General features: G+C 35.2%; 1 protein-coding gene and 2 long non-coding RNA genes across 6 annotated transcripts; all 3 read left to right on the forward strand.

Moving 5' to 3' along the window:
* Window positions 1-37,201: 37,201 nt before the first annotated feature.
* On the forward strand, window positions 37,202-42,424 carry LOC136228870 (vacuolar lysine transporter YPQ1). Its single transcript, XM_066017357.1, has 12 exons — window positions 37,202-37,477; window positions 37,566-37,608; window positions 39,331-39,357; window positions 39,591-39,689; window positions 39,972-40,078; window positions 40,173-40,344; window positions 40,502-40,603; window positions 40,809-40,907; window positions 40,993-41,013; window positions 41,538-41,596; window positions 41,806-41,896; window positions 42,172-42,424. The coding sequence occupies exons 1-12, from the start codon at window positions 37,254-37,256 to the stop codon at window positions 42,217-42,219; spliced, it is 1,092 nt and encodes a 363-aa protein (XP_065873429.1). The 5' UTR covers window positions 37,202-37,253; the 3' UTR covers window positions 42,220-42,424.
* Window positions 42,425-47,536: 5,112 nt separating this feature from the next.
* Window positions 47,537-52,495, forward strand: LOC136230342 (uncharacterized). 3 transcript variants are annotated; one of them, XR_010689347.1, is made up of 4 exons: window positions 47,537-47,821; window positions 48,335-48,575; window positions 49,786-50,038; window positions 52,092-52,495. It is a non-coding gene; the product is annotated as an uncharacterized lncRNA (long non-coding RNA). The 3 variants fall into 3 exon arrangements; XR_010689348.1 differs by having other exon boundaries at window positions 47,537-47,872; window positions 48,335-50,038; XR_010689346.1 differs by having other exon boundaries at window positions 48,335-50,038.
* An 8,911-nt stretch (window positions 52,496-61,406) lies between these two features.
* On the forward strand, window positions 61,407-66,596 carry LOC136230526 (uncharacterized). Of its 2 annotated transcripts, XR_010689431.1 has the most exons (4): window positions 61,407-61,581; window positions 61,740-61,800; window positions 63,656-65,734; window positions 65,893-66,596. It is a non-coding gene; the product is annotated as an uncharacterized lncRNA (long non-coding RNA). The 2 variants fall into 2 exon arrangements; XR_010689430.1 differs by lacking the exons at window positions 63,656-65,734; window positions 65,893-66,596 and adding an exon at window positions 61,892-63,084.
* The last annotated feature ends 5,493 nt before the right edge of the window (window positions 66,597-72,089 follow it).

Genomic DNA, 72,089 nt, shown 5'->3' on the forward strand with positions numbered 1-72,089 from the left:
GGCCGCTGGGCAGGCGCCCAACGACGTTGGGCGGACGCCCAACGATTGTTGGGCGTTCGCCCAACAAAAGTTGGGCGTTCGCCCAACCAGGGTGGGCGATCGCCCAACCCCCTTTGGGCGACGCCCAATTTTACTCGGGCGTCGCCCAAAGTTCCGGGGATCTGTTTGCCTATATAAGGCACGGATCCCCATGCATTTAGGGAGAGGACTTTTGCGAGGAGCTTCTCACTCTAAACATTTTTAGAGAGATAAAATCTTTTTTTTGGGAAAAAACTTTTTTTTTCCTAAAAATTCCAAATTTCCTAAAAGTTAAAATTTTACCAAAAACACCGGAAAAGCACGATTCGTGGAATCAACCGACTTCAACCTTCAATACCGAACTTGAGGTATTATCCGAGGACTAGACTCGTTTTATTTATTTCATTTATTTTATTTTCTTTATTTATTTTTATGTTATAATTTTATTTATTTAGTTATTCATTTATTTATCACGTTTTATTTAATTCTTCGTATTTATCCCGTGTTAAATAAAAATTCGGTTTTGTTTTAAAATAAAAAACCTCGTTTTAATATCCCAATACGAACCGTGATCCGATTAAAAGGTAGTTCGGGTATTAAAAACGTTGTAATTATAAGTTTGGAAAAGATATTTCCGAATAACGTTTTAAAATAAAAACGTTGTTTTAGGAAACTCCGTCATAGACTATGATCCATTTTTGGTAGTTCGGAGATCCCAAACGATCGAATTAGATTTAATTTAAAGCTTTTGAACGAATCTGGAAAGTTTTGGAGTGCTGCTGTAATTCTACCTTTTCTGTCACTAACAGCAGATTGGCGACGGATTTTCCGTCGGTAATCTGCTGGAAACCGAAAATCACCATTTTTACCCTCCTTTCCCCACTTTTTGACATTTCTACTTGTATATATATGTATATTATTGTGTAATATGTTTATAAAAATTATTTTTTAATCCTATAACTATTTATTATGTACTATATATTTATTTATTTCATGTTGAAATCTAATTCGTTTGGATTTAATGTTATAAAGTAGTATATATGTACATATATAGTTTTCTTTGGCATTTGAATTATATTAGCTATCATAGGGTAAAACTATTTTGGAAATTAGATGTTATTTTTAGTTTTTATAGTCTCCCTTATTTTTACATAGTTGTAACTAGGATAAAAAGGTATTATATGTATTACTACTTTCCCTATCTTACATTTAATCTATATATATATTATTACCATTTTTACTATTCTTACATATATGTATAAATATGTATATTCATTCTCCATTTGGATTTCCTATAGGTATATATTCTTTAAACATGTTTGGTTGGGTGAAGTTGAATTTAATTTGTTAGTTGTTGTAATTATATTCAAGTAAGGATTAATTGAGTGAAAAAAGGGAAAATAAAATCACAAAAAGAGACTTTAATTTGTTTATTTAAACTTAAGTTTTCTAGATATTCTTAAAGTGTAAATAACGTTTTTCTTGACCTTTTTAAACTATTTCCAAAATATCACGTGTTGAAACCTTAATCTGTTCCAACGACGGATTAGGTGAACCTTGTAATTAAAATCGTTTTTATTGTAAATAATAAAGTTTTGAATCGTTTCCTTAAATGATTTGTACAAAATAAATTGACTTCTATGCCTAACCACGATTTTGGGTTAAAATTCTTTATTCCACGTCTTCCAACGCTCGAGTCGTTCCAACGGCGATTCGAGTAGATGCCATGTAAATTAACGGGGTTTTGAAACGTACCTAAATCGTTCCAACGGCGATTAAGGTACGAACCATGTAAATAAACTCGTTTTCGGGGAGTGAGTTTAGTGTAGAGTTGACATACGAATCGAGGCATAAGACACACTGTAAATAAATCAATTATTCCTTCTCCCCCTCTCTCTTTTATACTCAGCATCAATGTAAATGGGTGATTCTTTACCAAAGTGGCTTTCAATAATATATGCTCAAAACGGTTTTCAAAACGAGAAAGAAAAGGTTTCAAACGAATTTTAAACTTAAAGAAATATGCGATTAGTCCGTTATCGCCTAACACGCTGAGTAGGAGGGCAGGTGGTTCATAACCGGGCGATGTCAGGGTGCCTAGTAGCTTTTCTCCGGAAAGGAGCTAGCCTTCTCGGCTCGTACCTAAGTTTCCCAAACCCTCACCGGTCTCCCGCAAGGGATCGGTGTTCATTTTCCCATTCGTGGGAGGCGACTCTTCCATACTCCGAGCTCCGGTCCTGCCGAGCAACTTGATTCCACGATTGGTTGCTTTCGGCGCCAATCACCGCTTACATCGCCATGAGGTGTCCACCCCCCGGTCTGCCCGAGAGATTAGGCCGCGGCACCTCGTCTAACAAGTGGCGACTCTGCTGGGGAAGCGAGAAATTTGATTCCGAAAGGCGTGTATTAAGCCCTTAACGGGGACGGATCGTATTATTTCTTTTCGTATGCATTCATGTGCATTATTGCAAACCTTTTGGGTAATTTCCGTGAAACCTCTAGCGAGAGTCCATTCGTCGCTTGAAAGAGGCTAGTGTAAGTTCCCCCTTACAGTAAGGCGCCAAAGGGTCCCCATCCATTCGTTAGGGGCGAATTTGTGCGGTCCTGTGAGGTCCCACGATCAGCCGTGTCAGCATATAGTAGCATTAGAAGTTGCCATAGGATTACCCGTTACCATTTTTGATGTGATAAATGAATCAGTTCGTGTTTTCAAATTGCCATGATACGTGTCTAATCCTAAAATATGCAAAGAAAAAGAAACGATGCATTAATATATACTCTTAAACCGATATACAAACTACCCCAAAACATCGAAACGATTCGAACTAAAGACGACTTAGTCATCTCGTATGAATGAACTTGTGCGACCCGCCTGGTCCCTTTCCGTGTCTCGAAGAAGGCACATGTTCAGGAAATACGTTGTGACGTAAGCACGTATTAGTATGAATTGGTTTGGTATTAAGGATAGTTATATCTCGATTCAAAAGATTATATTAACAGTAGCCGTTATTCACATTCTTTAAATAGGTTGGGATGAAACGAAATTATGACGAAATGAAAACGAAGAACATTTCTGTTTTGAACGACCCCGTTGTAACGTAAAGAGTTTCGCAAACGTGGCCCGTCCCTTCCGAATGAAAGACGAGCTCTTACGTTATGCCTTGGGTTGTTCTAAAGAGAAATGGACGTATCCGCAAAAACTAACTAAGAAAATAAAAGAAAAGCAAAAATAAACAAACGATCAAAGTCATTCTGTATCTACGATATATATCCATCCTGAGGGAAGTTAAAGAAAATAAACCAATGCCGTTAAATACGTGCCTCGAGCCGATATGTACGCCGTTTAAAATCATAAAGCCGAATTAAGCTAAACCGCATGATTGCACCATATGGACGAGACTGTGGGTTTGACTAATGGCTCGATCATTTCGACCGTTACCAAAACTACAAGAAATATGGCCCGATCTGCGCGTTTGCTTAACTCGCGCCTAAATGAAAAAGAACGGTAATATCCCTACTTCGAATAAGCATGCGATTAAACGAAACGTTGATTTTCTATAACCACGCTAGGGTGATATATCCCGTAAATTGGAAGAAATAAAGAGTTGTTATTAGCCGAAAGATTATCGTACGCTCGAATAAGACTCGCCGTCTTTTCACGTAGCAAAAACGAGCAAACGGATTCTTAACGCTAAAAACAAACACGTTACGCGATGAGTCTGTTCCTTAAAAGTGCTTTCATCACTAAATAAACACGTGGTTACGTCTCTCGATAGATCCAAAAGATCCCGTCGTAATCCAAAAATCGAGACACGACCCCACGCGAATAAAAGGGAACGAGTCATTGTCAATAACGAATGATTGAACCAGAAGAATAACTCGTACCACGTCTAAATCCGAGATACGCTCAAAAGGGAATCAAAACCTGAACTAATGCATCTCACAAAATGACAAAAGACGAGTTATTCGAAAGAAAAATCCATTTGGTCGATATCTTAGTCACTGGATGTGAATACGTCAAAACAAACTGTATTGTCTGATGGATGATTTACTTTTTCCGCAATAATAGACGGCATCATGCGTCCCCTGGACCGCAATGTGAGCCCCAAACCAAAATCCTAGGAAAGAGACTTGGACCATCGAGTGTGTGGAGGAATAAGGGTGGAAGAGAGATTCTGTGATACGTGTAATTAGACTAACGTTTGTTCTTTTTATCGTATATATCCGTAAATAATAAACGCACACACCACGAATCATGCATATAAAATCATGCATACATACTAATGGATACCGTTCACTCAGACGTCATCATTAAGCGGTTGTGGTACCGAGAGAGCAGTCGGCTAGTCAGGCAGTTTGATCAGCTACAGATTGACAGTTCTGAATCGGCAATTGTGGCTTCTGATTCGTCTTCTTCCGGGTATACTCATTCTTCCGTCAGCATGTCTGCGACCGACGAAAAGGTGGCCGGATTGGAAAACTCTGTGAACAACATCAATGAGCAGTTAGCCGTGATAGTGGCCCAGATAGCTAAGTTGGCCATGAAAGATGACAAAAGTGGCAGTAAGCACGCTGAGAATGAGGTGAACGATGGTCCTCGCTTTGGGAATGAGGATGACTATCAGGATTATATCCGAAAGCAGCTGGAGAAAGAGAAAGCTAAGGAGGAGGAGTGGAAGCAACACATCACTCAGGAGGTGCAGGATCTACGTGGCGGAAGTTCCGGGAGTCAGGACTTTTATAACTTGAAGAATTGTTTATCGGCAATGGCTTTGCCTTTGAAATTCCGGCTCCCTGACATGAAAAAGTTCGATGGAACTGGAGATCCCACTGCCCACATGAATCAGTATGTTGCTGTAATGAAGCACACGATCCTGACTGAGGACCAAGTCCTGGGGCTGTTTAACACTTATCTGGAGGGGGCTGCCCTCACATGGTTTCATGCATTGCCAATGGTGACGAAGAGGGATTGGAAAGAGTTAGCGAAGTCATTCATCGCTCAGTATAGCTTCAACACCATGCTTGAGGTCACTTTGAAGGAGCTAGAGAGCACTAAGTAGCAGACTGGGGAATCTTTTTCCGATTTTGTAAGGAGATGGAGGGCCAAGGCCGCGGTCATGAAATAGAAGCCGCTTGAGCAGGACCAGATCCGAATGGTAGTGGGCAACACATTGCCATATATTAAGAATGAGCTGCAGTATATGCCATTTACCGATTTCAATGAGATGTATAGCTGCGCCTTGACAGTTGAGGGGGATGGAGAACCGAAAAAGGCGTATACCAAGTGGACGAAGTCGGGATATAGTGCCGGAGGGCCAAGTGCGAGTGCAGAATCTGCAGCAGTGAAAGTGCTTGATCTTAATGCTATCAAAAAGAGGCAGTTCGCCAAATTTGATCAGACCTATGCAAAAGTCTTCGAACGATTGCAGAAAAAGGGGTTGCTGAAAGCTCTTACTCCTTATAACAAAGCTCCACCTTCTCCACGGATACAAGCTAGGGGATACTGCGAATTCCACAGCAGTTATGGGCATACTATTGAGAACTGTGAGAGGTTGAAGCACGAGATCCAAGATTTGATTGAGGAGAAGAAGATAGCTGATCCTTCGTCAGCAAACCCTTCCACTAGGCGTAATCCATTGCCTAATCATAGGGTGAGCATGATCGGAGTCAGTCTGGAAGAAAGTGTAGTGATGGAATCCTTCGAGGAAAACGAAGAGGAGTTGTTGGACTCCGATGAAAAGAGCAATGTAGGAAATGGTCTATATGTGTCCTTTCTTGGCGAGGAACAGGAAGGTGAACCGATGGATGAAGGTTTGGATGGTGGAGCACCGTATGATGAAGATAGTGCCGAAGAGACCAGAGAAGGGTCGTCTCGAACTATTGTGCCAGAATTGGGTCTGTTTAGTGGCGGGGAGAATCCCGATATGCACTTGCGTGAATATATGCATGATATGTTTGTTGAATCCTTCGGGGTGGACGAGATTGCTCAGTGGTTCCATCATTCGCTGATAGGCGAGCCTTTGGGGTGGTTCCACTCATTACCCGACTCTTGCAAGCATGATTGGGATCGATTGTCAGATTTATTTCTAGAAAAGTACCAAAAAGCTGAAGACAGGACTACAGAGCGCTTCGCGATGCAGATCGGACCTATCAAGCGTCCGCTACCGAGGGTCAGTAAGTACAATGGCAACAAAGATCCCATGGAACACCTTCACTTCTACTTGTCGGCCATGGGGCCTTTGGGCTTTAAGGAAGAAGAGATCACCAGTTTGTTCTGTAATTCATTGATGGGTGAGCCGTTGATGTGGTATATGTCACTTCCGATGCATGTCAAGACCGATTGGGCGGCAATGACAAAGAGGTTTATCAAAGAGTATACGGTATGGATGCTGGCAGAGCAAACCTCGGACTCACCCTCTTATGAAACACCCGAGGCAGTGTTAGCAATGCCTAGGTATGGGGGATACCGTGATCCTATTGAGCATGCGAGGATATTCCGTAACCATATGTACGACGCCGGGTTCCCTCAATGTGAATTACATGAACATTTCCCGGGAACCCTCATGGGAGAAGCCTTGTTGTGGCACCAAGGCCTATCAGAGGAGGAAATGGGTCATTGGATACCGCTTAGGGATGCTTTTGTGGCGAGATATGAGATGTATGTTCCATGGACGGGGTCCCTGGAGGATCTGGATAGGATCAGGCAATTCCCCGAGGAACCATTCGTGGATTATGTTAGGAGGTGGAGGCACCGCTATGAGCAGTGTCCTGAAACAATGAGTGATAAGGTGCAGCTTATGTGCATACAAAGAGGAGCCATTCCGTTGGCGGCAAGAAGGATGAGTAGAGTGTCCCTCCGGGATTATGATGATCTGATAGGCTGGGCATTGTATGGATCAGCGGATCCTTTTTATTTAAATCCGAACGTTCCTCACGTTATGGATCTAATGATTGTGGACATTTGGGAAAGTTCCTCGGACGAGGAAGATATTAATCGGAGGATTCCTATCAATATTTGGGATGAATCTGATGATGAGCTGGAAATCACCGTCATGACAAGATCAGGTCGAGTGGCCGAAGGAAAGGCACCTATGGTGGAGGCTGAGATAGGGGAAGGGTCGGCTCCAAAGCCGGATGACCAAGTTCTCGAGCAGTTGAAGAAGACACAAGCTAAGTCCACGGTGTGGGAAGTTTTATGCCATTCCAAGTACCATCGTGAAAACCTGATGAAAGAGCTGCAGAATTTGGTTATTTCTACCGATACTGAGCCAGCAGCGTTGGTAGAGGCAATTATGGCTCGAAAGAAAACTGAAATCACGTTTACCGACGAAGATCTCCTAGAAGAGGGGAAGGCTCACAACAAGCCTTTGTATATCCGAGCTGAAATCAACGGGAAGAAGACTAGCTGTGTGATGGTTGATGATGGATCAGCCATTAATGTTTGCCCGCTGAAACTCTTGTCTAAGTTGGGAGTGGAAAGAGGAGACTTGACGGCCTCGGAAACTGTGATCAGGGCTTACGATGACAGCCATAGGCACATTGAAGGAGTTTTTAAGGCCAAGCTGAAAGTGGGGCCACTTGAGGAAGAAACAGAGTTCACGGTGTTGGACATCCCGGTAACCTTTGCTGTATTGTTGGGACGCCCATGAAGTTGGGAGGTGTGCCCTCCACGCTCCACCAAATGATCAAATTCCCCTTCGGGGAGGAGATAGTGATGATCAGAGTGGAAAAATTGAGCTCGGTGGCGGCATTGGGAATTGAGCCTCAGCTTTTCTCCGGATTCCAAGTTTCTGGGATTTACGAGTCTAGCATGACCTCTGATGTGGTGAAGATGATGAAAGGAGGCTTTATCCCTGGCATGGGCTTGGGAGCACACCATCAAGGGTTGCCAGAATTTCCGGACTTCAAGAGTCAGAAAACCCGGAGGGGTTTAGGATATGAACAGGGAGGTCCGTCCAACACGAGTAATGAGGGAAAAGTGGGCCTAAGGAAGTATTTCGTGAAGGAGGGGCACGGAAATGTTTATTCAGGGACCCCTGAGTCATGGACTAGCACCGAAGGAAAGATTCTGCCAGGATTCGAGATCTTCAATGATGTGACTGACTGGGGCAAAGGAAAGGCAAGTTGCTTTGTCGAGGAGATTATGATGTTAGACTTGAATGCCGAGGAGCAGGTCATCACTATTGAAGCAACTGCGGGAGCGGTGGATGAGCCCAGTACCTCCAAAGCTTATGAGAAACCCGAAAACCCTGTTGATGAAAATTGTATCACTGCTTTATTTGAATCCAACAATGTACTCGCCAACACTATCAATGAAATGAATTCTGATTTTGCGTACTTGCTTGATGTTGATCATGATCATTCCATGCATTCTCATTCATATAACATGCCTACATTTGAAATCAATACAATAGAAATGTCAACTTTCAATCTTGGCACGGATGAAAATCCTAAACTTATACAAATTGCTCAAGAATTAACTATTGAAGAGAGGAAAGAATTTGAGAGAATAATTAAAAAATACGAAATAGTGTTTGCTTGGACATACGAAGACATGCCAGGAATTGATCAATCAATCATAACTCAGCGTATTCCAACATACCCCGACGCGAAGCCCGTGAAGCAGAAACTCCGACGCATGAGACCGGAATGGGCAGATAAGATTAGAGAGGAAGTGAAGAAGCAGTTAGAAGCAGGGTTCATCGAAGTAATCGACTATCCCCCTTGGGTCGCAAATGTAGTGCCCATCGCAAAGAAGGACGGCAAAGTGAGAATGTGCGTTGATTATAGAGATCTTAATAAGGCATGCCCCAAAGATGAATTCGCGTTGCCTCATATTGACGTGCTGATCGACAGTGCAGCATCAAGCGTCTTACACACGAACGTGGACGGTTTCATGGGCTACATGCAAGTTCAGATGGCTGAGAAACACAAAGCGAAAACCTCGTTCACAACTGAGTGGGGAACATACTGCTATAGGGTGATGCCGTTTGGTTTGAAAAATGTCGGGGCAACTTACCAGCGAATGGCTACAGCACTGTTCCATGATATGATACACAAAGAGGTAGAGGTTTATGTGGACGACATGATGGTCAAGTCGGAGACAAGAGAGGGGCATTTCGCTGCACTCGAGAAGTTTTTGGCCCGAATTTCCGAATTCAAGCTGAGGTTGAACCCGAAGAAGTGCTTCTTTGGTGTTTCATCGGGGAAGATCTTAGGCTATGTAATCGGAAACAAGGGAATTGAGGTAGATCCCGACAAAGTGAAGGCCATACGAGAAATGCCGGCACCAAAGAATGAGAAAGAAGTGAGAGGGTTTCTGGGGCAGGTTCAGTACATCAGTCGGTTCATAGCAAGACTCACCGCAATCTGTGAGCCAATCTTTAAGCTGCTACGGAAAGATCAACCCACGGTTTGGAATGATAAGTGCCAGCAAGCATTAGAGAGTGTTCGGAACTATTTGTCTAATCCACCTGTTCTGAGACCGCCTAAACTGGGAAGACCGCTTCTCCTTTATGTGGCGATCGAGGAGTGATCTATTGGAGCAATGTTGGCTCAAGAAGGAGACACCGGTGTGGAGCACGCGGTGTATTATCTGAGTAAGAAGTTCCTGGAATACGAGCTTAAGTATAACATGATCGAAAAGACGTGTGTGGCAGTAGTATGGCTAACAAAGAAACTACGGCACTATTTTCAATCTTACAAAGTGATCATTATTTCCCGGATGGATCCCGTGAAGTATCTGTACCGAACTCCGTCTCTAACAGGGAAGCTAGCCCGATGGTTGTTGCTTTTGTCCGAATTTGATATTGAATACGTAACGAAGAAGGTTATCAAGGGGAGAGCTGTAGCAGAATTTCTGGCCAACCAACCTCTGAATGCAGAAGAGGAAGAGATAAGCTATGAATTCCCCAACGAGCACTTGAACGCAATAGAAGTTATGCCTTGGAAAATGTTCTTCGATGGAGCGGTTAATTCAAATGGAGCCGGGGTAGGAGTACTACTTATCTCACCAGAGGGAGAAAGGATCCGGATGGCAAAGAAGTTATCCTTCCCTCTCACCAATAATATGGCCGAATACGAAGCATGCATCTATGGGTTGGAGTCATTAGTAGCACTAGGAGCATCATATGTTGAAATTTGGGGCGACTCAAAGCTGATCATCGAACAGGCGCAAGGAAACTGGGAAGTGAGGGAAGAAAGGTTACGTCCATACCTAGACCAGCTAGAAGGGTTGGCACAAAGATTCAAGGAATGTCGTTTTTATCACATCCCTCGAGCACAAAACCAGGCAGCGGATGCTTTGGCCACTTTGGTGTCAGTTTGGGACAACCCTCGGAACCTTGCCTCGAAGCCGTTGGTATTGAGGAGATCTCACAAACCATGCTACGAAGAAGTAATGCTATTAGGGGCAGATGAAAAGCCGTGGTACTTTGATATCGTGAACTTTATGAAGAGTGGAACATACCCGGTAGAGTCGGAGCTTAGGGATCAAGCTGTAATTAGAAGGTTAGCTCAGCAGTTCGTCATCCACAACGACTTGCTTTACAAAAGGCACACCGATGGTTTACAACTGAGGTGCTTGGATGCGGGAGAAGCCCGCGAGGCAATGGAGTCAGTACACTCAGGAATTTACGGGGCCCATATGGGAGGGGCGGTATTGGCAAAGAAAATCATAAGGCAAGGCTTCTATTGGCTCACCATGGAAAGAGATTGTAACGAATATGCGAAGAAATGCCATGATTGTCAAATCCACGGAGATTATAATCATTTACCAGCTATGGAACTGCACGTATTGGCACCCATTTGGCCATTTGCGTCTTGGGGCATTGATATCATCGGAGAGGTGAGGCCTAATGCTTCGAACGGGCACAAATTTATTGCAGTCGCCATTGATTACTTCACCAAGTGGGTAGAGGCAAAGTCGTTTAGGAAATTGGGATCCAAGCAGATGAGAAAGTTCATTGAGAAACACTTGATCACCAGGTTCGGAGTGCCTCATCACATAATTACGGATAACGGGGTCCAGTTTCAGGGGGAAGTAAGAAGTCTCTTCCAAGAATATGGCATTGAACATCACAGGTCTTCTCCGTATCGTCCACAAGCTAATGGCGCAGTAGAAGCAGCTAACAAGAACCTTAAAAGGATTCTCGTAAAAACAGTAGAATCACATCGGAATTGGCACGAGCAGCTCCCACTCGCGTTATGGGCTTATCGCACGACAGTTAGAACCTCGACTGGGGCAACACCGTTCTCCTTAGTATACGGTGCAGAAGCCGTTCTCCCGATTGAGATCGAAAAGCGATCGTTGAGAATCGCAGTGGAAGCAGAGATTCCGGAGACGGAATGGGTGAAGAAGCAATGTGAACAATTAGCGTTAGTAGACGAGAAAAGGATGGAAGCCCTTTACCATGTGCAGTTATATCAGAGAAGGATGGCCCGAGCCTTCAACAAAAAGGTCAAGGCCCGCCCTATCAAAGAGGGAGACTTGGTGCTGAAACAGATCCGTATGACGCACACCGACCCGAGGGGCAAGTTTAAGCCTAACTGGGAAGGACCGTTCTTCGTGAAGAAAATCCTGAGCAAAGGGGCGGTGAAGCTTACCACCGTGGACGGCATGGAGTTCTCCGAACCTACCAATCTGGATAGGCTTAAGAAATACTTTTCGTAAAAAAAAAAAGAAAGAAAAATTCCCGATAGGTTGAAAACCCGCAAAGGGCGACCTATGCAACAATCAGGGACATCCCAATGGGTGAAAACCCAAAAGAGCACTCATTTGAAAATTTCGGGATAGTAAAAGGAGAGATGAAAAATCACCGGGATCTGAAAACCGAAAGGCGGATCCTGGCAACAGTAGTTATATCCTGAGCAATTACAAAAATAATGTATAAGAGGCTAAGTATTTCTGTTGTTTGTAAATAAATAAAGGCATGAATATATTTGAAGAGAATGATTGGAATCATCATAATCTACTAAATGCATGGTAATACGAATCATGAGTTATACATTTCCTACTTTACTTTTCACAATAAAAAGCCTACATACTATCCACCCCACTCCCTATACATCAGCTATACATCGGGGTAATCCTAATAAAAACTACAAAGCTATACATGATGAGCCTAATAAGGAGGGATATCCCAGTAGGCCTCAAAATCCCTCAGATGTGACGCCCGCTCCGCAGATAGTGCCTCCTCGGTGGCTCGAAGTCTCTCCTCGGCTACGCGCGCCCTCTCCTCAGTAGCAAGGCGTCCGGTAGTCTCCTCCCGCACCCTCTCCTCAATAGCAAGGCGTCCCACAGTCTCTCTCCGCATCACCTCTGACTAGTGGTCGTTCCTCTCCCGATAAACCTGGCCAACCCTGGCATCGGACTCCTGCACCGACTCGCTCCGTCTCCGCTCATGTGTGTGAATATCACTCTGAAAAGAAAAAAAAACAAATATGAAAAAAAAGAAATACTAGCGAGAATAAAAATCATACATACATATATGCATACATCCCACTACACTAAAATAAAGTAATAATACATACCAGATGGTCAGCACAGCGCAAGCTGAGTCGATCTCGGAGGTAACCAGACAGCCCCACATAATCGGTGCAAGTCTCTCTCGAGGTCTGGGAAGCGTCTGAGGGGTCAAACGGTACCCTCGATGTAAAGACCGGAGGAGCCATCTCGACACCGGCGTAGGCCACCCCGGACTCATCATAACAAACAGTCGCGAAATCCCTCCTAAAGTCCGGGACGGGTACGCCCAGAGGGGACCTCTCCGGTCGGGCGGCGCTGGAGGACTCGCCAACGTAATAAGGCGGCTCACTCGCAGATGTCTCAGCTCGGGCACCATCGAAGAAATCCGACATATGAGCACTCCTCCAGGAACCCTCCTGCAAAGAGAGACACAATAAATACCACTAACTATCTCGTAAATAAAGATAAATAGGCCGAACCATTCACCGGGACCTCCTCCCGACCAAAGACTGCAGCGACAGCCTCTCGCGAAAACACGTCTGCCACCGGGTCCACCTCCATCGCCACCGCTGGGGCATCCCTCGCACTCAACAAGGTCGATAGGTAAGGAGTACGACCCCCGACATGAACCCACACATCTCTACCAACAAATCGGTGGGTCAAATCCTGACGAATGACCAACAAGGGCATAGTTCGCACCGCAAACATAGAGACAGGGATCTCGCCTGGTGACCAGTGCGAGACCCTAACCCCGGTGATGCCCCGGTCACCCAAACACCAGGCCCGCACGCAAGGGCCGGTAAGCACACTCTGCTGCTCCTAGATCAGGGTAACATACGCGTAATCGGGACCGAAGTCAAGGTCGTCCCACCTAAATTTAATCTGAAGACACAAAGAAAAAGTCAGGTCCGATCAAACAAGAATCTAGCACGACTAGAAGATATTTACCTGTCCCAGAGTCCGCGAATCAATCCAATCTAGGAGTTGCGCCACCGTCGGCCTCTCCTCGGTACCTAAATCGAACTCTCTCCATCGAGCCATGAGTGGGGGCTTCGGCACCCGTGGCCTGCGCCGATGCTCGCTAGGAAGAATCCGCCTCTCGTAGGCCCAAACCTGCTCGTGAAAACAAAGGTTACGAACAGAAAGCGCGAAGAAGATAAAAAGGGCAAGTCAAGGATGCACCACATACCAGAAGAGCAAAGGTGTAGCCGCCGAAATCCTTGCACTTCCGGCAAGTCAAATCCAAAAACTTGTACAGGAAAGCTAGACCCGCTCCCGCCCAATCAGAGGACGCCACCGCATCCATATCGCTGAAAGCCTGAATGAGACCTGCATGAATCGTTCCGCTTTTGGTGCGGAAGATCGTCTCGCTCAAAGCATATATCAGAAAGTTGCGGACGGCCAAATCGGTGTCGTCGGTCCCGCAAAAGTCCCTATGACTCAAAAGCCCCGATGTAGTGATGAACTTCGCCGGGGTGGATTTGGCGCCTGGATAAACTCCCGGACCAATCAAAGCAGCCAATCTAGCACGGTCAACTCGCGGGCGCATCGCATCAAAGGAAAGGGGAACCGGAGTGCTACTCCCCCGCAGCCCAGTCAGTAAAGAGAAATCTCTGGGCGAGATGGTCATCTCCCCGAAGGAAAGGTGGAAGGTGTGGGTCGAGTCTACCCATCTCTCGCATAAGGCCCGTAGGCCAAAGCGATCGCACACCCCGTTGGCGCGGGGCAGCGCTAAAATAAAGGGCTCAAAGCCCAGCTCTCGCACACGGGCTCTCGCCGCGACGCCTAACATAGAGTACCACGTGTGAATATCCGCTGTAGTCCTGGAAATACCGATAAACTGGAAAGAACGGAACAGTTAAGTTTAAAGGTTGTTCCTAGGCTTGCATCTGATGAAAGCACGTTAATCTAGCTATTCTTTCGGTCAAATCTAACCTAGAGACATCTTGTCAATTTAGACCGTCATTGTGTGAAATCTCTACCTTGGGGTTGTCTGCATAGGATTTGATTAATTCTTTATTCATTGGCCTATTCGCGTACATTAGTCAAGTTTTTACTATTCACGTACATTCGTCAAGTTTTTACTATTCACGTGCATTAGTCAAGTTTTTACTATTCACGTGCATTAGTCAAGTTTTTACTATTCATGTGCATTAGTCAAGTTTTTACTGTTCACGTACATTAGTCAAGTTTTTTACTATTCACGTTTTTACTATTCACGTGTACTATTCACATTTTCACTATTCATGTTTGTTCTTACTGTTGGCATGCATCGTTTGTAGTTTTATTATTCACATGCATATAGTTCGCATGCTTACAAAATATAAATAAATGTTACTTGCAAGCGAAGAAATTCATGTTTTCTAACTAAAAGTATTCTAAGGCAATCTAGAAGTTAGCATGCAAATCATGTTTAAATAGGAATACTAAGGCCTAGAATTTTAGTCAAAAGATGAGGAAGTAAGAAAGTACTTACCTGGTTACAGCGGGTCCGGCTCAGATGCGTTGCGGGGTCCTGAAAAGGGTCCACTGTAGTAAGGTTCACGAAACCCGCTTCCATGCCCTTCGTGCCATCATATTGGTCCAAATCCATCCCGAGAACAATCCAAATCAAAAGTTAGAGAGAGAGAGAAGAGAGAGAATGTGTGGGGTTGAAATGAAACCCCACCACCTTATATAGGAAATGGGAATGACATTTCCGTAGATAGTGAAAAAGGTACGATGTGACATAAAGGTAAAAAGTAAATAATCATTTACCAGGTGTACAGACCTCCGATTTGCAGTCCGTTTCAGCCTGCGCTTCTGCCAGACAGTGACCGATAATATCAAGATGAAACTCCGGACGACAGCCAATTTTTACAGAGCAGTGGCACCAGTCAAAATACAGACGACAGTCAACAGAAAAATGATTGTTAGTTGGAATCATTCCGGACTAAAAAGACGTTCCTATCGAACCATTCAAACCTCCAAGATACTAGCTTCAGCGAAAAAATAGAGACAACGGTGTTTTAAAAGAACTCAGAATTGTTAGAAAGAACATTTGCTTTTGAGCCGTTTTACCCCGGTCGTGAACCAGGGTTGCTTTTGAGCCATTTTTACCCCGGTCGTGAACCGGGGTCGCTTTTGAGCCATTTTACCCGCGGTCGTGGACCAGGGTTGCTTTTGAGCCATTTTACCCCGGTCGTGAACCGGGGTCGCTTTTGAGCCATTTTACCCGCGGTCGTGGACCAGGGTTGCTTTTGAGCCATCTTTACCCGCGGTCATGGACCAGGGTTGCTTTTGAGCCATTTTACCCGCGGTCGCGGACCAGGGTTGCTTTTGAGCCACTTCCCCCCCGGTCGTAGACCAGGGTCACTTTTGAGCTATTTCCCCCGGGGTCGTAGACCAGGGTCGCTTTTGAGCCATCTTACTCGCGGTCGGACACCAAGGTTGCTTTTGAGCCATTTTTACCCGCAAACAACTTAGGCTAGGGTCCGTGAGAAGAACATCCGCCGGCGGCCGATTCAAGGGCAAAGACAGAAAGGATCGAGAACGACGCCGGAGCGCGCAGCGCAAAGGTCAGGTATTCTTCCTCCTACTCTTTACGTGTCTCTTACTTTTATATGTTTTACATTGCATGTGTTGCGTTAGTAAAAAACGTTTTCGAAACACACACGTCACTGTCAAAATAGGAAAGTAGGGGCAACTGTAAACACCGAGTCGGAGGACCTATGATGAAAACCTTTAACAAAGCGGTCGAAGCGGTTGGTTCCGGGAAAATTTTGAAAGAGAAAAACATATAATAATAAAATGGTGAGTCAACGAGAATCTCGGTCGTTGAGTGAACGGCTCGTGGACGCTCCATGACGTAGAGCAAGCGCCTAGCGGCAGCCGACGTGTGTCCGACGACAGTCGGACGCACGTCCGGCAGTGCAGGGCGTGCGCTCGGCGTCTGCGGGATGCCCGACGACCGTCGGGCACGCACCCCCGACAGCCGTTGGGCGGACGGCCAACGATGGTTGGGCGAACGCCCAACATCAGTTGGGCGTACGCCCAACGATTGTTGGGCGTTCGCCCAACCAGGGTGGGCGATCGCCCAACCCCCTTTGGGCGACGGCCAATTTTAGTCGGGCGTCGCCCAAAGTTCCGGGGATCCGTTTGCCTATATAAGGCACAGATCCTCATGCATTTAGGGAGAGGACTTTTGGGAGGAGCTTCTCACTCTAAACATTTTTAGAGAGAGAAAATCTTTTTTTTGGGAAAAAACATTTTTTTTTCCTAAAAATTCCAAATTTCCTAAAAGTTAAAATTTTACCAAAAACACAAAAACACCGGAAAAGCACGATTCGTGGAATCAACCGACTTCAACCGTCAATACCGAACTTGAGGTATTATCCGAGGACTAGACTCGTTTTATTTATTTCATTTATTTTATTTTCTTTATTTATTTTTATGTTATAATTTTATTTATTTAGTTATTCATTTATTTATCACGTTTTATTTAATTCTTCGTATTTATCCTGTGTTAAATAAAAATTCGGTTTTGTTTTAAAATAAAAAACCTCGTTTTAATATCCCAATACGAACCGTGATCCGATTACAAGGTAGTTCGGGTATTAAAAACGTTGTAATTATAAGTTTGGAAAAGATATTTCCGAATAACGTTTTAAAATAAAAACGTCGTTTTAGGAAACTCCGTCATAGACGATGATCCATTTTTGGTAGTTCGGAGATCCCAAACGATCGAATTAGATTTAATTTAAAGCTTTTGAACGAATCTGGAAAGTTTTGGAGTGCTGCTGTAATTCTACCTTTTCTGTCACTAACAGCAGATTGGCGACGGATTTTCCGTCGGTAATCTGCTGGAAACCGAAAATCACCATTTTTACCCTCCTTTCCCCACTTTTTGACATTTCTACTTGTATATATATGTATATTATTGTGTAATATGTTTATAAAAATTATTTTTTAATCCTATAACTATTTATTATGTACTATATATTTATTTATTTCATGTTGAAATCTAATTCGTTTGGATTTAATGTTATAAAGTAGTATATATGTATATATATAGTTTTCTTTGGCATTTGAATTATATTAGCTATCATAGGGTAAAACTATTTTGGAAATTAGATGTTATTTTTAGTTTTTATAGTCTCCCTTATTTTTACATAGTTGTAACTATGATAAAAAGGTATTATATGTATTACTACTTTCCCTATCCTACATTTAATCTATATATATATTATTACAATTTTTACTATTCTTACATATATGTATAAATATGTATATTCATTCTCCATTTGGATTTCCTATAGGTATATATTCTTTAAACATGTTTGGTTGGGTGAAGTTGAATTTAATTTGTTAGTTGCTGTAATTATATTCAAGTAAGGATTAATTGAGTGAAAAAAGGGAAAATAAAATCACAAAAAGAGACTTTAATTTGTTTATTTAAACTTAAGTTTTCTAGATATTCTTAAAGTGTAAATAACGTTTTTCTTGACCTTTTTAAACTATTTTCAAAATATCACGTGTTGAAACCTTAATCTGTTCCAACGACGGATTAGGTGAACCTTGTAATTAAAATCGTTTTTATTGTAAATAATAAAGTTTTGAATCGTTTCCTTAAATGATTTGTAAATAAATTGACTTGTATGCCTAACCACGTTTTTGGGTTAAAATTCTTTATTCCACGTCTTCCAACGCTCGAGTCGTTCCAACGGCGATTCGAGTAGATGCCATGTAAATTAACGGGGTTTTGAAACGTACCTAAATCGTTCCAACGGCGATTAAGGTACGAACCATGTAAATAAACTCGTTTTCGGGGAGTGAGTTTAGTGTAGAGTTAACATACGAATCGAGGCATAAGACACACTGTAAATAAATCAATTCTTCCTTCTCCCCCTCTCTCTTTTATACTCAGCATCAATGTAAATGGGTGATTTTTTACCAAAGTGGCTTTCAATAATATATGCTCAAAACGGTTTTCAAAACGAGAAAGAAAAGGTTTCAAATGAATTTTAAACTTAAAGAAATATGCGATTAGTCCGTTATCGCCTAACACGCTGAGTAGGAGGCCGGTGGTTCATAACCGGGCGATGTCAGGGTGCCTAGTAGCCTTTCTCTGGAAAGGAGCTAGCCTTCTCGGCTCGTACCTAAGTTTCCCGAACCCTCACCGGTCTCCCGCAAGGGATCGGTGTTCATTTTCCCATTCGTGGGTGGCGACTCTTCCATACTCCGAGCTCCGGTCCTGTCGAGCAGCTTGATTCCACGATTGGTTGCTTTCGGCGCCAATCACCGCTTACGTTGCCATGAGGTGTCCACCCCCCGGTCCGCCCGGGAGATTAGGCTGCGGCACCTCGTCTAACAACCGACCACCAAGCCCTCAAATACTTGGGAAGTCAAAAGCAACTCGGGAGCTCCATGCATGCTAGATGGTACGCTTTTGTGGACAAGTTCCCTTATAAACTTCTTCACAAAGCGGGTCAACAAAACAAAGTGGCGGACGCCTTAAGCCGAAGGATCGCCCTCCTCAAAACAGTAGCCCTTGAGTTAGTTCATTTTGAGCACATCAAAGGGGAGTACCATGATGACCCTGACTTTGGGAGTGAATGGGAGAAGTGTAGAAGTGGCACCGAAGGGAGTGAGTATCAGTTGATTGACGGTTTCCTCATGAGGGGGAGTCAGTTGTGTCTTCCGGATACGTCCATCCGAGAGAGAGTGATCCGAGAAGTACATGGAGGAGTGTTAGGAGGTCACTTTGGTAGGGATAAGACCTTTGAAGCGGTTAGCTCCTGGTACTTTTGGCCTAGGATGAGGAGAGATGTTGCGTACATCGTGGAGCGATGTGAGAATTGCCAAGCATCCAAGGGGCATACTACTAATGCCGGGTTACGTATGCACCTACCGATTCCGAACACCATTTGGGAGGATCTATCTATGGACTTTGTGTTGGGGCTACCACGGACCCAACGTGGCATGGATTCTATTTTCGTAGTGGTGGATAGGTTCTCGAAAATGGCCCATTTCCTCCCGTGTCGGAAAACTAATGATGCCATCGCCATTGCTAAGCTTTTCTTCCGTGAGGTGGTTAGACTACATGGGGTTCTAAAGAGCATAGTGTCGGATCGGGACACGAAGTTCGTTAGCCACTTTTGGCGAACATTGTGGACTATTTTGGGAACCACCCTAAAGTTTAGTACCACAGCTCACCCCCAAACGGATGGGCAGACTGAAGCGGTAAATCGGACCTTGGGAAATCTATTAAGAAGCAAATGTCGGGACAAGCCCAAGATGTGGGACTATGTGATCGCCCAAGCTGAATTTGCTTACAACTCCGCCGTGAGTTCCACCACCGGAAAGACACCTTTCGATGTCATGTACACCAAGGCACCCAACCATTCACTTGATTTGGGAGAGGTCCCAAAGGGAGAGAAGAAGCGTATAGCGGCACATAATTTGGCAAATGACTATCATCAGATGCACCAAAAAGTTCGGCATAGCATCGAAGAGAAGAATAGTAAGATCAAGGCCAAGGTTGATGAACACCGAAGAGATGTGCAATTTGAGGTTGGGGATGAGGTGATGGTGTATTTGGACAAAGAGCGGCTCACGCATGCCATTAGTAGCAAATTAAGACCGAGGAAGTATGGCCCGTACCGAGTTTCCAAGAAAATTAGTGCCAATGCCTACCAACTAACCCTTCCCAATTGGCTTGGGAAGATGTATTCTTCTTTCAATGTGCAGGATTTAAGCTTGTGGAAGTCGGATGGGTCATTGCCGATAAAGGTGCCCGAGACGGGGTCCGACTCTTTCAAAGAAGGGGAGAATGATGAGGGCATCTCGTCCTTGAACATGAATCCGGAGATAAGAAACGGGACACGGGGAGATCGATTGGGGGAAGGCAAGAGCAAAGGCAGCCAACCGAACACGCGGGGCGTGCCTGTTAGCGCACGGGGCGTGGACGACCCTGTTTCTGGAGGAAAGACGATAAGCTCTCTTACGCGGGATGTGTCTCCTTGTACACGGAGCGTAACCTAGCCTCCGAAACGAAGAAAGTCCAGGGAGTCAACTACGCGGGGCGTAGTCCCGAAGACGCCACGCGTGAGACCCTTCAAGGAGCGTCACCAAGGTCAGGAGCTCAAACACGCGGGGCGTGACTCTGGAGGCGCGGGGCGTGCTCAGCTGGAGAATACTTTTCCTCCAAGTTCTCACCATTGGGGACCATTTCTGCTCTTGCTTAAATTACTGTTTTGCCATCACCCACAAATTACTAGATTGTCATTATTTCTTCCCCTTCCTTATCCTACCCTCTTTCACATGTTTTGCTAAAAACCCTACCCAAGGATTTCTAGTCTTTTCCCTCTTTCTTTTGTTGGAGTATATAAGCTCCTTAATTTGTAATGATACTTAACTTTGATGAAATTGAAATTAAAAGCCTCCATTGGAGCACCAAACTTATCCTTGTTGGGTTTATTCAACCTTCTAGTTTAGCTAGAGAAGTTGTACTCTTTGTGAGTTTACGATTAAAACTCTCAATCGACTTCAATCTACATCAGTAATGAATCGATCCATCTAAAACCCTAATCTCATTACTTATCAGTTATCCCCTTCTGACTTTATGTCTCTCTTAGTTGTGCGCTCTTATTTCAAAAACTCGTCGTTTTCATCTCTTGATGAATCTTGGTGTGGGTAATTCATGACTGGTAATATTAGATCGTGATTCATTCTTCATAAAAGCTAAGAAAAGAAACCGGTACATGTCACTATTTACTCATCAAACTTTTTTTTATGCAAACTGTAATTTATATATTAATATATAATAATAATAAGATTAATTTAACTGAAATTTTGTGAATTGCAGTAATAGTTAAAGTTATTTTTCAATAAATTAATCTTGTAAATTAATTTTTAAAGGCTGAATTTGCTCTTTCAGCCAGTGTTAAAATGAAGAGAAAACCTGAGGAAATTGCAATTTCTAGATTCGTCCACTACTATCATTAAATTAAAAATATTTTTGCGTAATTTTATTAAGGGTAAAGTTCAAATAAAACCCCTATGGTTTCACTAATTTTCAGATAAAGGACTGTGGTTTACTTTTTGTCAAAACGATGACTGAGGTTTTCAACTTTAGTAAAATAAGGACTTTTTCGATTGATACTATTAAAATCGTCATTAACAACTTCAAAAATGACATATTTTAAGAACTAATAATATTTTAAGCAACTTTAATTCTTCAACTTTTTTTATTTCGAGATTATTTAGATGATGTTTGGTAAAGAGAGAGAAAATTAATGTTTAGAGAGAGAAAGTTCCAAAAAAGATGATTTTCTAAAATCGAAAATGTAGTTCTATAGAAAATATGACATTGAACAACTTTAATTCTTGAAAATTTTCATTTTCAGATCGTTAAAGATAGTTTTAATAGCATTATTAAAAGTACGAAACCTGAGTTCTCGTTTTGACAAAAAGTAAACCACAGTCATTTATCTGAAAATTAGTGAAATCACAGAGGTTTTATTTGAATTTTTCCCTTTTATTAATACAAATGAAACAGAAATAAATATATAAAAAAACATGAAATAATGCGAAGACAGAAAAGAAAAGAAATAAGAGGATAACGCTGAAAAGATAGAGACACGTGTAGGTGTAGAGGTGTGATGAGTGGCCATGTTATGAAGATGCAGCGCACCGTCGTCGTCTATGTCAGATAGTCAGTGTCCTAACCTAATCCAACATCTGACTTGTCCCTTATCTGTTCTTCTGTCTATTTCCAATTTTCATTTTTAAAGCATTTTTCAACAAATATTACAACTACGTATCTTTCCTCGTATTATTGTGTATTTTCATTATTTTTCGCGAGAGATAAGCTAGTGATGATAGGCATTATTGGTTTGGTTGTCTTAAAATATCACTTAATTTCAATTTATCTTAATATATTATTTAATTTAAAATTTTTATTTCAATTAAATTATTATAGCGATTTCAGTGATTACGAAATACTGGAATGGTTATATAGGTGATACGTCAATATGAACCAATTCAGATCTCTAACTGAAACAACACATGACATTCACGTATACGATATCTATAGGTTATCACGCGTCGATTATTTTTATATGAAAAAAAAACAAAATTTAGTTTTTTCCTAAAAATAATCGACACGTGTCTGCCACATTTAGTTTCGGTCAAAGGCCTGAGTTGAATCATGTTAACGTGTTATCTATGCAGGGGCGGAACCAGGGGGGTTGGGGGGCTCCAGCCCCGGCCGGCCGCCCGAGAATTGAGAATTTTTTTTTTAGTAATGGTGTCTCGTAGTATTTTGGATAGAATTATATTGACTCTATGTAGTATTATATCAATGCTTAAAGGTAGATGAGATGGTTGAAGATGCTTGCTTTTATTTGAGAGATCTTATGTTTGATTCCCTTCAACCTCATTTTCTTTTAAAAAGTTTTTATTTTTAAATGGACTCTTTATTTGTATTTTCGTAACACTTTTTAATTCATTTTTAATATGTCTTTCCCATTAAAAAAAATAAACATATTTAATATTCAATTAGTTCAATGCTAGTTTCTAAAAAAATGATAACATTTTTAAAGTTTTAATGCGTTGGAGGCTAACATTTTTTTGCCCAGCCCTAACGGGCTGGATTTTAAAAATTTATCGTCAACCGTACAATTAATTTCAATTTTTTTTAGCGTTTTGAAATTTTTTTATTGATATGTTTGAGCCCCGGGTCATTCGGGGTCGTGGTTCCGCCACTGTATTTATGTCATTATTTCAATCATTTTTAATCACTCAAATCGATAAAGTGACTTAAGAGCATCTCTAATGGGAGTTAATGAAAAGTTCAATAACCTCCATTTAGAGAATGATACTATTGAGGAGAGTATAATAACTCTCCTCAACCTTCATATCGTTTGGTACAGACTAAATGGTATGAAGGCCTCAAAAGACAGCTGTCTTGGTAATCTTTGAGTTTAATACAGTAAAATCTCTATATAGAAATACTTTATATAAGAATAACTTCTATTTTGTTATAAAAAATTCGGTCCCAATTTGGTAATAACATTTATTATTAAACTCTATTTAATAATAACCTCTTAATTGTTATAAAAATAGTTTGGTCCCAATTACTGTATTTTTATTTTTTTATTTTTTATTTTTTATATTAAAAATTTATATAATATATTATTAAATTAATTAATAGGTCTTATATTATTGAATGGTTATAATATAATTCATTGGAATGTATAATTTAATAAAATGAAATGGATTCCACGTTAATAATGTATTACTACGAATATTGAGTGGTTAGTAGTATAAATTTAAGGGAAAATTATAAAATTGGATAAAATGGGAGACACATTTACATATTTAGACCATTTTTTCAATCCATTACCTATTTAGACTATATTTTGTAACTTTCCAAAAATACCCTTCATGTATATATGACACTTAGAAATTTTTTAGTCTTTTTCATTTTCCATTCCGTCTGACTTCGCATATATGACTTTTACTTCGCAAATTCGCAATATGCTAATTAGCAAAATCGATTTTACTTCGCAAATTCGCAATATGCTAATTAGCAAAATGATTTTACTTCGCAAATTCACAATATGCTTCGCATATTGCACAATATGTGATATGATTTTACTTCACAAATTCGCAATATGCTTCGCATATTGCACAATATGCGAAGTGAGATGTAACATTCAGATCATAACAATGGTGAAAGCATTACTGCAACTGCTCCGCTTTCTACTTTCTTTCATTTTCAAACTAGAAGCTTTCTACAAGTTCGAGCCTTACGGATTAGACTCCAAGGAAGTATGTTGTTCCTGGTATTGTTCATTTTCTCTGTTTCGGATCCACTAATCCCGCCTGAAAAATTATCTGCTGTTTTTGCTGATACTGATGTGCAACCTGCTGCGTATAGGAGCGAAATGGGTATCGAGCCGATACTGGCAAAACCGAGATTGGATCGTTAACGGGTCTGGTAGGGGAAGAGAAATCGTGGATTTGGAAGATGAAGGGGAAGGGGAAAATGAAAGATTGGGGTATTTTAAGAAAGTTATAAAATATAGTCTAAATAGGTAATGGATTGGAAAAATTGTCTAAATATATAAATGGGTCTCCCATTTTACCCAATTTTATAATTTTCCCTAAATTTAATGATAAATGATGTATTTAACCTAGAAAAAAGAGAATGTGAGTCGCTCGGCATAGGTTGGACATTAGTTCATAATTGCTTGCTGCCAAGGTAATCAATGAAAGTGTGAGACTATCAATGAAAGTGTTAGACTACCATTCGGATAGGGTTGAGTGGTAAACCCATAATATTTGAAAGTCTTTTTTCAATAAAAGCCCAATTCTTTAATAAAGAAATTTGAGTTCCAAATCACATTATAAGGGTAGGATAGTCTTTTTCATATCATCCACACATATAAAAGTATGGATATGATTTTATCCTCATTATTACAATATTTATTTTCTCCTCTCTTATGTGGTGGTGAAATTCGTGGTTTAGAATATATCAATGACTAAAAAGAGGTTATAGATTTAAATCATATGGAGTATAGAAATTTTTTTGGTTATTTAATAATATAAACACATTTGTGCAATTTAAAACATTGATCTACACCTTAATTGAGCTCTAATAGAGTTAAGTTTAGTCCCAACAATCTATTCCATAGGTTTATATTGCATAAATTACTTCATACATTCCTACGAGGATTCTAGTCTGGTATTGATTACAAAAATGTAAGAGGAGCTCCAGTATTTTAGAGGTTCTGGATAACTCTCACATTCCATTTATTTTATAAATTTAATATATAAAATATAATCAATTCTTGACTCAATAAGAAGAACCAATTGTAGTCTACCAAAAAAAAAAAAAGAACCAATTGTAAATTAATTTTTTTGGCAATTTACGGAGAACGAAACAATTAAATGCTATATTATTGTTAGATTATGTATAAATTATCCCTATATTGGGTGAAAATTGATTTAACCTTTATGAGTTTTTGTTTTACGTGTAATTTTATGTTCTGCCTATCCTTCAATCCCTAGCATTCTGACCATCCAATAGGGTTTTTCTGTTACAACATCACAGGCAAGCAGAGAAATGAGTTGTTAGCATACTACTTGCAAATAAGTTTGATCTTGAGGATAGAATGTATAGATCAAAGAACATTATGAAAGATTTTGAGAAAAGGTATAAAATCATCATGTCTTACATATAAGCTTGGAGAGCAAGATATTGGGTGTTAGAAGATGTGGAGGGTTCACTGGAAAAGTCATTTATGTTGTTACCAGACTACTACGAGACCTTGAAAAAATGCAGTCCAGGTACAGTGACACATATTCAAATTGACGATGATGATCAATCTAAGTACTTTCTGGCGATGAGCCCTTCACTTAGAGCGTGTAAAGAACATATTCGACATGTTTTTTGTGTTGACAGATCGTTTTTAAAAGGTAAATATGACGACCAATTGTACATTGCAGTTGACAAAGATGGTAATAAATAGATTTATTCTATTGTTTTGGGAGTTGGACCAAACGAGAGCAATGAGGTATGAACTTGGTTTATGACCAAACTTAAAGAATGTATTGGGGGATGTATGCGGATTTTTCCATAATCTCGGATAGGCATAAGAGAATTGATTATGTCGTGAATTTAGTGTTTCCAAATGTGATAGATGGATGTTGTTGTCAACATCTGAGAATGAATGTGAAAACTAAATTCCAGAAAATTAGAAAGATAGATATGTACTGGCGAGCTGCTAAAGCTTATAGAGTTTGTGATTTTAACGAGACATTTTCTTGACTTCGGGAACTACATGGCTCCACAGCAGAATATCTAGAGCAAGCTAGTATCCAGAAATTGTCACGTGCATACTTTCATACTCATAAGTATAACATGATGACTACAAACATAGCAGAATTAATCATGTAACACGGGTATGGTGATAGGAAGACGTTTACATATCATAATGTTGGTAGAATACATTAGAGCTACTCTCCAACAATGGTTTTATGAGAGACAATAATCGGCTGGTATACATTTCAGATATGGTATTGTTTTGAAGCTTGGATGTTATATAAACATATTAACATAACAACTTTGACTTTCAGGATCATGACAAACACGTTTGTATTGTTTTATACGTCTCCTCCAAAGCAAACACACCACATGGAAACTCATCAAATAGCTTTAGAAAATCAGTGAGATCGATGATATTAGAATCAACTGAATGATGAGGTTCGGTGGTGAATAAGAATCTGTGTATAACATACAACATAGCCATGAAGAGCGCATTACCATCTTCTTCAAGGCTCCACTTTGTGCTTTCGAATGTATCGTATATTGGTTTGTGTGTTAATACCCGAGACTACCTTCAACGTGCAGATTTCTTATTTGTTTGACTTCTTTAACTTACTCAATCGCTTCACAATTGGTGTCGGATCATCAAATCTCAATCTGGTGATAAGTCCGAACTCAAAATCGCCGAATTTGAGTTCAGCTCCTTTGACGTTAAACAACATCTCTCCATGTTTTGGATTTGGTGGAGCAATCTTTCTTATAATGACCCCATGACATAGATGAATTGATAGCGTACACACCTCCATATCCACCAAATGCCCAAAACAAGTCTTCCTAAATATCTCCATTTGCTCTTTAGTTAACTTGGTCTTCATTTTATTCATCAAATCCTAATCACCTCTCACTGTAATTGGTGCCTTTATCTTCAAGCTATAAGGATTCTTGAAATTGATGTCTTTCACACTCTCATCAACTGATACTCTCTTCCTCTTTTTTGAATCCTTCTTACTTTGTGTTTGGTTAATGGATTTTTCACTAGGGAATGAGAATGAGAATGGTTGATTACCTTTGTTAATGTTTGGTTTTATAATTTTAATATTGGAATGGAATCACATTCACCCCCACTATGGAAATCAACCATTCCCTATTCTTTTCTCTTCAATCAAATTTGATTCCCATTCCTTATAAATTTAATAATAAAAAAAAAAGAAAAAAAAACCACGTTTTATAACTACCTAGAAAAAATAACTACCCTATACATATAACACATATGTAATATAATATATAATTACCCTATGCATATAATTACATGTACATATGTAATATAATGTAAAAAAAAACTACCATGTACATATAATACAGGTTATAATACTATATACTATAATATAGTATATGATATATAATATAATATAATATATTGGTTCTTCAAATAATTTCTACATAATATGATATATATTAATTTAATTTATAAATATTTTTATAATTAATTTTTTCAGTTAATTTATTATTAATAGTTTTCATATTTTATTTATTTATTAAATTAGAAAGTTTGATTGTTTTCAATTTTGATTTTGATTTTGATTTCAATTCCGAAATTTGAACCAAACATTCTTAAAAGTAATCGGATTCCGATTCCGGATTAAACCAAACAAAATAAATAAATCGTCATTCCGATTCTGATTCCGTAACATTCCAATTCCGATTCCAATTCCGATTCCGAAGTTTAAACCAAACGCCCCCTTAGATGAATTAACTTTCAACAAAATGTAGCTCGTTTTAGGCAAATAATGAAATAAAATAGTTCGCGGTTTACTTGGTTACTTCGCGGTTGATGACAACTGCGAAGTAAATAATGTGTATTTTCCTTCGCAGTTGACAAAACTGCGAAACAAGAAGACTGCGGAGTCATAGTTATTCATAGCTTCACAGTTAACTCAACCGCGAAGGGAAATAATACTTCACACATATGAGCTTTCTTCGTGGTTTTGCCTCAATCGCGACAATTTTGCTTCGCAATTGGCGAAAACCGTGAAGACAACTCATATCTACGAAGTAGTTTTCTGGGCAAAATGAACTCTTCACTATCATTTTGAATTATTTCTAAGTTCCATTTCACAAAATATAGTTATAAACTAACGAAAAAACACAACGATGCCCTAAACCCTAAACTAAAATCGCAAAAACAGGAAAACGAGAACAGAGAACCCTAAAACTAATTGAAATTGCATAAATATAATGATTTTGTACCTTCTTTTTGCTTTTAGCCATTGAAATGGAAGAGAATAAGGGTAGAGAAGAAAACACTTCGAGTGCGCAAAGAAAACAATTACTTCGAGTTCGTAGGGAAAGAGAGGAAGAAAGTTGTTATATATATATAAAGTGTATTATGATAATTCTTAAATGAAATAATTTAGATACGTGATATATTATGTAATAAGTTTAAATATGTAAATGGATTTCAAATTTTATCCGATTTCGTAATTTACCCGGATTCAAAATAGAAATAAACTATGTAATCTATTCTAAATCCTCATCCATAACAACCAACATGAGCTCATTTTCCATTAACGAACTATCGAAATAATAAATTTAAGTGAATTGTAATACTGAAAGAAATGATGGACTTTAATGGAAAATATACTTACTGAATAAGTTAAATTATGGAAAATAGACTTTGATTTGCTTAAATTTACGTTGTCGATCGTAATACTGATAGACATTTTGTTTCATTCTGCGAAGATATCTCTCGAAACTCAATAATTGAGTCAAACCCGATCCTTTTTTCTTTTTTAAAAGGCCTAATGTATACCCAGCCTTCTAAAGTTGTCCGTTTTGTTCATTTAAGCCCCTCACCTTACGGGACAACCCTTTAACCCCCTTAAACTCCAAAAAAACGCTACTTTTAACCCCATATTTTAGACTGCCGAGATATAATGTTGTCCGTGTGTGTCACGCGCGTGACACGTGTGTATCCCTCATTACCCAGCCCCCTAAAGTTGTCCGTTTTGTTCATTTAACCCCATCACCTTACTGGGCAACCCTTTAACCCCCTAAACTCCAAAAAAACGCTACTTTTAACCCCATATGGGAAAGTCCTTAATATTGAAAATTTGTTATAAATATCATTTAGTCATCACTTCTCTTCCACCGTATTCTATACTTCATGTCAAATCAGATTTTAACTCTTCATTTATATTGCCTTCCACTGTATCTATATACACTGTGGTCATAATTCATACAAAGTTAAAACATTTTTTACAATTCCAATGTGGATTGAGACCAAAAAAAGCACCAATTAAAAATTAGAAAGACACCAATTAAATCTTCTTTATCTCCAATGCCCGTACTTGAGTTGGAACTATGAGTTTTTTTTTGGAGTTTAGGGGGTTAAAGGGTTGTCCAGTGAGGTGAGGGGGTTAAATGAACAAAATGGACAACTTTAGGGGGCTGGGTATGCATTTTTTTTTTACCGTTGGAGGCAAGAACAAAATCCTCCCACGTGCCTCCTGTGTTTGAGACACAAACGTTGACTAGGTCAATGCCACGTCGGACGATATGGGGTTAAAAGTAGCGGTTTTTTGGAGTTTATGGGGTTAAAGGGTTGTCCCGTAAGGTGGGGGGTTAAATGAATAAAACGGACAACTTTAGGGGGTTGGGTATGCATTAGGCCTTTTTGAAATTAATAGATTTTTTTTTGTCTTAAAATAAAAATAAAATTCACTCAAAGAAATAAAGAACCTGGATGATTTCCAGGAAATGTTCAATACAATATAGAGTTAAATGTTGAGTTGAACTTGGATGGAATATTAGCCTTGTTCATTTTTCCATCTTTTAATGGGAAAAAGAAAAAAAAAAAGAAGTTGTACCTTCAATTTCATTACTGAAATCATGTGAGGATAAGTATGTCAGAACAGCTAAGTGGTAATTTGTTTGAGCATTGCGCTGTATATTCAATTTTCCTAATAATTTAAATTCAAATTTATTTTATATATTAAACTTTAAATAACTTCAAAATGAATGAGAGTAAAATCGATGAGACTTTGTTTAGTAGAGAAAAATAAATTATTATTTTAAGTAATTAAAAAATTATAATTAAGAATTAAATTTGTATATTTAAATTTACAATGTCTGAAACTATTTTTAACACAATAATGAAAAATAAATTCAACTCAAATCAATTTTATAATATTTGTTTTAGGAATGATTTTATGATCGTTTAATGAGTCAGACTATATGATAATAGACAAAAAAAAATTTTCTATGAAAGAAAATATAATAACATTTATATAACGAGGTATACCCATAATAACCCATAAAGAAAGAAATAATAAATTTTTTTTATCAAATCTATCCTAATAAATCAATAAAAAATTTATTTAATAAAAAACAAATAAAGAATAAACTTATACCAAAGAAAACTTTAAAATCTGATAAAGAAATATAATTTCTTAACTGCTGGTTTTAGAATTTTTTTTTTCCCTAAACCAATTCAACTATATGAGAGTTAATTTGATTGGAAAATGTATTGAATTCTTAATAAATGTTGAAAATAAATAAAATACTATCAAAATATAAGTAGTGAGAAGAGGTTACACTAATTAAATAGCAATCATTACTCTATGTAAAAACAATATATGGTCACTTCACAGCGTGAAAATGTATGCATAGGTCGTTTTTTTTTACCATATCATTTCATTAATTTAACAATACAAATACATCACGAGAATAAATAGGAATAAAACCTCCTATCCATATAGGCTACATCCACAAAGGGAAGAAAACAAACTACAAAGAGTAGTAATAAGACTACAAAAAGCAATAAAAACTCATAAAAGGTACAAATAAAACAAACAAAGAAATCATATATTTTAAGGATCAAACTTTTTTATCAATTATTTTAATTCATATTGAGCTATTGATTATTGATTTTATTATAATTTCGGTTCTTATTTAGGATCCGTTTGTTTCGACTGATCCTGTTTAGTGTTTGTTGTTTGCTGTTGCTGATAGACGGTAGACATTAGTTGTTGTTTTTCTGCAAAAAGCAGTTATTTCAGAATTTTACCAAATATTTTTTATCTCCTGTTTAGTATTGAAAGGTAAAAAGCAGCTCCGGAAAATGGAAACAAACGGAAACTTAATTTTTTCGTCAAGTTTGGATGACACGCATCATTAGAGCGATTCGGCCTATTGATATGGACAAATAAAAATAAGAATTTATTGGCTATGATAGATAAAGAGTAAAAAGTAAAAAGAAATTACAGAAATCAATTTACAGTATGTTCTTCCAAGCTCGATTTTCTCTCCCATTTCGCGATTTTCAGCAATAGAATCGCCAAGTCAGTCTTCTCCCCTACTACCAAAATCTATTTCTAGCAGGTTCTTCCAAACTCGATTTGCAGCTTGAAAGAACTTACTGGAAATCGATTTCTGTAATTTCTTTTTATTTTTTATTTTTTACTTTTTCTCCCCTAGTTCAGAAAGTTATTTTTTTATTTGTATACGAAAGTGAAAATGTTAATATCAACAGACCAAATCTTCAAAGATTCGTGTTGGCCAAACTCAACAGAAAAATTAAACAATAAGTGAATCTATAACAAAATCTAATATAGAAAAATAATTAATCAGTGATCGATCCTTCAAACAGTAAAAGTGATTGTTTGCCAAAAGAAAAAGTTAAAATGTCCGTGGAAGTAATGACAAAGGAGCAAGTACTAAAGAATCAGTGGCGATATTCAAAGGAATATGTTAATGGCTTAAAGCACTTTTTGGCCATTGACCTATCCAAAATTTATGCATTTGACCCCTGACATATTATTTGATCATATTTGGTCCATGACCTATCAAATTAGATAAAATTTAACCCATATTGAATGGAAAATTAACTTTGTTAGAAAATTAACAGCAATCACCAATACAAAAACGACACATGACACATAAATAAAATTAATTTTCACATTTTTTTACTGTGTAAAATAGATTAATTTTATTTATGTGTCATGTGTCGTTTTTGTATTGGTGATTGCTGTTAATTTTCCATTCAATATGAGTTGGATTTTATCTAATTTGATAGGTCAGGGGCCAAATATGACCAAATAATAGATCAGGGGCCAAATGCACAAATTTTGGATAGGTCAAGGACCAAAAAGTGCTTTAAGCCTATGCTAATTAAATCATATATGATCATCACAATTCATATTCGTTGTAACAAATATATTTATATATATTTATCAGGATCCAATTTTTAAAGATAAATAAGTAAAAGTTAATTAGCCAATGACAGCCTCGGATGTTGCAGTAATTACTACATAATCTCAAATCAAACATTAATTCATATAGTTTGTAAATGATTGAGATTAATTAATTCTTCAGTTTCATTTTTTTTTTTTGTATATTCTAAAAACTTTAAACTAAGTGAGATCATTTATAAATATTTGAAACTTCAAACCAATTAATTGGATTAGTATATTTAGATCTATGAATTAAATTCACATAACTCTTTCTATACGTTGAGCTTTTATTACAAATTCAGGGCTATTTGTTTTATCTTTTTTTGAGCAGTGTTTAACATTTCAGTTCAAACCGTAAGAAATATAGTTAATCTTTCTCAATATGTGAAGTAGACTTGATAGGCTGAGTCTGATTGATTTAGAATGAATCAATAAACTGTCAAAGAGGGGCTGGCATATGACGTCCCTTCTCTGATATTTAAATCAGTGATGTTACTGAAAGTGAAATAAGGATGACTTATAAAGCAGAGTGAAGTAAGAATGATTGTGTTCCTTGTGCTTCTTTGGAAATAATTATTTATAGAAATGAGTGAAGGGTACCTACTACTATGTAGATCTCCGCATGACAATACTTCATTGGTCAACATATCTATACGCTTTTGTGTTTGTCTCCCATTTTCATAAGTTACGACGCTTTCTAGGAATTATGAGCGTATGTTTAAAATCCGATCATGTGATTTTAATAGTTAAAAGACATCATAATGATGTCATGGTTGACATGTCAGTATAAGCTAACTCATATCTCTAACCGAAACAGCACGTGACAGCCACATGTTAGTTATTTGTATGAAAAAAAAATTAAATTGTGTGTTTTTTTCATAAAAATAACCGATACGTGACAACCAAGTGGCACATGTATCGTTTTGGCCAGCTATCTGAGTTGATTCATGCTGATGTGTCACCAATATATCATCATTCTGATACCTTTTAATTACCGTAATCGATGAAGTGATCTAATTGAGACAAACTTAAAATTGAATGATTTTATTGAAAAAAATTGAAATTGAATAACTATTTTGAGAGAACCATATAGATCCGATTAATCCCAGAAGCAAACTTGAATTAAAAAAGTCACTTAAAAAATAGCAAACGAACCGAACAATATAAATCATATATAACAAAATATATTATAAGCCAAGATCAATACCGTAATCATTTAGAAGCCTACACTACATAGATGAAATGAATCCATGATGATGACACCATTCTCATAATTACTTTATACATATTTGATTTTATCAGTTTTGAAATTCAATTTTCTGACCGACATCGACATAACATTTAATTGGATATCCAAATGTAAATTTTATTTTCTCATATGATAGATTCATAGGGACCGTTAAAAAAATTAAAAAGAAAAAAAGAATATGCTCACACGAGGCTCATTTACACAGAAACATATGCCATTGCCAGCTGAGCTCTTAAAAAATTGGAGCATCACAGATTCGCATACCAGAATATGCGGCGTACGACATCTCTCAGCATACTAAAGTGGCTGTTTGGTTACATTTATAGTAGCTAAATTTCTTTTTTAATTATAAAATAATAGTTAAGAATAATTTCTCAGATAAATAATTCATTGAACCCTCTTTCTAATCAATATCATAAGTTAATCAATATGTTAAATAATTCAGCAAACTGTCTTTTTTTAGTCATGATTCTTGTCATCTAGAACGTACCTGTAAGTTATGTTATCATTCATTAGTATCAGATTACAGATAGATGAATTCATGCATGCCCTATGGACCGGCTCTGGATGAATAGATGAAAAGGTTTAAAAGATTATACTGTATTTTGTACGAATATGACAAAAAAAATTCAAATATTTTATTGAATTAAAAAATATTAATATATAATTCAATTATTAAATCATAAAAATGTAAATTCTTTTTCTTTAAACTCGCTGATATGCAGTTGGTGTATAATGAAAAACAAAATATGTGTTTCATAATGATGTTTAAAATTGATTAAATTTACCAAAGATCAGAGATATCATTGCTTTTGGTTGCAAATGTTAAATGTTAAAAGGGTAAATTGCTTTTGACTATTTAGAAGTATTTTTTGCATATTATTACAAAAATATTTGGTAAGAATTAAAAATATGTATTTTTTTTTGGTAAAAATGTCATATTATCATTCCATTAGAATAAAAAGTACAGATACAACATAGAAATTAAGAGGAATAAAACCTCTCACTCATACAGACTACAGCCAGTACAATATCCACAAAGGAAAGAAAAGAGACCACAAAGTGTAATAAAAAAGACACATTCTTCCTCCTTTAAGAGTAAACCTCGTTAAAAAAACAAGATCAAAAACGTTGAACGGTAGTGACGATGGTGGAAAGCTGAAAAAATCTGGATATTTAGAAGAGAAGAATAAGGAGAAGGATGCACAAGTTAAAGTAATATAGCATTTGTCCAAGTTTGACTGTTACTCAAGTTTCAAACTATCTCGATAGCTCATTCAATTTGCTTAAATTATCATGATAGTCACATCAACTTGTTTAAAAGGTCGTCAATTAATCATTTGATTACAAAAAAAATTAAACTAAATGTATAAAGTGTGTTGCATGAGCCTCGAGCCTTAAAATATTAGAGCATCTCTAACAGCCTCTTAAGTTGGCTCTTAAGTTAAAATTTGAGGAGGGAGAATGAAAATTCATCCCCAACAGTCTCTTAGTGGCTCCTCAAATCAGTAAGAGCCTCTCCATCATCTCTATTAATAGAGAGCCTCTCTCCACCTCTTAGTGTCTCCTAACTTTATTTTTTATTAATAATTTATTATTGATGTGTCTCTCTCCTCACACTATTGGTAATGTAACAATAAAGAATAATCTTAATAATAAAATAATAAATAAGGAGTGAATATAAGGAGCATTGTTGGAGATGATATATCTTAGTCACTCTTAAATCACTAAGAGTCAATTATTTATATTATTTTTAGAGAGCTCGCTAAGAGTCTCTTGGAGATGCTCTTATTACTTAATTCACATAATAGATTAAAACACATTAAAAAAAGAAGTTTTTCCAATGCACATGTAACACACTTTTCTTGTGTACATTACTTTTTTACCACCGATTGATTAATTGACTTCATTTGAAGCAAGTTTAAAAGGCTATGAAAACATTTTAAAAGTCATGGAAACCAATCAATTATTTTTTTTTTTAATAAATTCAGTGGTGAATGATGTATACATTAAGCCAAAAATTAAGTGTTACCACTTCTTAACAATAACAACATTAACATTTAACAACGAAATCAAACAACAATAACTGCCATACATTTCTATTTTGCCTGATTCTAATCTTTATATATAATATAAAACAGTAACGCTCGAACTGAGATGTCACTTCATTATTTTTTGCTGATAAAAAATATAATATAATATAATATATAATATATTAATTTTAATTATATTATTATATTTATCTATAAAAAGATTATTTAAATTAAATGTGAAAATAAAATAATAATATTTAATTTATATACTATATCTAAGAGTTCTACGGAATTTAAATTAATCTCTAAAATCTCTCTAATTCTCTGCATATCTATATCTAAAAGTTCTATAGAGTCTAAATTCTGAAATCTCTCTAATTCTCTGCATATCTATATATCTATATATAATATAAAACTGTAACGATGGAGCTGAGGTGTCACTTCCTCCTTTTTTACTGATAAAAAATATAATATAATATATAATACATTAACTTTAATTATATTATTATATTTATTTATAAAAAGATAATTTTATTCGTACTATATCTAAGAGTTATACAGAATTTAAATTAATCCCTAAAATCTCTCTAATTCTCTGCATATCTATATCTAAAAGTTCTACATAATTTAAATTAATCCCTAAAATCTCTCTAATTCTCTGCATATCTATATATAATATAAAATAGTAACGATGGAGCTGAGGTGTCACTTCATTATTTTTTACTGATAAAAAATATAATATAATATATAATATATTAATTTTAATTATATTATTATATTTATCTATAAAAAGATTATTTAAATTAAATGTGAAAATAAAATAATAATATTTAATTTATATAGCACCTTTATATCATTAATTGTAATTATTAAATTATATTTTTGTTAATATTTATATATTAAGATGAATTCGTGCATCGCACGGGTCTAAAACTAGTTTTGTACAATAAAATGAGACAATTTTGTACAATCAAAATTTGTAACTATAACACAGTAAACATTTTAGACATTTTAACGAATTCTTTTTTGATTAATTTATATGTGGTGACAAATTTAGTTATTAGCATTTTAACAGTTTTTTTTTTTGTTACGGTGTTAGTAACATATTAAATATCTTACATCCAATTGATATTTGAAAGGATCGATATGACAGTCAAACCAATTTTTTCAAATTTTCGATAATGTATGGCTAAAAGTGATGGTAGTCAGAAACATTAAAATTAAATTAAGCCTATTTCATGTAGTTCACTGAAAATGTTATTATCCCATTTGTTTACATTCCAAGAAGTTTAAGACTTTTTTTTTGTTACCTTATCCTAAAACTAAAGCTCCATATCCATGTGTTGTCCTAGTATTATATATAGTTAGTCTAGGCGTCTAGTAAAGTGAGAAAGAGAGACTTTATTTTATAGTTTCCAGAGAGAGAAAATAAGAAGAGGTGGCAATGTCTTTTAGCTACTGTGTGAAAGAGCAAAAAGCTTGTGTTGGATGGGTTCACAGATACTTCAAAGATTGTCTTTGTAATGTTAAAGATGACTTCTCTTTTGGGTTTGGTTTTATTAGTTTAATCTGTTGGGGTGTTGCTGAAATTCCTCAAATTATCACCAATTTTCATACCAAATCTAGCCATGGTGTTTCTCTTCTTTTTCTTCTCACTTGGGTTGCTGGGTTCGTTCTTATCTCTTCTCTTTTCCTTACCTCCTTCCTATCTTTGATTCTTCACACATTAACCCACTGAACTTTTGTTTATTTGCAGTGATGTCTTTAATCTCCTCGGATGTTTTCTTGAGCCAGCCACGGTAAAAATGATACTAATTACTCCTTTCATTCTTTTTTATATGTCGTTTAAGGTTTTTCATCAAGACCAATGCAATGAGACTATTAAAATGACTAATGTACCCTTAATACTTTTCTCCTGCATCTCTACTTTCTATATAAAATTTCTCTCTCTTATTAATTTGTATGACTTAATTAAGATAATTTGTATTAATAACTATATTTCTTTTATAATAAATAGGGGCAAATTAGAGAAAGTATTATAAAAAGTACATTGGTAATACAAAACGACATATAAAAATGAACAAATTTAAAAGTCCAAAACGTCATATAATAAAAAACGGAGAGAGTACTATTTAGCTTTTTCTATCAGTTGATTTTGTTTTTGGGGTTAAAAATAATAGTATTAGAGTCTCTCAATCTATCTTTCTAGAGTTTTATCCACATTAGTAGGGGTAAGGGTGTGATAACAATAGGTTGTTGTTTCAAGTAGCTGTGAATACAGATTTGCTAGGTTGGGTTAATTTTACATATGTCTATATAATTTTGTTTTTACTCTGACTTTAAATGAACCGACGGTCGATAAAAGCTAGACCGTGTTTGGTTCACTTTATAAGTGACCCCAGCTTGAGCTCACCAAAACTTAATTCAAAAGATTGCAAACGGACTCAGTTATAAGTTCATGAACAAGTTTATGAATAACAAACTCGAAACTAAAGCCTCATGTGGCACTGAAATTTTCCCGAATCTCGGTCAGTCAACTCCTACTGAAGAGGTCTATTCCCTTTGAACATCAAGCATCCCGCTCAATTCGTTTGTTGACAATATGTACCATAAGGACTCCTTGTGGTTAAACCTCGCTTCACAAGGGATCCGCACTATGGGCTAACTTGGGAGCCCAAACCGTCCGTAGGGGTTCCACTCTACGGACATCCCAAGTATCAGATGTCCGACTCTCCTAGTCCCTAGTGGACTAGGGTAAATTGCTTAAAGCAGTCCCAACAGCTGGCCCAAAGGTTGATGGAGATCCGTTAGGTGACCCTGTCCCCCTATCCCCCTATAGCGTTTCTTACGCCGACTTGAAGCCCACGGCCAATGGACATTGATATGTTTCATTCACCACTCACTGGGCCCGATCCTCCTCGAATCCTTGCCACAACTCTCGTTGATGCTTGGCCGGACGCATGAACACCCTCGTAAATAAGTTTGGTTTGAATTTTTTTTAGTAATAGTATTTCTATAAATGGGGAAATATAAAACAACATAATTTTGTGTAAATTTTAGTTTTATAGATTAACCGTATAGTTTAGTGTTAAAGAAATTTCACATGGACATAGTGAGTGAGTTGTTTGTCGGCAAATTTCATTAATAGAATTAACGAGTTGCTAGCAAGCATGAACTGCCGATGGGGAATTTACGAGTAGGGTATCGAGCTTGTTAAATTGAGTCCCTATAAATTATATTTTCATGAAATTTATTGGAGCAGAGATTGTTTGTGTGGTGGATAATATAAAAAAGAAAGAAAATAAATAAAGAATACGCTAGGCTAAGAAATTAAGGAATGGATAAAAACAACAGCAATCTGTTAAAGCTCATGTTTGGTACCTAGATTATGGATTATGTCTGCTTGCTACCTTTTGCATTTTTATTCTTTTTAATTTATAAACTAAGTTATCTGTTAAATCTCAATAATGATAAATATTCCTGTGTTTTTTTTTTTTTTTTTTTTATATCTGTGGATGCAGCTGCCTACCCAGTTCTACACTGCTATTGTAAGTGCGTTTTATTTTTAGAAAAATAAAAATTAAAAAGAATATATTTGGTCATTATCACTGATTTCCATGGTCCACAATAGTCTGCTTTTCATGTAATAAACAACACTTTTGCCCATGCTCCCATATATAAACAAAACATAAAATTCTTATTTTATTTAATTTTATTTTACAATAATACATTGCTTAATCATTCATTAATCTGATTAATCATTAATTATTTAAAATTGCAGCTATACACAACCAGTACTATAGTATTGGTGTTGCAGGGTTTGTACTATGACCATGTTTACAGATGGTTGAAATGCACGAAAACCCAAGAGGACCCAGATGTAATTTTTTTTTTTTAATTCAATTTCATTTTTGTGTTTTTCAATTTTGAAATTAACAAAAAGGGACAGTCTTGATCACATGCAGCTTAATGAGAATGTAGAATTTGTTCATTCACCATTAGATCTAGACTTATTAGAATCCTAAAGTGGAGGTTCAAAGCATCCTGAGGCTTAGATTTAATAAGCCGATCTAACGGTGAATGAGCAAATTCACCTGCTCATTAAGATGCATCTGAAAATTTTTGAAAAAAAATGATTAATAATTAATGATTGATTAATTAGGTTGATGAGGATGCTAAAAAACCATTAAGAGCCAAGTCAGGTGATTTAGAGATTCCTATACCCAGTGGCTCATCAGCAAGACCTCGTAGTCAATTCTTTTATTACACGTACGTAATTATTGAATTAATTAATTAATTGGGTGTTTGTAAATTAATTATGATAATTAACAACATATTATTGATTAATTTGATGTAAATACAGATCAGCAAGATCAATGGCAGGAAGTGGGACACCACCATTTAGAAGTTACCTTAGAGCAGCCAGAAGTGGCCCTTCAGTTATGGGACTTGGTGATGACTCATCATCGTCAGATGACGAAGCTGCCACTGCCTCACCTAAAACTACTTCCCAGCCCCGGCCCATTCCAAGATCCGTAAGCCTTTCCTATCAGATATATAATATCATCTATAATTAGGTTTTAACTAGGTTCGAGTTCTGAAAACTTCGTTTATAAGATCTATAATTAGGTTTTAACTAGGTTCGAGTTCTGACAACTTCGTTAATGTTGAAATGTACTACCTATATTACAGGCAGGATATGGAACATTTCTAGCAGCATCAGTGAACTTGCCCCTACAAACCAAAGCTTTCACAAATGCTTACGTTGGATTTACCACGACAAGGCTTCTTCAAGTATGATCATCATTTTATAACACGATTATGATTTTATACAGTAATTTTATAACACGATTATGATTTTATTATAATCGAGATTAAAACAATCATACGGCTCAGATCTACACCTTCTAAATCTAACGGTGACCGACTAAATTCACTTGGTCAGTCACACACTAGGTGAAACACGACAATTTGTTTTATATTATTATACTATTGACAGGAAGGCAGTGAGGTGGAACACAGTGCTTTCGGACAGTGGTTGGGATGGCTTATGGCAGCTATATATATGGGTGGACGAATTCCCCAAATATGGTTAAATGTATGATTTTACTAATTTATTCCTTAATTAATTTCTAACTTTTGTTTAATTTTCTAATCCCAGTTTGTTTCTTTTCTTTTACCAGATTAAAAGAGGAAGTGTAGAGGTAATTGATACTCTTACTAATGGAATAAAAGTTTAAATTCACCATAAGAGTAGACATGAATGGTCAATTTAGTCCGAATCAAATTGAGTATCAATTCGTCCTTAAAGTTGTCAGAAAATATCAGATTAACTCATGATCAAATCAGCTCTGAAAATATAATATATTTTTAATACTCAAACTTTATTATGTTTAATCTTTAATTCCCGAAATCTATCTTTATACTTAAAAACTATTATATTCTATGTATCCGTAAAATACTTTGGCGTTGGTGCTTTATTTTATGTGTCAGTGCATACTATCAATACACTAATATATTATACTTTCAGGACTGATTTAATTATGGATTAATTTCACTCTACTGCCGACTTTAAGGACTGAATTAATGCCCAAAAATTGATTTGGGATAAATTGGCCCTTCATGCCAACTTTGAGGGCCAATTTGAATCTTTTTCCTTACTAGTTATTCTCCAAGCTTAATTATCCATTAATTCTTTTAATTAAACTTGACATTGTTGTGTATACAGGGCTTAAATCCTTTAATGTTCGTCTTTGCATTGGTGGCTAATCTCACTTACGTTCTCAGGTTCAGAACTATCTCTCTTTTCTTTATATTCCTTATCAGTGACGTCAAGTCTTATAAACTCGATTTTTTTTTACAAGATTGGACTGATTTCGTCCACGTAGATGATGTCACGTTGTTTTAACTGCTGATAGTATTAAATTTAAATTGACTTCTAGTGTTCAAATGGATACCACAAAATCAACATATATACTTATTATTGATTAATGCAGCATTCTTGTAAGAACAACCGAATGGGATAGCATCAAAGCGAACATGCCATGGCTGCTTGATGCCGCAGTCTGCGTGGCACTTGACTTATTTGTATCCTTTTTTCTTAACTTTCTTCCCAGAATACGAGAAATTATAGTATACAACCCGACGCACCATGTTATTTCTACGTCGACTGATGATTTAATGTCATATTACGTGTTGGGTTAATAATTTAATGTCAAGTTATACATTAACCGATAAAGTATAATATGACATTATACTATATGCTCGGTGCACAGATAACTTTGTGCGTAAAGCATATACAATTTAATTTTACAAGTCGATATATATATTAGAGATGCTTGCCTTAACAAGAAATGATGCAGATCATATTGCAGTATATCTATTACAAATACATGTATCAGAAAAAATGAAGAACACTAATTCATGTGATTGATTGAAGAAATTATGGTTCTAGCTATGACTTAGCATCAAGATTTATATATTAAATTAGACGAGATTTTGTTTATAGGTAAAGAGTAATTTAGAGCATGTTTTGGTTTCTTTTGTATTCCTAGCAAATTTGTAAATTTAAAATAAACTTTTTCATTATTTATAAATCGCACTATGTTGTCTGGACATTTTATTTTACTAAAGTTTATGTCGATATTTGTTCCATTTCTGTTTCCTTTACGAATGTTGTGCTTTATTGAAATTTTTTACAATAGGTGTACTAGTTTCATGCATTTGAGTGAAGGGACCCCCGAATTTCTTGCTAAAAAAAAAAAACTTTTTTACATAGGGGTGCAAACGAGTCTTGGTAGTTTGCAAACTATTCGAGCTCGGTTCGGTAAAAGCTCGATCAAAGTTCGGTTCGATAGGGTTCGACTCGAGTTCGGGATCGGCTCGAGTACTAACGAGCTGAGTTCGAGCTTTCTCAGGTTCGGTTTGAAAGCTCGCGAGCAGGTTCGATTATTATTAGTTTTATCACAATTCACAACTCAAATAAGATTTAACCCATACAAAAAAGACACAAAAAAAACTTAGACATTTGAGTCTTTAGCGAGATAATTAGGTTTTGATAAGAAATAAAATACATTACAAAGTTTAATATATATGTCATTGTTTGAAATTTTTCTCCGAGCTTGTGTTTTCCGATCACAAGTACCATATACTATTCTAGAATCTCGACAATACCATGATTATTTTTCTTTATAAATATTTTAAACTTATATAGAGTATAACATAAGGCTTTTCTATTTTTTTACGCTACTTATTCTATGCATGTATGATGAATTTGGTGAAAGTTCTTGCTCGATAAAAGTTCGGCTCGGTTAAAGCTCGGTCAGATTCGAATAAAGCTCGGCTTGGTCAAAGCTCGTCAAAGCTCGATTCGAGAGGGTGCGACTCGAGATATTAATGAGCCAATACCGAACCTAGCTAGGGTTCGGCTCGGTTGCACCCCTAGAGATCACAACCTTTTTTGAAGATTTATACATGAACATGGGCTAAAACTATATAAATAGCCCATCTTTTAAAATGGCTAAACTGTCAAGCCTAAATCGCTCAAATCCTCTAATTTTTCCATGGGCTGAAACTAACCGGAGATAATTCTCCAGATATTTCCATTTAATATCTTTCTATAATGAATAACACATACAACTTAAGGAAATTTACAAAGAAATTCAATTTTAAAAAAATATTTATGATTATATCAACAAATTAAATAAATCATTTTTATAAAATACTTTAGGATTTAGAGTTTCGGAGTTTTAAGGTTTAGGCAGGACAATGATTTAATAAATTAGAGATTTTATGATATATTTTTTGGGTCAAATACATGAATATCATAATTAACTACAAAATTACAACTGAGTCATATCATCAAACTTAATTCTTAATATGTCATTATTCTCTATATATTATGATTTTACACCATAGTTTAAAAATTATAGACTCTAATTCATAAATCATAAACCCTACAAAATATATTCTAGACTTTTAATTTATAAATTCTAATCCTTTTAATATAAAGTAATGATTTTAACAGGTTGACATAACCTCAAATTATAACTTGACGTAGTTGTAAATAATTTTTAAAAGATGAATTTCTGTGTAATTTTCCCTATATTTTTTCCAGCTATATATATTATTGGGCTTGACTTGAGTTTTATAAGTAGTTTGAAGTCAGGCCCATATAAAGGTTGGGCTTGATTAGATTTGAATTGGGTCAAGGCATGTCATTTAAGAAAAAAAGGAGTTTATGTAAAATGCCATCATTTGCGGTTACATTTCGCTAGCTAACTGCCATATTTTCCTCACGTGCTTGTATTTTAAAATTTCATTTCTCAGGTACTGTTTTTTTTTTTTTTACTCATACCATTTATTTATTGAGAAATGCTTGTAATTTCATTAGACAAAACATAAAAAAAGTACAACAAGCAAAATGTGAAAAATAAAATCTTACATGATTACAAACTAAAGCAAATACAATATCCACAAAGGGATGGAAATGACTACAAAGAGCAAAAAGAGCCCATAAAAGGCAAAAAAACACAAAACACAAAACACAATATATTTCTCGTTAATCCAAATCTGACTCATACCATTTATTGTTCCCGTGTTATTTGAGTTTGACTTGATTTTTTTTCAATGTTGACCATCGTTTGCATTCATATTTTTCGTTTGGTTATTATTTTGACTGTTTAAGGTATTGAGTTTTTTTTTTCAATTACATTGTATAATGCCGTCTCCCGCATTTTAGAGGCCCTAGACAATAAATACCAAATAGTAAAATAAGTAAGGGATAAAGGCTAAATTTAACTTTAACGTTTCAAGCGGAGTGAAGATTTAGCAAGTAGAGACTTACCACTAACCTTCTTACACAGCAAACTAACTATTCTTCTCCAATAAAGTCCCACAATACTTCTCATACAAATTATAAAACAGATAGCACAGAATATTGATAGTGAAGTCAAACAATAAAACCCCAAATTTAGCAGTTAACATATCAACAAATCTTAAGCCTCCAATATAAAAAAAAATTGATCGATATATGTTATGTAATTAACTCCATATGTTATATTTCAAAACAAACTCATTTTTTTTATTAAATCACATCATAAAACTCAAATACTGAGTCTAGCCCACATAAGCCTATAAAAAATACATATATTACTTTTAAGCATAAGAAATGGTCCATAAACATTCAGACCTTCTTATAAATTGTTGTCCTACTAAATTATAATTTTCATTTTGATTTTATAAATATACCCACCATAAAAAATTTAAGGTTGTTATGCGATTAACTCAATAGTATGAGTAAATTAGTGAAAATTACTTGTACCCTAAAATATATTGTAACGAGTAGATCAATATATATTAGTCATTTTAGATTGAATATATATTAACATTTTGGTTTAAGAAAAAAAATAATTATTAAAATTATATAATAATAATAATCATAAATAATAAAAATAAAAATAAAAACAAAACATATATCCTCATATTATTAAGAAAATCAGGAATAAAAGTAAATGATAATCCCCCTTTTATTTCATACGCTCGTCCTTCAGGGCAGGGGAAAACAAAATACGAGTCCAAAGGCAGGGTAATAAAGGGTTGCACTTAATTTTATTATAAATCAAAGTCTACATACTCTTTAACCATAGGAGTCTTAATAATTATCAAATTTGAAACAAATTCCAAACGGAGGCCCAGGCAGACGCCTATGCAGCCAACCTGTATTGTGTGTTTTTGTATTCTTTTCCTTTTTGTGTTGTATTCGAAAATGGTTAAAGGTGACAATAAATTATATTTTAGTACTCCTGTCAAAAATAATTCATCTACTTTTTCTAATTCTCATTATGAAGATAAACCTTTGATCTAATTGATTGTCTGATAAGAATCGAAAGAGGAAAAATATTGTGGATGGTGATAGACTTTTTAAAAAATAGAAGAAAGATTTAGGAAAAAAGTTGCATGGTGATGAAAATAAAGAAATTTATGTGAAAAATGTCATGGAGAAGAACATCAATTCTTCTTATAAGAAGGAAAAGTATGGTAGTGGAATGATTTTATGAGAAAAGACAATGAATAAGTTAAGAAATAATTCATCAAAGAAGTAAGTGAAAAAGTTTCGATGTAAATCTGATTGGTAGGAAATTTCGCGTGTTAAAAAATTAGAGGTATGTATATCCTTTTCACTTTTTTTTAATCAATTTCATATAAGTTTTATGTTTATCTTTGTTGTTTTTATTTGTGTTGTATTGAATTCTTTTTGTTGAATGTTAACTTGGATGAATTAAAGCAAATCACATTAAAATCGGAAGAAATTGAATGAAACCCTACAAAACGTAAACAAAATTTGTTGAAATTGAATCATATTAGATGAAATCGATTTAATTTTGTTTTAAGTTTTCATGAAATTATGTTAAATTGGTTCTAACTTCAATTTTTTGTATTTCATTTAGTTCAATCTTACTCTATTTTTATTTCTAATAACATTTTGAATTTGTTTTAACTGTAATATTCTTATTATTTATTATTTGTTGGTTCTATATGGATTTTTTGAATTTCAGTCATTCTTTTTTATGGAGAAGTGACGTTGTTTGAATTTATCTGAAATATTGTGAAATTGTTTGAAGTTGTTTTAAATTGTCTGAATTTGTGTCAAATAGTTTGAAGTTGTGTTAAATTATATGTCCTTGTGATGTTTTGTATTGATAATTGTTTTAAGTTAATTGTTTATTTCTCTTTTATTCTTGTCAACTTGGGGGTTCATATTTCAAGTCAACTCGAAATTAGGATATTATGTGTAAATAGATAGTGATATTCATGCTTTGAGATATATGAAATCAAGGTTTAGTAAAAAGAAGTGGAGATTGTTTAGGAAAAGTTGTTTTGTTAAGTATGCTGATATATGTGATTTGGTATATAAGAACCGGTTGAATCATTGTTTTATTATGAGGGAGGGTCATCAAATAGTTCTTCCTTTTATATTGATGTTGGTGGTGTGAAAGTAAAGTTTGAGATTGATGAGCTACTACAAGAAAAATGAGTATTTGTAAGCAAAATTTAATAAGGGTGTAAAAAACACTTATTAAAAGTATATTTTTCATATATATATAATAAGGATAAATTCTATTACTATTAATAAGGAAAACACTTTTTTGTTAATTTTTACTAAAATTTCCTTATATTAATGAATTCTAAATTAAAACATTTTTATTTTTATTTCTTTAGTAAAATTAAAACCCCTTAATAATTGTATTAGAGAAATGTAGATTCTAAATTAAAACATTTTTATTTTTATTTCTTTAGTAAAATTAAAACCCATTAATAATTATATTAGAGAAATGTAGATAGTTATCAATTGAAATAGTAACAAATAAATCACGTATTTAAAGGTTTTGATAGCAAAATAATTATTTTAGAAAAATATAAACAATTATAAATTGTAATAATAACCAATAAATTCATTATTAGATTTTTGGGTTAGGCTATGCTTACTTTGTTTTTTACAAAGTAAGCATTACTTTGTTTTTTCCACCATTGGATGATGATGAACTTTGATAAAGTGAGCTTATCCAAGGGTAAAAAAAATAAAGTAAAGCTTACTTTGTAAAAAACAAAGTAAGCATAGAAGGCATATAGATTTTTTTATAGCAAAAATAAAACCCTTATTTGGAATATTAACAAATAAACTGCTTACTAAAAAGTTTTGGGTTTACTGCCCAAATGCTAATTAGGTTCCCCCCACAAATTTCGTTTCCTACTCTTTCATTTCCCTCCACAAATTTCATTTCCTAAACTCAAAAATCCAAATCGTTTCCTTCTCAAATTTGGCTTCCCCTAAATGCTCCAAAATTTCAGACAAAAACCCTAGTTTGAATTTGTTTCTCTCTGAATTTCTCAACCACCCCTCAATTCGTCACATGCGCAAGCTGCTCTCAACCTAATTCACCTGTGTGACTACCACTCAACGCAGACCACCATATCATCTCCGATGGCCATCACTTGAAGCTAGAGAAACATGTACTTCTTGAAACCCTTTCACGTGATTGAGCTCTTCGTCCAAATTTGTTGGTTACTTCCTCACACTTTGATTCCTCAAGGGTTTCCTTTGCTCTTTGTTTGCTTAATGAATTTAAGGTTTTCAGATATAATCAAATTAATTTTAGTCATGGACTTGTTTAATTTGGTGTTTCATTTTTATTTAGGCTTTCAATCAGCTCTATTAAAAAAACTCTGTGTTTTTAGTATTTTCTGTTTTGGTTTAATATGAACTTTAAACCACGTTGGTGATTTTCTGAGATTAGCCTTTTGTGTATTTTGCTTCTGTAGATGATTTTCCAAGTTAGTATCTACTAATGTTGATCTGTTAATATGAAGTTCAATATGTTAATTTGTCATCTTCCTGGATCTTAACTACAGCTTCGTGGTTGGCTGAATCTCTCTCTTAATCACTATGTTCCATCTTCACTTTTGATCCTTTCAAGGTGATCTGGAGAACCCTAGTAATCCTTTTTTACTCCTTTTTTCTTACAGATAAATGGATCACGTGTATATGCTAAATTTCAATTGCATGTGAATCTTCTGGTTTGAAACCTTATGCATGGCCTTTACTGTGTCTGGAAAGTTGAACCCAGAGGAAGCTGTTCAAGCAACACTATCTTCTCTGCCTGATGAGGTTGTAGATACTATTGGTGTTACATCTTTACCATCATAAGATTCTATTTTTGAGAGGAGAAAATTGTGGTACATTGAGATGCAGGAAGAGCTTATCAAGGTTATTATTGTTTTTATTCTTGTTATTGGAATCATGATATCCTCCTTAATTGCTCTCTTAATTTAAGAGAATACACATAACCTTAATTTAGTTAAATAAGAAATTTGAAACCTTTTGCATCAAGTTGTGACCTACAAACTTCTCTCTTTCAGAAGGAACCTTGTCATTTTTGGTTTGCTAAGTCAGTTTGAAATTGATAAGTTTTAGGAGGAAGAAGAGAAAGAGGAAGAAGAGCTTACCAAGATGAAGGAATCTAAAAGTAGTGAAGAGGATGTGGCATTGAAAGAGATGGCCACACCAGGAGCACATTAGGCATAAGAACTAGTTAGAGCAATAATATTAGATAAACAAGAGCAGTTCTGTGAACTTAGTCATACACTTGCAATTTTAGCTTCATCATTTCACTACAACAAAAATCTATTTTTTGTGGCGAAATATTAGTGGGAGAAATTAATTCGCCATTAAATGTAAGACGTTTGTGGCGAAAATCGTGTTCGCCACAAAAAGGGATTGTTTTGTGGGGAAGTTTGGAAATCGCCACATATAGTAATATATTAGTGGCGGGTTTTTATAATCGCCATAAAAAAATGCACATATTATGGGGAATTTAGAAGTCCCCACTAAACAAAAATATATTTTGTGGGGAATTTATGGTGTTCCCCACAAAATTTCAAAATTTTATGAAAAAAAGATCCGCAACTTTGACCGCCTAAACAAAGGAAAAATATTTTATATACTCAAATGATACATATTTCATTTTTAATATAATATTGAGTTAAGGTATAAAAATACCTCTATCGTTTTGGGTCAGAAGCAATTTTATCCTTAACGTCTAAAATGGTGCAATTTTACCCCTAACGTTTATTTTACCCCTAACGTTGATAAATTGGGTCAATTTCCGACACTATTATAAAATATAGTCTTTTTTTCATTATTTTGCACCAATTGCATATCAATTCGTTCAATTTCCGACACTATGAATGATTTCTCAAATTGACCCAATTTATTAACGTTAGGGGTAAAATTGCTCTTGGCTTCCAACATTAGGGGTAAAATTGCACAATTTTAAATGTTAGGGATAAAATTGCTCGTGACCTAAAATGTCAGGGGTATTTTTACACTTTAACCCTATTATATTCTATAGAAAACGTGATTATTTCTCTCTCTATTGTAACCTAATCCATCTTTTTCTCTCTTGGGCGCTCTCTAGCGCCGTTTCTTTTTCTTCGATCGACAATGGCTCTCTTTTTCTTCACTGTCAATGGCAGCAAACATCTCTTTGTCTTACGATCTAAATGGAGACGATCGTTCACTGGTGATTTCGCATCTTCCGTCCTCTGATCTCACTGATTTTGCAGCTTCAAACGGCAGTGGCTTCTATTCCATGCGTTTTTCCTTGAAGAAACTTGCTCCGTCAAACCCAAAATTGTTTTATCTGAGCTTCAAAATCCACCTGTAATAAGGTAAACTTTTTATTGTTTTGCAAACCCAAATTTTTATTTACTCTCTAATTCTATTTTGAAGTTACTGTGCTCTTGCGATTCCCTTTTCAATTTATTTAATAGGTCATTTTGTTGCTTGCTAAAGATGAGCTCTTTAAAAAATTTGGAGCCAGATGTTGCCTTTATGTATTTTATATTTCCGAATCAAAAAATGGCTTGGTTACTTAGAGAAATTGATGACTTTTCCCCCTTTGTTTGTGATGAATTTGGCTTTAAGTGGGGATCCGTGTTTGGTTTGCTCTGGTTGCCTTTCGTGTTGCTGGATTATGTGTTCCTGGATTATGTAGCTGGGTTTTTTATAAGTCCAGTTTGACACTTTGGGGTTGTTTGGAATCCCTTGGTGAATTACCTTGAGTTTTGCTTGTATTGAATTTATAGTCTGCAACCTTGATGGATTTTGGTATATTTTGGGGATCCTTGAGTTCCCCCTTTTCGGGTCACTCTAGAATTCTTGTGCTTGTGTTTGGATGTAATTACAATGGGTTCTTTATTATGTCTCTGGTTCAAAATGATTGGTTAAACTATGTACATTAAATTTCTAAAAGAAAATGGTAAGTGCAGGGGGCAATGAAGAAGAATGATTCTTATTTCCAAATCCTGTAAACAAACTTTAATTAGGGGTTTGGGGAGTTTGACTCTGATGGTTTTAGCATTCAATTCTTTTGAAATAGCAATTAGTTTACTTTGAACCTAGGAAAGTAATTTCATTAGTTTTTGGGTATGCCCCTAAACCAATGCCTCTTTGATGAAGATGAGATTGTGAGTCCATTGCCATTATCTTCAATTCCTATTTTGAGATAATTTTATTCGTTTCTTATTTTATTACAGATTCAACATGAACATATGTACATATATTGAAATAGAAAAAAAATATAGCCGAAGGATTCTGAAAGGTAGAGTTTTTTAAGGGTTATGGTTAGATTGATATATCGGCCTTTAGTTTCTTTTCCATTTTGGAATCTGTTCTGACTTTTATTATGCCTTTACTGCTTTCTTTGTGGTGTTCTTGAAACTGAGCCTGTCTTTTAATACTTAATGGCTTCATTCTTTGCTTGTGATCATCCTTTCTCTGTTTGTTTCTCTAGAATTTCAATTAATTTTCTTTCTCATATCTATTTAGATGAGTCCAAAAGTTATTTGATAAATGTTGAATATGTACAAGTTTCTGAGAAAGAAAATTGGAAGTTGGAAGTGTGAAGCCATATTTCTTTAACAAGAATCATTTTACCATTGTGGCTTTCGCTAACGGAAAAATATGTTGTTTTTTCTTGTTTCACCAATTATTGATGTAGCAGAACAATTTCAAATTATATCAAGCTCATTGCTTCTATTTGGTCTTACCTTGGAAGTTTATATTCTCAGCAGTTGTTGGTTTATTTCGAGATTGAATAACCATATGGATATGAATAATTTTATTAGTTTTTCGCTTCAGTTCTGAAATTGAATGGTTGCTTCAGATTACAAAAAGTGGTTATTGAAGGTTGGTTGTTCTGCCATATGGAATGGGTTATGGCATACATGGTTTGATTGTGATCATACATGGTTACATCCTCAAATATGGGCCAAAATAATGGAATAATGTGAATTGTATAATAAATAGCTATTACATTGATTTTCTTTACTTGTACCTAGTCCAGGCAAGAAAATCTATGAAACCATTGTGAAATTAAATACATGAGGTTTTAGTATTTTATGTGAAGTTGTACTATAGTTTTATGGTTATCCTTGTCCTCCTGATAGTTGTCATTTTAGTTAAATTGTATGATATGAGGTAAGCCATTAATATTTTTGAATCAGTAGGTGTGCTCCATTCAAGTTATGTGAAATTCAGATCTTTCATTATTAGTTGCTTTTCCTAATGTCCTAATTACATACAATCTGGATAACCAAAACAAGGTATATGTTCAGTTTAGCATGATAGTGTGGATTGATTTTCATTCTTTACTGAAACAAGTTGGATTACTAGGTTTGTAATTTTTTTAAGGCATCATACTGATTAAAATTTATTTTTCAGGTAGCTTGGTCTCCTTTTATTTGTAGAGGACATTGTGAATATGATCGTGGAGTGATGTGTTGTGTCTCAACTCATAAAACATCTTAAACCACCACCGTCTGTGAGAGGTGAAGTCCGGTAAAAGTTCTCCGAGCACGAGGTGGAGAAAGATAGTGTTTCTACACTTGGGCTTCTTGCAGTTAAACTACTTCGATACATGGACTTTTATCATTTTCTTTTGGAAACGTAAACTATTTAGTTGACTTGATACCATTATGGAAAAGGAAACCTATTTATTTTAAATTAATGCCATATATGATTATGGTCTTACAATTATGTTTACATTGAAATGCTTCCTCATTCTATAAGTTCTAGTTATAGAGTGCAACTATTTTGTATTGCAATTTTCAAGTTTAAGTAAAGTGGTGCTTTAATTGTTGATGACTATTATATTTTATGTTATATATATTTAATTTTTGTTCATTATAATTTTGGTATCATTTTGAATAACATTGAAATTGTCTACCATTGGCAGATATAAAAAATTATTTCACCACAACAGAGTTACTTTTTATGGAGAAAATTTGGCCACAAAAACTTAGTTTTTGTGTCGCTGTTTATTTGCCACAACTGAGTTAGATTTTGTGGCGTCTTATTTCACCACATTAGCTCTGCCTATTGAGGGGTAATATTACGCCACAAAAATATATCTTTTGTGGCGTTATTATTGCCATAGTAGATGCATGTTTTTGTGGTGCATATGTGTTTTGTGGCAAGTTTGATTTTCCCACTAAATATTAGCTATTTGTGGCAAACTGTTTTTTTGCCATTATAGGTTTTAGTGGCACACTTATAGTGGCAACTTCAATATTTGCCACTAAAATCTATAGTGGCAAAAATTTGATATTTTGTGGGGAAAAAACTCCCCACATAAAAGCTATTTTCTTGTAGTGTTTGCAAGGGTTGGAATTTTAAGTTTTTAATGGTAATTTTTGAAGGCTGCTTTGGTCAAGCCCTTTCATTCCTTGACCATGCTGGTTACTTGGGATTCCAGTGGTATAAACCCTACTTCCCATGGCTTACAAATGAAAGCCAATAAGGTTTTCTGGTTAGAGGTTGCTTTGTATATAAAAAAAGAAATATAAAAAGAGGCTTTGTTGATTGTGCAATTTTAAAAACAATAGTTTGGATGTTCTCTGTAAGTTGATTCTTATTTTTGTTTATCGAATCTTGTAGTCAGTCATCAGAGAACGTGAAGTGTTTTTAAGCCTTGTCAATAAGGAGGTATCATGAAGCTTGCATTATCAATTTTATGTAGATTTTATTCTATTTTTCCTATCATAAGGAAATGTCCCTTCATATGTGCTAAAACTGATTTTTAATTTGCTCAGGAAGTCATTTGAATTGTGTTTTAGGGAATATGTAGTACTTTTAGGCCTGAAAATCTTGTTAGGCATCTAATGGAGAAATATGTTTTTAGATGGAGCTTTACAATAGCATGGTTGAGAAGAAAGGACAAATGGTGAACAATAGGACATTAAAGCTTATAGAGCTGACCGAGAGGACAATGATCGTGCTTCTAAAGTAGATGACCATAATGATGTTTCTTCCTCTCTAATAGAAAGGGTAACAATTAGAATATACTATTACCATCTCAGCTTGAACATTCCCTTACATTTAGGCTTCCATTTGCAAATTGGGCACTTACCTGCTATAGTATGGGTCACTTATTGTACTCCAGGTTGATGCAATGCTCCAAAATCTTGAGAAAGAAATTGATCATGTTGATGCTACAATTGGTGATTGATGGCAAAAATTAGACAGGTGGATCATTCTATTCATAGATAATACTTTTCTGACTGTCCTGTTATTATAGTATTACTTTGACATGCTTCTATATCATCCACTCAAGTAAAAGATATGCACATACATGTTTTCTATATATGTAGCATGGTCTATAATTAACCATCAATTGGAAGATATACTGTTTATAGTGTTAGAACTTAAGGTTGCTCTTTGTACCCTGAATGTAACTCAATGATGGACTTTTTGCTATTGATTTTTAGGATTTCAAATAAATCGATTATGTGACATATAGCCCTGTTACATAACTAGATTGTGGCTATGTAATTTGATAAATGTTATATGCTTTGGAAATAAAAATTGAAATGGCTGAAGCTTGCCTTTATAACATGTTTGTACTAGCAATGAATGTTACCGCTTGTCTAAAGCTCTTAGCTTTGGGTGTAGTTTTCTCGTATTTTTCTTAGTTTATCTAGACTTGACACTGTCCTTTTCTTGATAGTCAAGTTGATCCTTAAAGATTTTCTATTTTTTTTCTAAATTTTGTTCTTTTACATTACCTAGTGGACAATATTTGCTAAGCCTTAAACCATCTGAAATTTTACTTTGTTCTTTAAGACATACTGTTTTAATGCATGCTCAAGAAACTCCTAACATAAACCTCTCTTGTAGGTTCTTAAAATTAACTTTTATGTGCATCCTAAAACTAAATCCTTGCTCATAAATAAGAGACTATCCCCCCCCCCCCCATTGTGTGCAGATTGCATGTTTAGATGCAAAGTGGCCATGCCTGTTATGTGAAAAAATTTGTATGTTATGTCCTCAGGTTTTGTTTAACTATAAGTTCAGGTGTTAATACACCTTTGTAGCCCCTTTCTTCATGCAACTGGACCTACAAACTTATATTAATTTATGTTCATTGTTGGCAGGGATTATGATGGCAAAGTTACACCTGAAGAAGTAAGTCGATGTTGTAGTTATCTAATTGAAGGATATGTTAAGCAAGGATGGTGTCCAAGAACTCAACAACAATCTTTCCAAAGATGGAGGTCAGCTAATTAGTCTATGCTCTCTCTCTCTCTCTCTCTCTCTCTTAAGTCTAATCATGTATTGCTAATGTTTATATGTGGGCATGAAATTTTCACTTGCATTCTGAAGGTCATTTGTCAGTCTTTCATTGTGATCTTGTGTCACAGACACAGTTTTTTACTCCCTAATAAGTTTGCCAGTATGTTTCTAATAAAAATAAACACAATATGTAGTACTTTTAGACTTTAAAAGTATGTTAGGTATCTAATGGAGAAGTTTGTTTTCAGATAGAGCTTTACAATAGTATGGCAGAGATGAAGATTAGAGAAATAAAACATGTAATTGTCTTAAAATATGTTTTACATTTCCTTTTTCACTTCTTTTTCTAATAAAAACAAACCTCCACTAACTAGAAACCATGACAGAGCTTTAATTTTCTATTATAATTTTCACCAAAAATAATAATCAAAATTTAAGCACTTTAAGAATTCATACAATACTTATGGGAGAAATTATGCACTCTTAAAATTATGGTAGAAATTGTGTTAACACAGACTGTTGTCTTTTGTGTTTCTTGCAATAATTTTCTTCCCTATTTAATCGAATTTCTTGTTTCTTGATTCTTGACCGATCAAATGTTGGAAGAAGTTTTGGGAAGCCTTGAAGATAAGCCATCTACATTGCTAATGTTGACTAAGAAAGACTCGATCAAAACTAGGGAAATTGCAAAGAAAGTTGAGGTCAGAATGATTGGTTTATTCCTTTTGTATTAAAGTATATGGACTAATGTTATGGCTTTATGACTTGCTTCTTTCAATACATTCAATACCTAAAATGATACACATTGTTTGTAGTGGTATGAAAGATTTACTAATGTCGATGAGGTCATACCTGTGAGTTCAAAATTTGGGCATGAAGTGGATGATGTCAAGAATTGGATACTGTCAAAACTTCCAGCTAACTAGATTCCTATATTGAAACTAGTCTCAAGTCGTATGGTACAAAAAAACGGTTCTTTGACATCTGGGTAAGTTTGTGTTAAGAGTTTCTTCAAGATAAGATCACAATTGCTTCTTGTATTTGAATTAACCCTTATGTTTGCATTTTTACTTTTGCAGCATTAGCCAGTGGATATAGTTCTAGTCGAGAAAGATTTTGTGGATTTCTGCAGAGGATTCTATTACAAATGCACGATTAATGGACTAGAAACAGAACAGATACGTGTTTATGTTGCCTAAGATGATACTTATTGCCACTAGTATTACAACTGATGACTTTAATAAGGCTAAGGCACCAGGTATTGCATATATAGTTATCATGAAATCTTTCAGCGCTAGTATAGTGGCTGCATGTCTTCAACAGGTGTTGTGACATTTTACTCTCTCAATTTGATTTGTTGTGGTTTTATTTTTCCTCATTTTACATTAATTTATATAGGAGTACTAATTCCTATTTGTTTTTCTTCTATCCTTTTTTTCTTTGTTATCATTGGTTCTGCCACTCCCACAATGCTTTGACTCTGTGGATTTGTTATGTCCCGGTTAATGTCCTTACTTGATCTACTCTATGTTAGTTATTATTGGGGTGGAATGCATATTTCTTTGTTTGAACATCTTCAAATGTGCCTAAGTTTCCTGCAGTTTTAATAATAAGTGGATATTTAATTATTATAAACATTTTTTTTAATAATGGTTGATTTCCCATTATTGTAAGTTTAATAATAAGCGGACTCATTTCCGTTATTAAAAACAATTAGCAAGGCAACGTTTAATAAGGGATCGATAATGGGCTTTTCCACTTATTAAAAGCTTTTACTAAGGGTATTTGGACTTTTAATAACGATTTTTTCCATTACTAAAAGCCCTTATTTGTAGTGAGCTTTTTTTTTTATGGCAAATGATATATACAGCCCTTAGGGTTGTATGTAAGCATTAATTATTCACATATAACAATAAAAAAAAGAATTTTAATTCTAAAATAAATATTTATTTGTATTGGAAATATAACAATCTATTATGAATATATGTATTTAAATATTTAAGCATTTACGTATCAATAAATTTTATGTATTGAAAAACTAAATAAACACTAATAATATGAATTTTTGGGTTTTATTTACAGCCCTAAGGGCTGTAAATATCAGAACCCTTTTTTTTATTAGTAGATTATTATTTTTTTTGAAAGATAATAAACATTCTCAGGGGCGTGGAAAATTGTTAATCCATGAGTATTTTGGTGAGAAGTTGTTGGTTACTGTTAAAGATGTGGAAGTTGTTTGTTTAGGTTCAGAGGACAAATTGGATTGTGATGGGGATTGTGTTAAGGTTTTTATGAATTATTTTTTGAACATTTTGTTGTAGGCATAGATGTAAGAAGGTGGTACCTGTTGAAACACATTTCCACATGATTTTGATTTGACAAAATTATTTATATGAATGATAAAAATATTATAACACATTAAATTTAAATGCTTTGATTTATTCACACTAATGTGTTTGTTCAATGTTGAGTTAATTGATTTATAAGACACTAAGATAAAAAGCCCAAAGGCCCATAAGAGGAAGTCAAGCCAAAGTCAACAGATCAAAACCTCACGGCCCAGGAAGACAAAACGCAGTCGTTCCAAGCAAAGTGCTAGCTCAGCATGAAGAAGGATCGAGAAGCCTTCTATCAATTGCTTCAAGATGAAGCTGCTGAGTTGAACGACAAGAAGTACAAGTCAGCGGGAGAACAGAACCAACTTGTAGACAAAGTATTTCTACTTTGGGTAAAGCTCAGAAGACGCAGTAAACTGTCTGGAGGACTTTACTATAAATGGCGAAACATTCTATTCATCTGACGAAAAGCTGCTGAGCACTGCCATAGACAAAAGATACAAGAATTTCATTGGCCAACGACATTGAGCACGTCCAGAATGAAAGCGACAGGAAGTCGTTTGCCTCCAACGGTTATTTCGAAATTCGAAATCACCGGTGCTTGAAGTGTCACTATAAATAGGCCTTTCAAATGCTTCATTCGATGCAAATCTTCAATCTAGTCGAAACGCTGACCAAATTCATACTTGAAGTTCTGTGAGAAAAGCAAAGCAAACCTTACACCAATTCCAATCTTTGTGTAAAATTCTAGAGTGATTTCATTCATCTAAAGTGTCTTAGAAATTGTTGTTTAGGACAAACACTTATCATTTCTAGAAGAATAGAAAGGAGAAGCTGAGTACTCGGTTATAGTACTCAGCGGTAGACATAGGAGTGAGTAGAGGAATAGAGGAAGGTACTCTTGTATACTCAGCTTCTGTTGTAAAGGGTTTTATGCTCTACCTTTAAAGAGCTCAGTAGAGGATTCAAAAAGCTCGGAACGAGTTCCGGGGACTGGACATAGGCGGAGAGGCCGAACCAGGATAAGTCTGCTGAGTAACATATTTCTAACCTTTAAACTCCTTTATATATTGCTTGCTATAAAACTGACTAAGTAACGAACTCACGCTGAGTTGAGTGCACTAAGAAGCCGAGTTCGGGAATAGACTTAAGTGCTATCTCCTGACTCAAGGAAAGAAGCAGACTTAGTCACCAGTGGACTAAGCTTGTGTCTTAAATCTACTTAACGCCGCTGTATAAACCTTTTCTCAAAGAAAAGAAGTCAGCCTTAACGGACAAAATTTTAAATAGTTCATATCCCCCCCTTGGAACTAACCTTGTCACGTTATACGGGACCAACAGTACCATGTATCACTTTGACTGTATTTCTATGAATTCGAACTATTACTGGTGTCAATAAATTTTTGATAGAGAAATTCTTTACTTTTGAAAAGTCATAGGATTTATAGGTTTTATGGATGCCCGTTGTTTTTTTAATTGAGGGTTTACGATGTACGTGGTTCAGTAAAAGGATTGTTCAGGGATGCTTAATTGAAATTTTATTGGTAAATTTTATAGCAAAGGAGAAGTTGAGAGCATGCTCTTTTCAATGTCTGTATTAAATATAATTTAAAATGTGTGTTTTTGTTTAAAAGAAATGTTTGTTTTTGCATTTTATGTTTTGCTTTTTGTTTTTGTTAGATGAAGTTGAGTATTGTCAATCTGAAAGGAAGTAGAAGATTTTGAAGGGAATGCAAGATTTTTTTCTCTAAGAATAAGTTTTAGCTTTTGATGATTTGATTTGAAAGAGAATGTTACGTTTGTTGAATGTGTTAAATTTGGTATTTATGGTGGTTTTGGTGATTTATTTGAGAATTATTCAAGTGGATAGAGTGTATACAGTTGTGTAATGAAGTTGTTTCTCACTTTAAGGGATGTTATTGATTCGTCATATGATAAAGCTTTTAAGATGTTTGATGAGCTTTGATTAAAAAAATGTTTGATAAGCTTAATAAGATTTTGGATAAAGAGGTGTATACACACACACACGTGCGTGCGTGTTGAATTTCATTTTATATAAACAATTTATAACGTACTTTAAGTTGGCGACAATGTTTGAATGTGTTGAAATTGTCTGAAATAGGATTAAATTAGTTGAAATTTCATAAAATTGACTAAAAAAAATTGAAATACTAAAAAAAATTTATTTTATTGGTTATTATTTTTAGTTTTTTAATATTCATTAGGTTATTTTCTTTGAAATCTTTTGTTTTGTTATAGATTTTTATTGAGAGTGGTGATGTTGATTTAAAAGCAAATGATTTTAAGAAGAACGTGGGTTCTAAAAATGTTTTTGATGCTGATAGGGATCTTGATATGAGTCGTGAAAAGAATGAGGATTTTGATAAAGTTAATATTTCTGAGAAGGGGGTGTGAATGAATTTGGATGCATAAAGGGTTTTGATGTGGAAGATGAGAAGACCTCTAAATCCGAAAGCATTTGAATGAAGATATCAGTGGTGAGGAGGAAAGTTGTAATAATGAGAATGAAGATAGTGGTGATGAGAATGGGGAGGATAAGTAAGTTGAGGTTAATGATGATGATATTGATGTTGATGTTAGGGAGGGCGTTGATGGTGGTCATAAAGATGAAGATGTTGATGATGTTAATAAGTTTGATGTTTATTAAAGGAAATCTCACACGTATGTTAAGAAGGAAAATGAAAATGATGTTGTTAAGAAGGCGGTTGGTGAAGGCGTTTTTTAGTGATAAAAATTAGAAAGATGTTGATGAGAAAGATGTTGAATGAAGTGAATATGAAGCATTCGAAGCTCTCGGTAAATTGAATACGATATGTGAATCATTTTCAAAGTCGTAATTTTTTATTTCATTTATTTTCAGTTAATTTTACTAGATGTTGTTGATAGTTGAGGACAATGTTCTGAAAGTGCATAATATTAGCAAAACTTCATATAAGATTTCAATCAGATCCTTATTTTGTTTTGTTGTTTGTATATGTTGTTTATTTTATTTTAATTATCATCAAGAAGTTGAGATGGGTGATATTGAAGATGATGCTCTTATTTGAAAGGAAGTTTTTAGCGGAATTAAAAAAAAACGTAGTCAATGTTTGTTTTAGATGTTTTTGAAAGATATATTTTTTTGAAGCTAGGTTTGGTGTATCCAAAGTTTGTTTTGATTAAGGAATATATGAATTGAATGACAAACTAGTAGAGGTGCCTAATGTTTCCATGAGTGAACTATTTAGTTCGATTTTGAACCATTTTTTTTGAAAAAAGTGTTGATGACATTCATGTCATAAGAAATAATTCATCTATTATTTATTACTGCTATCACATTTATAGTTCCGTTTTGCTATCTGTGATCTTGACTTTAATATAATTTCTCATTGGATCCTAAACTTGCTTAAATTGTAATGTTTAAGTTTCTAAATCTATAAAAAGGTCATAAATGTGTAAAAATAGAAAGTTAATTTGTTTTAAAGATTTAGAATCACGAATCAGACCTTTATTTTTTAAGTTTTGAATTTTTATAGATTTAAACAAATTGAAATATATGTCATTTAACCAAATTCAAGTGGCTAATAGATCACTTCAAGCAAGTTCAGGAGATTAACGTATCACTTTAAATAAATTCAGGTGATCAATATATTAGTTTAAACAAGTTAATGCAGCTAACAAGACATTTTATAATAATAAAAAACTCTTGTTATAACAAACTGTGATCTTATCATAAAATTGCGATATTGAAAATACTTCTATCACTACAAGAAAATCGAGAATTACCGGCAGAATTTTCCAGCGGAATTAGTTCCGCTCCAAATCACCTGCGCATTACCGGTGGAATTATAACCACTACTGATCACCGGCGGAATTGTAGTGGAATTACAAAACCGCCCCAAATTTCTAATTTTTCTGGCCGAATCGTTGGTAATTTATTAGCTGAAGAATTCACCGTCGGAATATCTAAGTCACCGATCGAAATCCGCTGGTAATATAAAAAATAAAAAATAAATGAAATTAATTTGGATTAGCGGGAAAAGGAAAAGTTTTTCCCCCCTTGTATTTATTTCCTTGTCTTATTTTTGTCTCAACGCGCGCTCTCTCTCTGTGTGAACAATATGAGCGCCCTAATTCTCTTTCTCTCTCAAGCTCATCGCCTCTTCTCTTTCAGCTAAACACCAGCCACCCCTCACCTCGTTCTTTCTTTCTGTCTGAGTTCGAATTCAGACATTTGGACCTCTCTGTTCTGACATTTGGACCTCTCTGTTCTAACATTTTGGACCGCATATATCTTCATTTAGGTGAATTATGTTCTTGTTTTTGAATTTGTTTGCTTTAATTTGTAATGGGTTTTCTTATCTCTAGCATTTTTGGAAGTTATGGTGACTTAATTGCAATTTTTGAAGTTCTGACATTGAAAGTCATCGATTTATAACATTTTGTTCCATTTACTCAGCAGCCTATTCAGACCTCTCTCTGCCATCAATGGACTGGATTTTGTGAATTTTGATTCATTTTAGGTGAGTTAACTTCTTAATTTTGAATGGGTTTAGGGGTTTCTCCCTTAACATGGGATTTAGAGTTTAATATTGATACTGGTTTATAATTTAGTGCATCCATGATAAGCTACAACGAGGCAGATAGGATTACTTCGCCTTTTAATATGAGGGATGTGGTGGACATAATTACTGGATTCCTGTGAATACTTGTGATTGAGGATTTATCACTACATACAATCGAAGGCTTAATTTCATGAGTCACAGTCATTTAGCCTAATTTATAAGTTGTTTGAATGAAAATTTGTTTTGGTTTGTTGAGTGTTTCTGCTTTATATTTCAACTGTTTACTTCATCCAGTGTAGTTTTTATGGTGGACATATTTATTGGATTCATGTGAATTCAAGAGTTATCCCTATATATCATCTAACATCTAATGGTCAATTTTATCAGTAACGGTCATTTTCTCTATGCTTGAACAAAAATTTATTTTGATTTGTTTTAGTATTTCCACATCATTTTTAGAACTGTTTAGTTTATCCAATCTAATTTTTGGTTGGTTCCTTATTGATGAAAGAAAATTAGATGAACCTCTCTAATTGGATTGGTCAATATGTTCAAAGAGGATATGTAGAAGTGGAACAAATCCTTTTCAAACATCTCTTAGGAAGTCTGTTAATATATCATTCTGTCCATTTATTTTGGAACCTCGTGTCTCAGTTTAGCACATTCTTCCCCTTCTTTCTCCTCATCTCTCACCAGTAAACCCTCAAGTCTCAACCAAGTAAAGTTTTGTACATTAACCGCTGTATCCTCAAGGCTCTGCAGTATACTCTTAGTGATTTTATCTCCTCACAAGGTTAGCAACCTCAAGCAATCACTCAACATATTCCTACTCCTATCTGCCTCATTATGCATCACAAGGCCATGTTGCTCCTACAATTTGCTGGGTGAAACCAGAAAAGCTTCAATCCATGATTTCTTGGGTCATAATAAATTAGAACACTCCTAGTATAATTAAACATCAAAAGTGCTCCATTATTCATGTATTTTATGTACAATGATTCCAAATTAATTGGGTTTACAAAATTCTTCTTTTGCTCTGAACATCCAAATTTTTATGAATTGAGTCCCTGATATTTTATTCGACATATCAGACTCTTGGTCATTTATATTTTGTCACATTAAATCTCTACTTAACAAATTAGTTTGTTGTGAGCATCGAGTTCAATTTAAAGAATCTTGGTTGATTTATATGTGTCTGAACTTATAATTTTTAGAGTTTGAAATAAGATTTTTTATCGTTAACTTTCCTAGACTGTATATTAATCTATGCAATTAAATTACCATAACCAATACTTTCTCTCAATTCAAACTTGAATTTAACGTTATCCATTATGTGGACGTCTATTTATTTGATGTGTTGCTTGTATGTATAATTATTATGTTTTATGATCTCCTGACTCTATAATGGTAGTGGTATTTAATAGCAACTTTACTATTTATTCCAATACATAAATTTCATTTTACTTTATGTTCATTTTTAGCTGAATTGGTTATCATGTTCTAACATAAATGCTAGGGTCTAAAAGACTTGGAATAATTCTTTGTGGCTGGAATAATGAATTTGAAATAAATCATGGAATTTCATTCCTAAAGACATAACATTAATATTCCATTCCCTCATATCATTATATTTATCAAATCTTTCTTATAGTTCATTAGCTAAGTATATTTGTTAGTTTCATTGTGGCTCCAGTGAGCAATTTTTTTTTGTTACTTTCATTGTGGCATCTGTTATATGAATTTTCTTAATAACAGCTCTTTTCTATATTTGTATGGTTCTGCTATATTAAAATGGATTAAGTTTATTGTATAGGTTTCATAAAATGGCTTGTAGAGATAGAATATGGATGTATATGAGACATATGGCTAATGGACTACTTGATCATCGATTTATTGACGGGGTTGAAGAATTTGTTAGTTTTGCAATTAGTAAACCTGTTTTTATGAATGGGCATGAGATCAAATGTCCATGTAAAAAATGTAGCAACCGTTTCTTTCAACATGTGGATGAAGTTAAGTTGCATTTGTACAAGTATGGGTTTGTTGAAAATTATTTTGAATGGATTCGTCATGGGGAACCTATTATTAGTAGCAGCTCTAGACAACCAAATAATCATGCGGATCATGATAACCATTTGTATATCAAATCCGAGAATCATTTGTCTGAAAAGTGTTTTGACTCTTTTGTTGAAGCAATGAAGGAAGCGTTACCACCCGGTAACAAATTATCAGGGAGTTTATATGAGACCAAAAAACTAGTTCGGGGAATTGGTTTACCTGTTGAAAAAATAGACCGTTGTCAACAAGGATGTATGTTATTTTGGAGAGAGGATATTGAGTTATCTGTTTGCAAGTTCTGTGGGCATTCGCGGTACAAACAGAGAACAGTTTCAGGTAAGCATAAGCCAATTCCATACAGAAGGATGTTTTACTTCCCTCTAACTCCAAGATTACAAAGATTATATGCCTCTAAAGCGACTGCTACTGATATATGATGGCACCATGAACATGTTTGTGATGAAGGGACAATGTGTCATCCATGTGATTCAGAGGCGTGGAAGCATTTCAACAAAATAAACAAATCATTTGCTGTTGAGCCTCGTGATGTGAGATTGGGATTATCTACTGATGGCTTTCAACCGTTTGGGCAATCTGGTCAGCAATACTCGTGTTGGCCGATAATAGTGACTCCTTACAATTTACCCCCATAGATGTGCATGAAAGAGAATTATATGTTTTTGACTGCACTCGTTCCAGGTCCAAATAATCCAAAACAAAAAATAGACGTGTTTTTGCAACCATTGATATCTGAGTTAACACATTTGTAGGAGAATGGAGTTGACACTTATGATGTTTCTCGGAAACAAAATTTTAATTTGCTAGCTGCTTTGATGTGGACAATTAGTGACTTTCCTGCTTACTCGATGTTGTCTGGTTGGAGTACAGCTGACAAGTATGCTTTTCCGTACTGTATGGAGAATACACAAGCTTTCTCATTGCCTAATGGTTGTAAAACATCATGGTTCGATAATCACCGAAAGTTCTTGCCGATTAATCATGCATTCAGAAAGGACAAAAAGAAGTTCGAAGTTAATCGTGTGGAAAAAATGCTGCCTCCACCCATCAGAAGTGCTGAACAGATATTAAATGAAATAGATAAACTCGGGTTGTTGAAGGTTACTGATGTAGATAATGAACGTGTGAATAGGAGATCCACCGTGGTGAATGTGGTTGGAAGAAACGGAGCATATTTTGGGATTTGCCTTATTGGAAAACTAACCAGATTCATCATAACCTCGATGTGATGCACATAGAGAAAATGTATTTGAAAATGTGTTCAACACTGTTATGAATATCCAGGGTAAGATAAAAGATCATGCCAAAGCTCGTGAGGATGTTAAGCTGTTCTATAGTAGACCTGAACTTGGTAAAGACCATCGAACTAATAAATATCCAAAGGCTTGTTACACACTAGATCAGAGACAGAAGAAAACATTGTGTGAATGGGTCAAACAGCTTAAGTTCCCAGATGGTTGTGTTTCCTACTTGGGTAGATGTGTGGATATGAATAAGTACAAACTTTTTGGTATGAAGAGTCATGATTGTCACGTATTTATGCAACGTTTGCTTCCTATTGCTCTTTGTGAGCTACTTCTGAGGCAAATTTGGGAAGCAATTACGGAGTTATGTCTCTTTTTCAAGTATCTAACTTCAAATGTTATAAAAGTGGATGATATGCAACGATTAGAAGAAGAGATCCCAATCATTCTTTGTAAGTTGGAAAAAATATTTCCGCCGCGATTCTTTGACTCTATGGAACATTTACCTATACATTTGCCATATGAAGCGAAAATTACTGGTCCAGTTCAATTCAGATGTATCCATTCGAGAGGTAACAAAATTGACATGAACAAATAATGTATATATGAAAATAAGTAATGTTTGCTAATGAATATTATTTTTAGGTATTTGCGTCATTTGAAGAAGAATGTTTAGGAAGAATGTTTGTAATCAATATGATTTACTCACAATAACTTCATAAATATTTAGGAATAATACATTCGTGTTGTGGCTCTCAGCGCTCAGAGGGAAGGAGATACAACGATAGATTTTTTGAAGACTTATTATAAAGTTGTTGGTGGACACAGTAAAAAAAGCAGACTATACGGATTGGGTGATGCTGCTTCTAGGTTCTATGGATCAGCTACATATCATTGTTCATCTACACCAAACACACCAGGTGCATCAACTTCAATATCATCTTCTGACCCACATTCTCATTTGCAGTCACAATTACATTTATTGCATAGGATTGTACAAACTCTTTCTGAGAGTCAAGAACGATCTCGTGAGGGGATGCAACAGGAGGAACATGGTTCTCGTGAGCTTCATATTGGTGTCACTCCTCAAATGATTGAGAATGTTATAAAGAGGCAAAATGATATGGAGGTGCAGATGAGAGAACAGTTGGGATCTTTGCAGAATGTTATATTGCGGTTTGAGTTAGAGCTTGTCGAGATACGTGAGAGTCAAGCACAACATTCATCGTCCAATTTGGTTGAACCTATAGATAGAGATGAGCTAGATGAGAATGATTTAACATAGGATGTATGGTTTTATCTAGATGTAGCTATGATATATAGTTTTATCTAACTCGGATAGAATAGGGTTTTTGTTAGATTCAATAGGATATTATATAGTTTTATCCTATGGTTTATCTAGGTCGGATAGTTATGATATACATGAATTTTCACATGCACCTTAATGAGCAAGTGAATTTGCTCATTCACCATTAGATATAGGCTTATTAAATTTAAGCCTCAGGATGCTTTGAATCTCCACCTTAGGATTCTAATAAGCCTAGATCTAACGGTGAATGAGCAAATTCTACATGCTCATTAAGGTACATGTGATCAACACTGTATAATATATATTGTTTCATGCTAATTACTACCGAATATTGTTTTTTTAAGTACTCAATATTATTTTATAATATATATATTTGGTTTGATAGGTTTATTATTCACTATTTATAAATATATTGTCAAGTATTTATTCCATAAAAATAAAATAAAATTATACAAATTATACAAATTTCTGACGGATTTTTGACGAATTTAATATAATACAGACTGTAGGAATAACAAATTTCCGACGGATATCGATGGTAAATATCCATCAGATATTATTTTACCAGCGGAATTCCGCTGGAACCAAATGGTCGGTATTTAAATTTACCGACGGAATTTCGCTGGAACTTTTTACGGTCGTTGTTTATGATTACCAACGGAAATCTCCTACCGAAAATGGGTCAGAAATATTTTCCAGCGGATTTAAAATATGGTCGGTGTGCAGCCCTTTTACAGGCGGATAATTTCCGCTGGTAATCCGTCAGAAAGTTGTATTTCCGACGGATTTTAGTATCTTACCGACGGATTTTTCCGCCGGTAATTCACGATTTTTTGTAGTGTATAATTTATATCTATATATCTTTTTAAACGGTATATCTACATTTTAAAAGGTAGACATGTTCATGGGTCCGAGCATCCATCCGGTCCGCACAGACCCGTGTCCCCTAGATCCGGTTTGGACATGAAAATTTATCTTTAGGTCCAGCCCAGCCTAGGCCCATTAAAGCCCGTCTCTTTTTTGGGTAGGCTAGGGATTTATAAAAATAGCATGGGCAGGACCAGTCCGGTCCGTGTATTAATATTAATTAATATATTAATATTTATTTTTAAGTATAAATTTGATTTTTTATTATTAAAAATTATACATATATATTTAGATAACCTATATGGGCTGGGCTTGAGATTTGATTTTTAAACTTGAGTCCAGTCCGATCTGAGCCCGCCTAAATTAACAATGGGCTGGACTTCAGTTGAACATTTTTAGACAAAAGTTCGTTAGCCCTTGCCCGGCCCGAGCCGGCCCAACCCGACTAGATCTATTAAAAAGTATATATTCGAAAATTGCTCCAATTTCAAAGCTTGATCGATATTATCCTAAATTCTGGTAAAACTACGCATACTTTTAGGGTGTTGTTAAATATAGCCTCCATTTCCCACCCCTAGCCCAGTGAAAGGACGAAAATACCTTAGAGCTTTTGGGGTGGGAAATGGAGGCTTTTTTCCTCTCCCGGCACGCGGGCGTGAGGTAATCACGCCTCACCGGGTGGTGAGGCGTGAGGCTATCACGTCTCACCACAAGGTGGGGCGTGAGGCTATCACGCCTCACCACAACGTGAGGCATGAGGCTATCACGCCTCATAGCCTCACGTCCGCGTGGCTGGGTGGGGGAATTTTTTTTTTACGGAAATAAGAAAAATAAGAAATAACTTTTTACAAATAAGCTTTTACTCGGATTAACCTTTTAGAAATAAAAATTAACATCATAAACATTAAAATAAATTAATAAACATAAAATAGTACATATAATCTTAAAAGTGTTAAAATGTGAGGCTATATAATAAGTTCTAGTAGATAAAAATAGATATCAGTTCGCTCGGCACCACGTGTCCATAAACTCATCCATCTCGCTTCTAATAAGTGCAGCCTCCTCATCATTACGGCCGGCAGCCGATCGCTGAGTGATACGCCACAACCAGCTAACCCACTGTAAAAAAAATATATTAAAAAACAAACACATGTAAACTAATAATAAATAATAATAAACTTACATATTCGCTGTTGGAGCGAGCAAGCTGGACCGGTCCATCCTGTGGGGCATGAAGGAGATGAGTGATGTGTCGATATTTATGTACACCTTTATATCTTAATTCTCTTTAGTTCAATGTTAGTTTTACTTTATTAGTGCTTATTTATCTTGTTTTGTGTTTTATAGGTGTTTTTGGAGATTCAATTCAAATTGGAGATTAAAATGCTAATCTTATGGAGCTTAAAGTGAAATTGGAGAAATCTGTCAGGTCCTAACCCATGCCCATGGCTTAGGCCATGCTGAAGAATGAAATTATGCACTAAAAAGTTGATTCGTCCTAACCCGTGCCCATGGGTAAGGACCAGTATGAATTTGAGAGTTGGATTATGATTGGAAGACTTCTATTTTAAGATTTTTAGTCTTTGTAATTTTTATTATTAGTTTTAAATATGTTAAGACATTATTATAGGATTTAATTCTATTAGGATTTCAAAATACAGAATCCTAATGGGAGTTTAATTCTATATAGGATTTTTATTATTAGATTTTTAGAGGGAGTTATTTAGTTTCTCTCCAGCTAGAAAAACGTGGAAGGTGGGAAGAGTGAGGATTTTACGTTTTAAAAGACAAACAGAGAATCAGGGATCATCATCTTTCATCATCGACATCTTTTTCTTCCAGCAACATCATTCTTCTTCAAGCTTCTTCATCTTTGGCATTTTATTCTCTCTTCCATGAGGAACTAAACTCCAATTTCTAGCTAGAGGATTTAGGTCTTGAACAATGGAATTGTGAGATCATTCTGTATTTCATCTTTTTCATCTATTTCAAGTAATTGATTTCTATTCTGTTCTTATTCATATTGCATGATTTAATTGAATCATTGATTTAATTATTTACTTGCAATCGTTTTGCTAATTAGATGTTTAAATACGTAATCGTTTAAACCATCTGATACAAGTAGCAAATAACATAGTTGATTGTGGACAAACTTTTAACCTATGTTGTGAATTGAGATTGATATGCTTTAAATAATCCCGCTTGTGTGATTGTTGAGTAGAATTAGCATCTCTTTTATATTTAATACTTTCAATCAAATTAAATTCTAAAGCTTGTTTAGAACTGTTTGATTGATTAGAGGTAATTAGTGAACGTTTCCTGATTATCTAAACGGTAAGAAGAGATTGGTTGTTAATGCTTTTTAATAACTAGCTAATTTGTTTGAATGGGTGAAACATATCTTTATGTATGATTGATGATCAATTGGTTCAATTCATGACTCGAATATAACCTCTGGCTGGAATCGCCTCATATAAATTCATTCAATCATTGCTTGTTGTTTAATTGTTTTTACTGCTTAATTACTTCTAGTTAATTTTATTCAATTCATTCCACAAACCAACCCCCCCCCCCTTTTACTTTTAATTGTTAGTTTCAAAAAGTTATAATTCGACCAGTCTCTGTGGATTCGACTCTACTCCACATTTACTACAGTTTTCTAGTTCTAAGAGTAGGTATTTTATTTTTGGTGAATTCGACACTCATCAAATTTTGGCGCCGTTGCCGGGGACTGGTGTCTTTAACATAATTATTTCTTTTTATTTCCTTTTCCTTTTGGTGATTTTGGAAAGAAATGGATCATGTACTTCAACATGTTAATGAGTTCCAATGGAACGATGGCCATTATGTTGATCATTCATGTCTTTGTTTTAGTTCTAAGAATTAATCAATTCAAAATTACTATCAATCTCCTCCTAGTGATTACTGTTCATCAAGCTCATGTATGTCTCTTGAAGAAATTGTTCATGCTTTAGGTGATAATATTTTGCAATTTCAGCATAATACTTTGATATTTCAACAAGAGACTCGAACAAGTCTAGAGAATTTGCAGTCACAAATGAATCAAATGGTTACACTTGTGAGTAACTTAGAAACACAATTTTCGGTTCGAGATTCTAAGTTATTGCATATAGAAGAAAAGCAAATTGAGGAGACATTAATTCATGATGGAATTTCCATTGTGACTAATGAGCTGATATGTGAAAAAGATTTGTGCTTCTTGGATATGAATGATAAAGTAATAATGAACTCGTTTTCAATTTTATCAAGTAATCTACCTATAAAGGCCAATATAGTGAAAATTGATATGCATGAAGGTAATGCACATGATGAAATTGATTCTGTTTTTATCATTGACATGATTGATTCAAGTTTACAGAAAGGAGGCATGAAAGATTTGTTCCAAATTCCATTCATCAATAATTGGGATGATGAAAAGAATGAGCGAGTTGGAGTTGGATGATACATGATCATTGTCTAGCCAAAGACAATAAACAAATGCGCTCTTTTGGGAGGCAACCCGAATTTATTTCATTTATCTTATTTTTATTTTTATTTAGTTTTAGGGTAATTTCATGTTTTTGGTTTTAATTTTACTTATGTTTGAATAAATTTTCGGAAATAGCCCCAAGGTGTGCCCATAGGAAATTTTAGTGCAGATTTTTTTTAAGCCATGGGCACGGCTTAGACATCCTAGTCTTCTGCCCAAAATTTTGAATTAAGTTTTGCAGTTTCCATGGGCACGGCTTAGACATCCTAGTCTTCTGTCCAAAATTTTAAATTAAGTTTTGCAGTTCCATGGGCACGGCTTAGACATCCTAGTCTTCTGCCCATATTTTCTTTAGTTAATTTTTGCACACGCCTTTTATTTTAAAAGCTATGGGCATGGCTTAGGAACTCTAGTCTTTTTCCTATTTCTTTTCTACGTCTTACATTTTTTTTTATTTTCCTTATTTTTTTGTTATTTTTTTATTTTCATTTTTAATAATATTAATAATAAAAAAAACCTAAAAACTCAATTTCCGTGGTGCAGCCCCCTTCAATTCGGTCTTCAGTCTAGCGATCTCCAGTCTGTCGTTCATCTTCACCGTTTTCACTGCTCCCGTCGTCCGTCTGTTTATCGTTCTTAGTCCGCCATTCTCCATAGCAGCGACGTCAAGTCCTTTTCAACCATTCTCAGTTCGCCTTAACTTAGCCAATCTGGATAGAACAATTTCTTCATTTTCTATTTCGGGACTTTGATATACGAGAGCAAAAGGAGAGCATAAGGAACACGTTAACTACAAAAAGCATCATATCCTCAAGTTTGCTCTGCAATTTCAGGGAAGTTCTCAATTCTATATTTATTGTTTGCACTCTGAATTTTGAGAATTGAGTATGCTTTTATTATACATTGAGGACAATGTGCGTATTAGTGTGGGGGAGAGGTTTTCTTTCTAAAGAGAAAAATTTGAGAAAAATTTTGCATTTAATTTTTAAATTTAGATTGAAATCTCCATATATAGTTTCGTTTCGTTTTTATTGTTTGCATTTTATTTTTATTGTTGCATTTTGTTTTAGTTAGTTTGTGTTTTAGTTTAAGTCATTTTGATTCCATTCTCCATCATTTGATAACTTAATTAGCTCGTGTTATTTGATTCAATTAAAGTGTTTGATAAGTGCTAGGCTTAGTAATAGTTGATTTAGTGATCTTCAATTTAAGTAAGTCATTTTCTGAGGCAATCGAATTTAATGAAAAATTTGCGTAGCTT

This window comes from Euphorbia lathyris, chromosome 5 (assembly GCF_963576675.1).
Source record: "Euphorbia lathyris chromosome 5, ddEupLath1.1, whole genome shotgun sequence".
Taxonomy (NCBI): Eukaryota; Viridiplantae; Streptophyta; class Magnoliopsida; order Malpighiales; family Euphorbiaceae; genus Euphorbia; species Euphorbia lathyris.

Coding starts and splice junctions, on each gene's coding strand:
- LOC136228870 (XM_066017357.1), top strand. CDS start 37,254: ATGTCTTTTAGCTACTGTGTGAAAGAGCAAAAAGCTTGTGTTGGATGG. Junction 39,358..39,590: donor CCCAGTTCTACACTGCTATT/GTAAGTGCGTTT, acceptor TTAAAATTGCAG/CTATACACAACCAGTACTAT. Junction 40,604..40,808: donor CCACGACAAGGCTTCTTCAA/GTATGATCATCA, acceptor TACTATTGACAG/GAAGGCAGTGAGGTGGAACA.